At 39.3% G+C, this 65667-nt stretch overlaps 1 protein-coding gene and 1 long non-coding RNA gene across 2 annotated transcripts; one reads left to right on the top strand and one right to left on the bottom strand.

The window, feature by feature from the left end:
* Window positions 1-5227: 5227 nt before the first annotated feature.
* MYOT (myotilin) lies at window positions 5228-24054 on the bottom strand. Its single transcript, XM_080920247.1, has 10 exons — window positions 23956-24054; window positions 21231-21768; window positions 17096-17270; window positions 15725-15826; window positions 13637-13683; window positions 12925-13057; window positions 11564-11771; window positions 6714-6879; window positions 6048-6181; window positions 5228-5867 (listed from the first exon to the last, which is right to left on the bottom strand). The coding sequence occupies exons 2-10, from the start codon at window positions 21581-21583 to the stop codon at window positions 5695-5697; spliced, it is 1491 nt and encodes a 496-aa protein (XP_080776373.1). The 5' UTR covers window positions 21584-21768; window positions 23956-24054; the 3' UTR covers window positions 5228-5694.
* A 20335-nt stretch (window positions 24055-44389) lies between these two features.
* LOC308423344 lies at window positions 44390-62188 on the top strand. Its single transcript, XR_013975105.1, has 3 exons — window positions 44390-44550; window positions 61838-61911; window positions 62002-62188. It is a non-coding gene; the product is annotated as an uncharacterized lncRNA (long non-coding RNA).
* Window positions 62189-65667: the final 3479 nt, after the last annotated feature.

Here is a 65667-nt window from a genome sequence, read left to right as displayed (position 1 = left end):
CTGCTTGTTTGGTGACTCAGTGTCGGAGTAATCACAGGGGTCCAGGTTTCTTAATATTGCTGGTTTTCCTACAGGGTCACCCTCCTCCTTAGCTTCTCACAGCTTTTCCTGAATTCACCAAAGGTTTCACCAGCTTTTTTCCATTGACCACCAAGAAACCAAACAACCCAATAAAAATAAATGGGGGACAGAACTAAACAGAAAGTTCACAACAGAGGACTCTTGAATGGTTGAGTAGCACCTAAAGAAATGTTCAATATCATTAGTATCTGAAAACTGCAAATCAAAACGGCTCTGAGATTCCTTCTTACACCAGTCAGAATGGCTAGAATCAACAACTCAGGTGACATCACATGTTGGCAAGGATGTGGAGAAAGAGGGACACTCCTTCATTGCTGGTGGGATTGCAAACTGGTACAACCACTCTGGAAATCAATCTGGAGATTCCACAGAAATACCTGAAGGCACAGCTATACCACTCTTGGGTGTATACCCAAAAGATGCCCCACCATGCCACAAGGGCATGTGTTCCACTAAGTTCATAGTGGCCTTATTTGTGATAGCCAGAAGCTGGAAACAACTCAGATGTCCTACAACAGAAGAATGGAAACAGGGAATGTGTATCATTTCCACAACAGAACATTACTTAGCTATAAGAAAGAGGACATCATGAGTTTTGTAGGCAAATGGATGGAACTAGAAAATATATCCTGAGTGAGGTAACTGAGACCCAAAAGGACATGCATGGTATGTATTTACTAATAAGTGGATATTAGCCAAAAAACAGTACAGATTACCCAGGATACAGTCCACCACAACTCAAGAAGGTTAACAAACTGATAAGCCCAAGTGAGGATACCTCAACCCCACTTGGGAGGAAGAAGAAAGCAAACACAATGGTATGGGGGATAAGGGAGGGACCTGGGTGGGAAAAAGGACAGAGAGGAGAAGAAGGGAACACGATCAGGTATTGGGGGGGGGAGCAGAATTGAAGCCCTGAGGGCCAGCAGAAAGATAGAAATGAGCAACTTTAGGAGGTGGGAGGTAGGGGAACCCTCTAGAATGTACCAGGGACCTGTGAGGTGAGAGACTCTCAGGACTTAAAGGAATGGACCTTAGATAAAATGTCCTGGTGTGGGGAAAGGGAACTGGTAGAGTCCACCTCCAGTAGAAAGGCAGGGCATCAAGTGGAGGGATGGGGTTCCCATCCCACAGTCAAAAACTCTGACCCAAAATTGTTCCTGTGTGAAAGAACTGCAGGGATGGAAATGGAGAAGAGCCTGAGGGAAAGGCATTCCACTGGCTGGCCCAATTGGGATCCATCTCAAGGGGAGACTCCAAGGCCTGACACTATTAATGATGCTATGGTGTGCTTACAGAGAGGAGCCTAGCACGGCTGCTCTCCGAGAGGCCCAACAAGCAGCTGAAAGCAGATACACGCAACCAGTGGACAGGACAGAAGCTGGTGGGCCCTTTGGATCTTTTTAGATATAATAAGGACAAAGGGTAACCCAGACAAACCATTCTGGGGTTCCCAATGGCCAGTTTTGCAGATAAAATAGATTATTGTTTTTTAATGGAACTGTTCAGGTCCTAACAATAAAATGAATAGCATCCATCCATGGATGCCGTTCTAGGGATTTCAGACTATTTTCCTAGACCTGCATGATTTAGCCTTAGCATTTATAAAATGTGCTTCCCATTTGAAAAGAAGACTTTGATGAACTTTCTAAAATTTTAGTAGCCCCTTTCTCTATTTCCTGGTCAAGTATTCTATGTCCTATTGCATGTAATTCTCAAGTGTTTTAAAAATATTTTTACCATATATTTTTATCATAGTTTATAGCTTGTCAGGATTATATATAAAACTCATTTATGGACCTGTGTGTGTGTGTGTGTGTGTGTGTGTGTGTGTGTGTGTGTCTGGTGTATTTGTGTGTGTTCACATGGTGGATGTATAGGAGTGTGCAAAGTACAAATTCACATATGTGTGCTTGGAGGCCAGAGGTTAATGTCAGGTGTCTTTCTTGATCACTCTCCATCTTAACTATTGAGGCAGGGTCTGGTCTCAATATGCTACTCTGGTTAACCACCTTGCTCCAGGTATCTTCTGTTTCCAACTCCCAAGTGCTACAAGGATAGGTGGCCATCCATGCTGTTCCACGGCTTGTTCCTCAGAAATGCAACACTTTCCCCACATTGAAAAATTGTCTTCAAGTGGAAAGGAGAGGTTGCAAAAGCTCACATGTGCAGGGAAGAAAAACTTAGAAGAGTGCTCATTTCTGCTGCACCTACACTAAATCTGGTCTGACACAGAGAGGTGGAGCATGGCCCCTGAGCAAGGATGATGCACAAACTCATTAAGCACTCCATATTTAAAAGAAAAAAAAAAAACGCAGAAGATTCTTGAAGACTCCTTCCCCTTATGCATAAGCAGTTGCCATGGTGGAGACTGACTACATCTCTGACCACATCTCTGAGTCAGAGATGTTTTAACTGAAGAGCTCCCTGAAAGATGTGCAGAGAGTTTCGATTTTAAATTCATGTTTGGATCCCAAAGATGGAGTTGAGAGATTCACTGGATTTCTTAACACTTCTGCATTGGGGCAAAATTTCTAGTCATAAACTGGACGTATATACAAACTGCAGCAGTCAGTAATAAACAGTATAAAGAGATATAAAGCATAGTTTACCTTTAAGTAGGGAACAGCATTTTGCTCCAAAAGGAAAATATATGGAAAGTGTAGTTCCTGGAGCTGGAATGGTGGCTCAGAGGTTAAGAGCACTGTTGCACTTCCAAAGGACCCAGGTTCAATTCCCAGCATCCATAATAGCAGCACACAACTGTCTGTAACTCCAGGTCCTAGGGACCCAACACTCTCACACAGACATGCATACAGGCAAAACACCAATCCACATCAAATAAAAATAAATAATTTTCACAAAAAAAGAAAATGTAATTATTTCCTCTTCAAGCATTTCATCAAGTCTGGGGACAGAGCACTACTTAGTCATTCTAGCTCTAAGGTCTTTTCAGGGTCTGTTCCCTCTGTATGTACAGATGCCCCCAGCTAAGGTCCCGCTTTACCTGTGCATTTCAGACTCTGCTGAGAGCAAATCTTATGAAGCAAGTAAGGGTGAGACCAGAAGTGTTCTTGTCCCCAGGGAAAGGAAGGGCCTGTAGGAACTTGGTAATGCCAAGTAAACTCTCCCATTCTGTTAGGAAATGCATGATAGTCAATTTCTTTTCTTGGCAGCCTTGCAGCCTAATAAAACAAATGCTGAAGAATGTAGGTCTCATACAAAGGGGACAGTGGCCATCTGCCTCTTTTCACCTGGATTTCAGCTTCTGACTTTGTGCTTGAAAAGTTATAATAATTAATTATAATGGGCTTCTTTTTTTCTTGAAAATTATTAGCATTTATTGTATGTTTAGTTTCATTTTCAGTTCGAGCTTGAGGAAAGCAAAGTGCTAAAAGATTAAGTAGTTTTCCCAAAGTTGCAGTGAAGTCCATGGATGTTGTCTTAGGGTTTTACTGCTGTGAACAGACACCATGACCAAGGCAACTCTTATAAGGACAACATTTAATTGACGCTGGCTTACAGGTTCAGAGGTTCAGTCCATTATCATCAAGGCAGGAACATGGCAGCATCCATGCAGGCATAGTGCAAGAGGAGCTGAGAGTTTTACATGTTCATTTGAAGGTTCTAGCAGAATACTGACTTTCAGGAAGAGGCTCTTAAAACCCACACCCACAGTGACACACCCACTCCACCAAGGCCACACCTACTTCCTCAGGGTCACACATTCTAATAGTGACACTCCTTGAGCTGAGCATATACAAACCACCAGAGATGTCAAAGCTTTGGTGTAAGGTCTTGCTGTCCCTGCTAATTGAAGCAACTGGTTGTTTTTATTTTATTTATTTTTTTCTTTTTGAAATATCTTGGTGAAAATTTTTTTATCCTCTTAAACCATTTATTTGGGTGGATAAACACAGAACACTGTGTGCAGCAATGCTCGAAGAACAGCAGTGCAAGTAAGCGAGGCCAGGACAAAAGTGAAGATAGAAATGGGTTGTTCGTGCTGGTAAAAGTCGTGAGCTGGCCCCCAGGACTACATGCACTGTTTTCCAGAGTTGTTGCTGGGGCAGGAAAATGGCTCAGCAAGTTAAGATACTTGCCACTCAACAAGCTCAGTTACAGCTCTGGGAGCTACATGGGAGAAGGAGAGAACTAGCTCCTGTTAAGTTGTCCTCTGACCTCCCCATGTGTGGGCTTCCACCCATAAACACACTAAGAATAAGAAGGGGTTATATGAGCAGTGGCCAGGATGGGAGATGACAGTGGCCCTGGGAACCCAGACCAACATCTTGCCTGGAAACTTTGCAAAGATGAGAGGATTTGTAAACAAACTTTAGAAAAAGTAGCCTCGCCCTCACCACCCCACCACCTCTGAAAAAACATTGGCTATGAGTGAAGGAAGCTTAAACCCATCAGGATGGAGGACAGGAGAAATTCTGTCCAAAGCTTTTCAAGGCAGTCTGCAAATACCCCTGGGCTGTTTTGAAAGCAGAAGATAAAGCCAGTTTTGTTCCTGCTCTGAAAGAAGTGGAGAGTGGTTCAGATAAATGGTGTTTATGTGCAAATATAAGGCAAAACTAGGTTTCACAGCATCGAGGACCAACAACTGTCTTTAATCAAAGGAACAGAAGAGACCCCACAAAGGCAGCAGCAGCCAGTGAACTGGTGACCCACGGCAAAGAAAACGCCATTGTTCTAGCTTAAGATAGACAAAAGGACTTGTATCTTCCTGGGCTTGCTCTTTCTCTCTGTGTGTGTGTGGGGGGGGGGGGTTCACAAAATTAGACTGTTCAACATAGCAAGTTATTTGATTTGGAAAAGATACAACCAGTCTTGACATTTACGTTAAATACATAAGACTCAGAGATGACCTTTGGAGATGGTTTTTGTTCCACTGAATTAGTTCACAAATCAAGGACTACGGTTGATGTTACTGTGATTACCTTTGAAGGGTAAGTCATGGGAAGCATTTTCAGAAGGAAATTGTCCAAGCCTTGTGCCCTTCTTGGGAATGGTGACATTTCTGTGTTTTAGAATTTGTTACTCACAGTCTTTTTTTTTTTTCTAAGTGTTGTTTCACATATAAAAACCATAGCTTTGATCAGGAAGATCATTCTAGACCCTCATGAAGATGAGACAAATCTGCCTTAAGTACTTGAATTTTATTCTCTTTTAACATGAAATTGTGGAACACTCGGATAATCTATATCATGTTAGTATTCCTATAAGAGAAAACAGGTAAATAAATGTTGGTTAAGCAATACCCATAAACTTTACTGCAAGCATTAGTGGTGTTTAAAAAGTTTCTGCTTCATACGTCATAGTTGTTAGATGTGCATGACTTCTGTATTAAGACGCTGTATCTTAAAACAGTCTCTTCACAATACAAACTCATATACTTAGTTTACTGTCAGCTTCACAGGTCAGAGGACTAGACAGGCTGTGCCCAAGTCAGAGGGTAAGTAACATTCTAAATGTGAGTTAGTTACATGACCTAAGTAAAGCCACAATCTGTTAATACAGCCATGGGTTTTTTTTTTTTTTTTTTTTCACAATGTTATCAGATATATTGGTAATAGTGAAGTTGTGGTTTCCCTATGGGCAAAGGTTTTAAAGTTCTTCACTCTCATAGAGTCCGGATTGAGCTGCAAGACGCTGAAACTCTCCTTCAGGATTAAACGCTTGTTTCACATCCAAACCTTTCCCATTTAGTGCTAAATATTTGCTGAAAGTTGGTCGAACACGCAGCTGCTTAGGAGCTGGGAGAGTTTGGTTTGGACGGGCTGAAATAGACAAAAGTTAATTCAGAAGAGTGGTTTAACATATACCAGTTGAACTTAGCAGTCACTGGACAGATACGGAAAAATGATTTGGAGGAACAGTTCCTACATGTCACACAATTCTGAGCCAGACGTTTTTCACTTTCTCAGTTAAATTTCGTTGTTCTGTGACATATGACATACCTGTGACATCTAATCTTGTGTTGCACGTTGTCACACCAGCTTCATTGACTGCCGACACTGTATACCATCCAGCGTCCTTCTTGTTTACATCTTTTATCAGTAAAGTTACTCTTCCGGTGTTATCATGATATAAACTGGGAAGAAGCAGACAAAAACAAAGGGACAGGAATTAAAATGCTTTTATCTGGGTGAAAGTTGAAATGATATTGACTCCTTTTAGAATCTAACTAATAAGACAAGGCTGTTAAGAAATTCCAAGACTGTGTCTAATCAATGGCATGTAGTTATTGATTTTTTCCAAAATTAGATACCCCCCATGAGTGAAGGTGTAACTTAGTAGAGTATCTGTCTAGCATGCACAAAACCCTAGGGTGGATCTCTAGGAAATCCATACATGTCCTCTCTTGCTTCTTCAAGCAATTACCTTTTAATCTTTTTATTCCATTTATTTTCTATAGTCATGGCTCTTTCACTGCCAACAAAAGATGAATTCTAGGCTCTTTTGTGTATTATTTTTAGAATTACTTGAATATGACTTAAATATGTATTTTTAAGAATAGACAACCTAAGATAAGAATTGTGTAATTTATACTTGTAGTGTGTGTAAAAAGCATAGCAAGACTCATCAAACCTCTGTATTTATCAGTCAAGAGAGTCGTGTCTCACCTTATCCGATCAGTGTTGAACTGAACCATTTCATTGTTTCTTTTCCAGAAAAGCTTTGGTGGAGGGATAGCTGAGATCTGGCATTCTAGCTTCACCGACTCTCCCTCCAAGACTTTTTTACTCTGTGGTTTGTAGATAAACATCGGCGCCCTTTTATGTTCTTTTGCTGGATATTGGTAGGAAATCAATAAAGGCAACATTAGGCCAAATTGAATACTATTTTTTATACATTAACATTAAAGCTTTAAAAAGCAAAGTCAGAGTTGAGAACGTTTTTTACTGTTAGATAAAATACTGTAACACATTATTATCTCACAATACTCAGAGTTCTTAAAATGTAATATAATAGTATATTCAAAAGTACAAGCACGCTTATGCAAATGAATCATTTCATCTTCCAGGAGGCAGCATGCATGATGGGAAGAGGAGCAGACGACAGTTCAGATCCTCACTGGGGGATGTGACTTAGCAGTGCAGGGCTGTCCCACCAGCCAGTGAGACTGGAACATTTTTGTTTACTTTCTTTGTGTCTCAGTTTTATCTCTTGCTAACTAAGTTCTCAAAAACACCAGAGTCAAACCAGCTCCGGGTGATAGTGACAGATCTGTCTGAATATGACAGCAGAGATACTTTGTAAGCTGATAATAACATGTCGGTAATCATCAAAACACCTGCAACAAGAAGAAATAGGAAGTGGTGACTTAACACTGACACTGGCTTTTCTAGAGGAGAGATGGAGAGGCTGGATACATCTCAAGTCTCTTTCAGTGTGTGCTGGGCCAGCATGTCCATATATGTGGGTTTTTAAATCCTTTTTTTTTATTGAATAGTTTCAAATGTTATCCCCTTTCTTGGTTCCTTCTCTCCCATACCCCCTCTTCCTGCTTCATTGAGGATGCTCCCCTTCTCACCCACCTAATCCCACCTCAACACCCTGGCATTCCCCTGCACTGGGAAAATGAACCTTTCCAGGACCAAGGGCTTCTCCTCCTATTGATGACAGACAATGCCAACCTCTGCTACATATGTGGCTGGGGTGGATTCCCCCATGTGTACTCTTTTGTTGGTGGCTTAGGACAGGGGGTCTCATTAGATGATATTGTTGTTTTTCCTATAAGGTTGCAAACCCCTTCAGCTCCTAAAGTCCTTTCTTTAACTCCTCCATTGGGGTCCCCATGCTCAGTCTGATGGTTATCTACAAGCATCTTATTCTGTATCAGTAAGGCTCTGACAGAGCCTCTCAGGAGGCATCCATATCAGGCTCCTGTCAGCAAGCACTTCTTGGCTTCAGCAATAGTGACTGGGTTTGGTGGCTGCATATGGGCTGGATCCCCAGGTGGATACAGAAAATGTGTTACATTTACACAATGGAGTACTACTCAGCTATTAGAAACAATGACTTTATTAAATTCCTAGGCAAATGGAAGGAATGAGAAAATATCACCCTGAGTGAGGTAACCCAGACACAAAAGAACACACATGGTATGCACACACTGATAAGTGTATATTAGCCCCAAAAGCTCAGAGTACCCAAGATATAATTCACAGACCATTTAAAGCTCATGAAGAAGGAAGACCAAAGTGTGGATATTTCAGTCCTTCTTAGAAAGGGGAACACAATACTCATGGAAGGAAATACAGGGACAAAGAGTGGAGCAGAGACTGAAGGAAAGGCCATCCAGAGACTGCATTTGTGTTTTATTCTCTGTTTGTTTTGGTTAGGTTTCCTCAGTTTCTAGCATGATCTTAAAGATCTTTTGTGGATTTATGCAGAGTATAAGCTCAGGAACATTGGCCATCGTTTAACCCAAGCAGGCCAATTTCTTGTGAGATGATAGCTTAATGCACTAAATATGATATATTTAGAGTACTTAGATTATACAATTGAAAAACTGGATATAAGATTTTATAGAATTATGCTGCCTTAGTGTGAGGTGGGAGTTGGTCAGACCCTGTCTACCCAAAGGAAATATTTTGGGGGTAGGGGTGGTTATAATTGGACATTACTTTCCTAGTAAATAAAATGTAGTACACAGCTAAAAATTAACACTCATGCCCCATTTACAAGTATGAATTCACATTATGACAGCCTATGATAATTCTGTATCAGCATGAGTCAGGATAGTTTCATTTTGGGCTATAAAGCAGATTAATTATTAGACTACAGTTTCTATTTTGAAATTCTCTTCTAGTTATATTGACAAATGCTTACACTACTTTATTTGCTCTGTCTAAAATTATATTCTATGCTCCCTACCACTTCTTGCTCAGACATGTTCATAGCTGTTCTGTTCACAGTAGCTAGAAAATGGAAACAACCTAAATGTTCTTTAGCTGGCAAATGGATGATGAAAATATCTACATTACATTATGGATATTATTTGGTTGGAATAGAGAATAATTATATTTGCAGGTAAGTGGATGGAATTAAATATATATTATGTGGGGTACCACCGACCCATAAAGAAAAACTTAGTATCTCATATGTGATTTTTAAATCCAAATCTTAAGATAAGAGCACATACCTTGGAGTAACTGCAGAAACCAGGATGGTTAATAAAACAAAGACTATGGAGATGGGCCGAAGGAGCCCTAGAAAGGGGAAATAGCAGGAAGGAAAGGATGGAAAGCTCCCTTCCAAAGACTAGCTTTCATAATACCAAAGGGAGCCATGCAAACCGGCCAAAGGGTGAAGCACCCAATAGTTCTACATAGCTCTGATGAACAATGACCAGCATCCCTAAGGTTGCAGTGATATTCATACATTGGCAGTAACCAACAGCTCTGTAATTAGACTTGAGGAAACCATACCTGGTACTGGAAGCAGGGCCTGGAACTAGTAAGTTCATGGATATTAGAAAAGAACAAACTGCTATTGCTTTTCTAAACCAGCACAATTCCTCACTGCACTCTAAATGCGTATTATCTTGATGCCCACAGACAAGGGTAGCTCCCATCTCTCATCAAAGAAGCTTTACTTTGCAGTAACAAAACCCACACCTCGTCCAAATGCCACAAACAACTGACTGAGGTACACAGCCTCAATAGATGTATCTACCCCATAACTCCTGCACCAAAACTTAGGGAACATCTCAGAAAGGGGGGGGGCAGAGAGATTGTGAGAACCATAGGAACAGAAAGTCTGCTGAGGGATTGTGTCTCTCAGTCTAGAAATGTAGGGAGCCTTCAGTCCTGAAACCTTAACATTATGGCTGCTCAGAGAAGAACTGAACAGGGAGGACATCTTGTTCTGATGTGCTAACATGGAAGGGGGAACCTCACAGGGCTCCACCTCTAGACAAAGGACTATAGGTAACTACTGACTACGGAGAGAGGGAGAACTGGTCCTTTTTTGTTTTTAACTTTGAAAATATACATTTTAGTTAAAATATAGTTTCATAACTTTTCCACTTCTTCCTTCCCTCCAAGTCCCACTAATTCCCATTTTTTAACTCTTTCCATGCCTCTATCACTCTTGAACGTAGTACAGCTTCTTCTTCCATGATTATTTTTGGTACATGTACATGCATAATTTTACTAATACTCTGATAAATGAATTCTCATTTTGAAAGTCAAGCAATTTTTTTCTACTTAATATTTTTCATGTATTTCAATTTTATTAGACATGCTTATATTTTTTAAAAAAAAATTAATTTTGGAATTAATTATTTCATTTATTTACATCCCCAATGTTTCCCCTCTTCTAGTTTCCCCCTCCCAGAGTTCTTCACCTCTTCCCCCCAGCTTCACCTCAGAGGGGGTGCTTCCCTCTCTCTCCCGATCCAGGCATCTTTCTTCCCTGAAGCTTCAAGTCTCTACAGGATTAGGTATATCCTTTTCCCACTGAGGCCAGACCAGGCAGTCATCTGCTGCTTATACGCTGAGGCCTCAGACCAGTGTATGCTCTTGGTTGGTGGCTTAGTCTCTGGGAGCTGCCAGTGGTCTGGGTTAGTTGACATCATTGGTCTTTCTATGGGGTTGCTATCCCCTTCAGCTTCTTCAATTCTTCCTCTAACTCTTCCATAGGAGTCCTGACTTGAGCCCAGTGGTTGGCTGTACCTATCTGTCTCTTCTTGAGGGATGAGACCCCCTAATTAATTATAAAACATCAGCTGGTAAACTCTGAAATTCTATGCCTATAAGCAACATTATACATACTCAGCAAGATATCTGTCTGTCTGTCTGTCTATCAATCTATATCTATCTATCTATCTATCTACCTATCTATCTATCTATCTATCTATCTATCTATCTATCTATCTATCTACCAACTATCTATAATTCTCATGGAAAAGGAGATCATACATTTGAGAAGATCAAGGGAGGGGCACAGGAGGGAATAGAGGGGGAAGGTTTAGGAGGGGTCGAAGGGAAGAAGCTGGAAGCTGGAAATGATGCAATCATATTTTAAACATTTTAAAGAAGAGAAAGCACACTGAGCAAGCCTTGGAAAGCAAGTGAGTAAGCAACCTCCTCATGGCTTCTGCTTCCATTCCTGCCTCCAGGTTCCTGACCTGAGTTCCTGTCTTGGATACCTTCAATGGACTGTGACTTGAGATATGTAAAATAAACAATTTATTTACCCATCCCCCAATAATTAAATCTTAATAAAATTGTAGTATTGCCTTATTACTGTTCTAGAAAGAACTTGTGATAAATATGCCATTCTAATCTCAGTGTTTCCCCTAAACGCCTTTTTGTTGTTGTGAGTATGGACTGGCACTGTACTAGACTCTGTAGATGTTAACCTAAGTATGAAGTCCTTTGGGTTTTCCTTTTAAAATATTCTCCTTTGTAACACTCTTCTTTTTCAGCCATGCTTCCTTTGAAGGTTCTCTTTGGAGGCTTACCCAGAACATCCAGCTGCACTGTGAAAGTGGCTTCTCCAGCTCTATTCCTGGCCACACATGCATATGGCCCTGCATCTGATGCTCTGACCACTTCGAAGATGAGGGAGTGGAAACCCTTCTCGGATACTATCATTTTGTGCAACTCATCGGATTGCACCGGTCTCCCGTTTAGATACCATGATACATCAGGGGCTGGCAGGCCACTCACCTAGAAACAGAATAGTTTTTTATTTATAATTTTAATAACTTGATCATCTGAATTTCAGGGTTGAAAATGCAAAGCAGGAGTTTAAAAATATATTTCTTGTAAGCTTTATTGTGAAATTAAATCAATATTGCTTTTAGGCTATTTCAGACCACATATAATTCTTTCAAATACAACCTCAGGCTCTTCTAAGACCTCTTTTTATCTAGAACATTAGTTTGTGTTTTATGTCTCACAAAAAATATGAAAGCGATGACTAGCCTAGCTAAGCATGATACCAAGTAAAGTCCTACAGGCAAGTATGTGAGGTTTTCAATTTAACAAATAGCTTTTGAAAATGGAACTACAATCTTGAGCTACAGTTTTGATATGTTAGTTCTGTGAGTGTTTCTGTATAAAGATATTCAACCCTAATAGAAAAACTCTCATTGACAGGAATCTGGAAAAATGTTCGAGGAAGAGTTCTTAGAGTGAAGATGATCACAGTGTGATGTGGCCTCTTTTAAAGCACTGCCTCAGCCTAAAGACCTGGAAAAAAAGAAAGCAGGGTGGCTTGAAGTGGTTAGTGGACAACTACAGATGCCTGCACATGGCAAAACATGTTTCGTGTGTGTGTGTGTGTGTGTGTGTGTGTGTTAGAAAGGGAGTGTGTGCATGTATGTGTTTGAGTGTATAAGTGTGTATGAGAGTGTGAGCATGTGTGAGTGTGTGTATGAGTGTATAAGTGTGTGTGAGAGTGTGAGTGTGTGTGTGTATGTATGAGATTATAAGTATGTGTGAACATATGTGTCACTGTGTGTATATGTATGTAAATGTGACTGTGTACATGTATACCCCCAGTACCTTTGCATATTCAGCTAATCTTCCTAACTCTATGGTGAAAGAACTCTTTCTCATTCCAATTTTATAGATGATATTACAAAACCCAGAGAGGTTAAATAACTCCTGGACATTTACACATCTGGAAAGTGATACAGTCAATATTTAAACCTGTATCAATTCAGCTACAGAATTTGAGTTTCTTTTCATTATACACATTGTACACTTCTCACTCAGTGTTTTCAAGATGTGTAGCAAGGTGTAAATGTTTGGGGAAGGTGCATTCCCCAAACCTAGTGTCCCATTGCTACTGTGTCTTCAGCATTTAAACTCTTACTTTAAAGTCCATTCTGCAGAATCGTCCTTCTTCAACTGACATGTTTTCTGGCACTTGAATGAAGCGTGGTGGGTAGAACTTCTCCTGGATGGCATCCTGGTCATTTGCCTCTGCTCTGGAGGACGATCTACTTCTACAACAATATTTGAATAATGATTTTCAGCAATGTTCTTGTTTTTCCATTCACACAAGACAGTTTGGCCATCATTGCTACAAAGTCCAGAGCCTCTAGTTTGGTCTGATGGCATAGTGACAGTGGAGAGGGGCTTATGGGTGATGTATTCAGTGGCTTATTTGATTTCTGGCAGATATATACTATTTAGATACATCTGGTACAAACTGGGCAATTCTCTCTTTTTTAAAATAGTTCATTACATTGAGCAATGTGTACCTCATGGTTAGTACTAGAATTTCCTTGTTGTGACAAAGTTATTTACTATAGAATCATGCTTCTGACTATTTGACTAAAATGTTTAAAAACATTCCCTTTGAGGTAACTCTGAAAATTGACATACAATTTTCAACATCATCTTTGATGCTAAGAAATTCACACAGTGTTTTGAAAGAGTATAGTAAATATGAGGACTATATATATATATATATATATATATATATATATATATATATATATATATATATATATATAATATTTTATGTGGAAAACATTTTGGATGGCAAAATATATATCTCTTTACAAATTAAACAAAATTACCTTACTTGTGATGTGGGAACTTGCAACCTTGCATGTTCTGGGTTATGCTGCTCGAGATAAAAAACAAAATTGAGAAAGTTAACATGTAAATGGTCCTTTTAAATGAAACAGAAGTAATTAATTACAGTTGAAAAAAGTTTCTGTTTGGGCTGTGATTGGTTTAGTATATCTGTTATTTAAAATATAGCAGATGAACTATCTATTTCTTTAGTAAGAACCCCACAGAATTAAGAAGATGGATTCACATGTGTGATTTATAAAAATCAGCTGGACCCAAGTCTGATGGCAGCTTAATTTTTACTACTGTTTTATGACAAAGGTGATGTGTCCCTCTGATGTATTTGACGTGGGGACACATAGTACAGGCTGTCCTTTAGCAAAGCAGAAATAGACATGAGGTCACTTGTGCTGGCAGTGGGCAGTGGCTATCAGGCTACTGCCTGCCAGTTCCACCATACACAGTAAACACATATTAGACTGGAAAATACTTCTCCTTTTAGCTCATGGCATAAAGTCCCATTGGACATCCCGGGAAATATAGATAAGACTATAAAAAGAACTTGAAACATGACTTAGTTCCATCTTAAGAAAGGATTATTTATCTTTTATGATTTATATTAAGTGCTGAACATTATTTCTGTTTGAAAATAAAGTTAGGGGTTGATGAACATTATAACTGAGACAATTTATTATATATTCAATGACTGCTTTGTATAAATATTGCTGTGTCTAGCCCAGTAGGAGATTGAAACTATTGTCTCAGCCCAAATACCTCTGAATATCTGTGAGAGGGACACAGAAAACCTGAGCACAAAAATTTATTTTAGAATGAATCCCTTAGTCAATGCACTTTGGCATTTTAAAATAATCTAAAAATTTTGGCTAGTCTAAAGAGTCCTTAAATAAAATGTCAATGCAACTTATCAACTCAGCAAACAAACTATTATTTTTAGCAAAATATCAAAACTCAAATCAAAACTAATAATTTAATAAAACTAAAAATCTCCAGAAATATTTTAAAAATAAGTTTTTTTTTGTTTCATCATATTATGTTCAGAATTAGGGCATTTCATTTATACCAGGGATGTATTTTTGTTTATAGTTACACTGCAACTGAACAGCATTTCTTGTTAATGTCTGAGGATTAATGTTTGAGTGTGTAAAAAAGTAAGATTTACCTGTTCTACTTTCATTATGTTTCTGTTGCTATCTCCTTGTTCCAGTCCTGACATCTTTCTTTCAAACACTGTCATAAGTATTACCTAAGATTTTGATTAATTTCAACTAGTAGATATAGTAGATACAGCAGATATAGTAGATCTAGTAAATATAGTTGATATAGTAGAGATGTCTTACTCTGGCTGTACTTGCCTGTGCCATAAGCTGGGCACAGCAGATGCTCTGTGTAAATTTGTTGAATGGTGGATGAATGAATGAATGAACAAATGAACTCCTCATTGTCTAAGGTCTAGTTCTTACTCCTACTAGCCTCTGCACCATCTTATCTAAATGGTCTAGTTGCCTTTAAAAGAACCAAATACATTTTATTCTTATTTCATGTCTGTTTTCTCAGTGAGTTCCCAGCTCTGTCTCTGTTGCTCATGTTTTTGTAGATTATTTAAGAGGGTATAATAGGCAGCTTCCAGAGTAACAGCTCTTCAGTTCGCTTTTCCTACTTTATATATGTTTTTGAGTTAAGTTATGTGTCATAAGTAAGTCAGTCAGGTATAGGTCTGTGTTCTGAAGTTAATCCTTGGGTTTTTCATTTGGTTTTTGAAAATGAGCTTTTATTAATCTTAGAGGTGTTACCCAAAGAATAATTCTATTAGTTTTTTTTTTTTCAGCAAGAAGTGTGTTTAAACTCAGGAGCATGATTGAAGGAAGTAGATATGCCACAAATGCAGTTTAAGACACCAAACAACATATAAATTGAAAAAATGGTGCTCGACCCTGGCCATGGTTGTGTGCCCTGATAGTCCCAAGTATTTAGCAAGCTCAGAAAGGGAGATCAGTTGACCCCAGTGTTGGACTGGCGGTCACAAAAAGGAAAGCAAAGGTCACAGTTACATGTCAATTATTTTAATTTACCTGTGCTGAATCTTGAACATCACTGTTTTGAGCTTGAAACACAGCAGCAGCATTCTGCGGTCCTAACAACCTGCGAGCCATCTTCTCCTCGTAGGTCAGTCTCTAGAGGACAGTGATGCGATTTAGTAAGAGGCATTGAATGGGCACACCTCTCCAAATCACTTCTCTAAATCAGAACTTCAAACTGTTGTCCAGTTTTTGAATGATACTTTCCCACCTTTCCCAAAGAGCCTTGTCATCAAAGACAAGGGGATAAGTCAATTGTTATCTTAAGAGCTTATATAATAATTACCACTGTTTTAGTTTTTGTCTATAAAAATATACACTAAGGGGCAAAAGAAAGTTGAGTCGATTAGTATTTTTCATTAGTTGCTTGGTAAGCAGAAATTGCATGAGAAGGCAATAGTGATTGATCAATTAACTAATTGAGACAAGATGTCACGGAGCATAGGCTTATTTGGAACTCAAAGTCAAAGCTGACTTTCAGTTCCTGGTTCTCTTGCCTTTACTCTTTCAACCTCAAGGGCAGGGTTACAGAAGTGTGCCAGCACAGTCTACATAAACACTCATTTGAAAGAATTATGTGTAAGACAAAATTTTCAAGCAGGATAACTAGGGTTGGTCGGGTTTTGTTTGTTTGTTCTTTGGTTTTCATCCATTTACCACTAAAACCCAAAAGGTGGACTTCATGTAGAGTAATAAAGAATTACAAGCAAATGTTCCTTTAAAAAAAATCAAATTTATGCATCTAGAGAATATCATCCTGAGTGAGATAACCCAGTCACAAAAGAACAGACATAATATGCAGCCACTGATAACTGGATACTAACCCCAGAAAGCTCTGAACACTCCAGAAAAAAACTCACAGACTATATGTAGTTCAAGAAAAAACAAAGGCCAAAAAAAAAAAGGAAAGAAAATGAAAAACCATTATGCTTAATCTTTATACACCAAGAAAACTTAGACTATTTCCAGGTTACATCTTGTATTACATGTACTTTATGCTCATTGTAACTAGTAAGATTTTAATGTACACTATCAAACCTTTAAAAAAAATCATGTACTGACAAAAATGTATTCATATACTTTTATGCAAAAATGCTTAAAATCTATACATTTATCTTTGTTTTTTAAAATAAAGTTTTTCAATTTAAAAAAAAGCAAATCCTATATTTTGCTGCTTTTATGGGCATAGATCTATGAGAAACAGAAGTAACTTTTTCCTAATGTGGAGCTGTGCTGGGTATCAATCTTACGTTAGTTAAGTGCTCTACCACTGAGCTATATTCTCAGCCTTGGAACATATTGAAATCAGGTATGTAATAAGCCATCTAATCATGGCCTTCCTTAAGAAACAGAAAGCTTGCCCACTTGGTTTCCATTATGAAGAAGGGTGTCTTTGCATTTCAGCTTCTTTTCCAAATCTTGGATCAACGCTTCTTTTGATCCTTGGATTTCATGGTCAGGAGTCCTTGGTGTGGGCTTAGCATTTGCAGCCTGGGATGTCATGGCATTTACAGGTTGGTTAACCAAGGATGGTTGATAGCTTTCAAAAAGAAAAGAAGAAAAAAATGAGACAGAAAATGATAGAATTTAATTCATTTTGTAAGCCACTTCTAGATACATTGAATTTATCACTTAGAATTTCTGTTTTTGAGAGCACCAACAATCCTAATCACAGACATGAAGGGTATACCCATGGCTACTGTCTTTATCTTCTCTCATGGCAAAAGACAATCATGTAATAGGAGGAATGATTTAGATACAAGGGAAACATGTAGAAGAGTTCACCTAAAGGATGAGATGGCTAAACGAGGTTTTTCAATCTTATTGCTGGCTTTCTTGTGTGATGGAGAGGTGGTGTGTTTGAGCTGCTTCTCCTGAGCTTGAGAGAGCTGACTTCTTAGAATCTTTCTAGCAATACGTGATCTCAGGCTAGGGTTTGAAATTGATGATGTGAAAGTCTTTATAACATGGAAATTGGTGAATGTCACCAATCCTAGCTTCTTCTCTTAGAGCTGAATTGACTGGCCAGCATAACGTTCACATTTTGAGTGTTGAGGAATTGTCTACTGTTCTCAGGAACTCTGGCTTTCTTATTAATTTCTAGTTCCAATTAATTTTATACTCAAAATGATCCAAGCCTGTGTAGAAAAATAACTTTTAAAGTAATGGTGATTTATTCTTGTTATTCTGAGCTTTATTTTGGGTCAGGGAAAGAAAGGAATAATTAGAGAAAGATAGGCTATGAAATATAACTTTTAAAAAGATTTGGAAAAATAACACAAATCCAGAAATAATTAGAAAAGTTTGAATTTGTATATAATATTATTCTCTTAAATGTTTGTTAAGGTATTCCGAGCTCTTTCCGAGCTTCACATTGTTATCAGTAAAGAGCAGCGGCAGCGGTTAAGGGGTCCTTGGTGGCCCAAACTTTTCCTAGTATTCCACATTGCTTTAACTAATTTGCTGAGGTAGACCCATACCTGGGAAATTTTGTATCATTCTGATTAACATGATTAATATGAAGAAACTTGCCACTGCTCTAATGAACATCTTATGATGATCATGATAAATCTTCTCTTGTCACCCAGACTCAAATGAGAACAGGATTCATAAAAGGACATGTGATTTCAGAGGAAATAACAGTCAAGTGGAGCCAGAGGGTTCACACTGTGGGCTGGGGGACCTGGAGGCAATCCTAGGGCCAAGGGTAAACTGGTGAATAGCAGGTGCCATTACTTACTATGTGCCATTTTATACCCAGCAATATAAACCACGGGAACGGGAGATACTGTCTGCTGAGTGAATGGAATTTTTTTTTTAATTGTAGTCAAGACATACTGTCTTAGAAGCTGATGAAACCCATTCTCCCTTTACATTTAAATATTTGGATTTTCTAGTTGTTCCTATCAGTCTTTAGTAACTAAAATCTTATTTGTTCAAGTCAGCAAAGAGTCAAATCAATGAAACACCTAAGTAAATAGTGAGACTCCTCCCTAGATTAAATTCCTGGGCCAAAGTGACAGAATTTTCTTGGCCCTTTAATATTTTTCCAGTGCATGCCATGATAGTTGTCTGTAGTGACGTTCAGTTCTAGAGTCCTGTTTGCCTGAGAGTCACACGTCCTTGGTATGGTGAAGTAGAATTAGACAATTCTGTTCTCATCATTGTGTTTCATAGAAAGCCCGAGGGGTTGATAGTCAAGACTGAGAACCAGAGACTCATCTCAGTTGACTCATTTTATACCCTCATTGTCTGAGCGTTAGATGGCACATGCAGCAGACTTTAAATCCATTCTTTCTTATAAATTAGTGTTGTGCATCATTTACACTGCTTCATAGGTACATTCCCTGTCAAGGACAATCCTCATCCTTAAATATGCGACATCCTAGAAAACTGGATTACCCAGCAGGCTGTTTGCTCAATGTCTCCTGGCAAGCACTTTGGAAGGAATAATTAGAATTAAAGAATTCCCTCACTTTCTACCCTGTGGTTTGATCAATTGCTAAAACTTTGCCTAAGAACTCCCTACTACTGAGAAGTAAAATAAGGCCTTCCCCTGTCCTTAGGTTAGAAACCAACGGATTATTTTAGAAGACAGGGCAATCTTGAGCCCATCATAACAATGAAAGAATTGTGCACAAATGTTCAAAGGGCCAGAGATTTGCACCCCATACAGCTGGACTCAGAATGGGTATCAAGTAGCAATGACAAGATTAGAAGAGTTATCTACAGTTGCTGAAAATGGAACACTTAAAACTGGACCTTTGATCTCTGGTTTGGGGATCGCCTAGGCTGGCTTGCTTTCTTCTCTCTCTCTCTCTCTCTCTCTCTCTCTCTCTCTCTCTCTCTCTCTCTATTTTTGTTTTTCCTATTTTTAGTTTTGTCCAAAGCTAGGTATGTGGTTGAGGCTCTGTGAATATTTGTTTGATCACTTCCTTTTCTGAGCAGAATTAGAATAGGATTGAAAACATTAGTAAGGAAAATATAGTCAGAGTGGGTTGTATAGTTAAAATCCTGATACATGGATACCAAGAAGCTCCATGGAAGATCATATTAATCTTTGTGAAGAAGAAAGAGCTAAGGAGTATAAAATGAGGATAATGGGAGGTTGTGTAGAGTGGTAGAGGAAAGCATCCTTTTGAATAGTAAATCAAGACTAAGAGAATGCTATGTTCCAGGTCAGGAACTGTTGGCATCAGCCATTATATATAATTCGATTTGATATCAATACTATTCCAACATGTTCTTGAGTGTCTTGATTTTTATTTTTAAAAGTAGGGAATAGGTTCCACAACAAGTTGGCTTGATGCAGTCAGTTGAGCTGCTTTTTGTGGAATTTCAGCCAATTCTATAAATTTTAGAAAAACTAGCTCAGCCATCTTACTTGCTAAACACTCTCATCATTTATACAAATAGTTTGAGTGAGTATCAGAACATGACACGTGACATGGCTCTTGTCTATAGGCTAATACTGTACTATATATATATATATATATATATATATATATATATATATATATATATATATATATATACTGCTCTTTAGATATATTTTTGTCTGTTCAGTATCAAACAACTTTCTAGCGAAGACAAAAATTATCAAGAGTTCCAGTAAGACTCTGAGAAGACATGGTCCACCCAGGAATGCTTGGGATGCCTCTGATTTAATCTCTGATATTCTCAACAGCCAAGAAATAGGAAAACTGATAGCTCTAAATTTAAATAAGTACAAAGTAATCAGCTCAGGTTTTAAAAAAAGCTCAACTCCACATGATGTTTATCCTTGGGCCAAGTTCTTCCAGGACAGCCTCCAGCTGTGGAAATATAGTGCATGCTTGCATAAGGCTGTAGGTATTTGCTTCTGAATTTAGACCATCCAACAAAGTTCAGCAAGTCATGGATCCACTTACCCAAACAAACTTTTAAAATTGTGAGACTTCATCCATCCTCCCTTCTGATCCCAGTAAGGAAAATTTATACAACTGACTAACTGTCTGAGTTCCAGACTTTTAAAATGTGTTAATTTTAAATTATTCTAGCCAAGTGGATAGTCAGGATTAGAGGGAGAAATGGGTAGGAAGAAAAGACTGTGACTGAGAAGAAACTTAATACCCTTTGCTTACGCCAGAGGAAATCCTATCCACAGAGGAACAGACAGGTGTTCTACATCCCAGCCAAACCAGATCTCAGAGGAATTAAATTTGCAGTAAGAGGAACTTAGCTTAGAGCTAAGTAGAAAGATCACCATCCCCTGGTATGTTAGAAATCTATTTTTTGTTCATTCTAAAGATGATAAAGAATAGGGACACGAATACTTGGGATAATAGGTCATTGGAGCTCTGCTTGGCCTGATCTCTGGAGAATGGGCTAGGTGACTTCTTATTGCTGGAAACTTGGCTCAACGAGACTGAAGCTCACACTATCATGTTGTGTGCTAAATAAGAGCAGCGCACTCTTAGATGAAGCTCATGGCACACGCAGGGTACACGGATTCACTTACTTGGAGTCCACCGTGGATGGGATTTTACTGTTACTGTAATCAGGTTGAGACGGCAATATAGAACTGAGGAAGCTGGCTGGGGACTGGTTATAGGCAGCAGTAAGCTTTTGGCCAGGGTTGGGGCCAGCCAGCTGCTGAGACGCAGGATAAGCAGAGGAAGAGACGGTGATGTGAGAGCTCACGGTGGAGGAGGCAGAGAATTTCTGCTCTGTGCACTGGCGAGGCTGGATGACGATGGAAGACTGTTTGGTCTGGCTAGGGAAGCCGGAGCCTTCCGGTCCCGGAGGCTGTAGTCTGGAGCCGCATGGATTTTGGGACTGGATGAAGTGTTTTGGACGTTCGTAGTTAAACATGCTTCACTGGTATATGGAAGATGGATTTGCTCCCAGAAGGATAAAGTCCTGACCGTGGGGTGGCAAGCCTGGAATCACAGAAGGTTGCAGCAAGTCAGAAGCAACCTTAGTCTGGCCCTCCTCGACGAGATCTCTAGAACACTGTACTCCTGATGTCGGTGGGTTTCTCTTGAAGAATATTGTTTCTGAAAGTAGGAATATAATTAAGTTACAAGTTTTGTATAAACCATAATGTCATGTGACCATCCTCATGTTATGGTGATCTCACCACTATAAAATTATTTTTATTGCTATTTCATAACTGTAACTTTGCTGCTTTTATGAATCATGATGTAAATATATGTGTATCAATCTTCAAGACAAGTTCTTCCCATTTCCCATCAGAGAAGATTATTATCCTTTTTGATACATCAATTAACATTAACATCTATCTGCCTTTCTTCAGTTTCAAAGAGGAAGGGTGAGCATCCAATTTATTATGACCACTTCTGAGTTGTTCTTTACCATTACAGGTCACTGCCTGTTTTCTTCCCCTTGATTCTGCACTGATCATACAATCAAAGTAAACTACGGACAAACTCTGTGTTTGCTTGTTTCTATATGCAAAATATTTATTACAGTGCGTTTGCAAAGCTGAATGTCACGTTTCTTATGCTCAGATGATACATTCTAGCTATTGATCTTAGTGGTCTCTTTAATTGTCTAGTTTATTTCATTTGTTAAACATGCATTTTAGGCAAGTATTGAAGTCATTATAGTTCCACTTAATTGTTATTTCCCATGGCAACCAGTAAGTATGGACACAGGTAAAGCATCCTTGAAACTAGCCTGTCAATAAAGGAGAGATAGGTTCTATTTCCACACTCATCTCTGGAGTGAGTGGCCTTTCTGCTTTCCTACAGCAGGTCCCGTTCTCCCTCATTTTTTCTTCTGTTAAAATCCACCCTTGGGGTTCTCTCTGCCACCGATTTTTCCCATTCCTATGTTAAATAAAGGCCAGAACACTGCACACGGCAACTGGTCCTGCAATTACTGTAACACCCACTGCTTCTATTCAAAACACCGATGACTTAGTTGAAAATATGTTATTTTGCTTCACTCCCTTTGGAGAAACCCTGACATCTTAATACATTAAACATTTAGCTGCAAAGTTTCCCAAATTGCTTATCCACTGAAACTGGGTGCTGTAAAATTGTTTTCATTACAGCCCTGAGCAAAACCCTGTTCATGATTCATCCAGACCACATCACCTTGTCCTAAGGTTTTGCTGGCAGGCTAGAGTTCCATTAATATTAGCAAGGACAAAGCTATAAGGAAATGACATGGCAAAAGTCTCTGGTGAGAAAGAACACTTGGAAAGTTATGTAGTCCCTAGTTTTGAATTTATGCTTGCAACCAGAGGGCATTGCAGAAGAGAATTACATGATTTTAATTGTCAGGGAGAAAGTTCCAGACAGGGGGGTACCACTTTAATAGAAACCTTTGGTTCCTGAAATAAAAGGGCTTTATTTTTAACACAGCTGCTTTTATAGTGACAGGTATCTTTGCTGAATCTAGAATTTGGTTTTTAATTTTCTTTCTGGGCAGGAAAGTTAGGCTGATTCCCAACAGCAGGTGACCAACTGCTTGAGACATAGGCTGGATATATTTTCCAAATAGGGCTTCAGAGGTTTTCTAAAAAGTGTGTACTGTCTTAAGCATTTTGATATTATTCTTTTAGTTAGTAATACTGTAATTTTACAGCTTGAGGAAATTTGTACTGTTTCAAAAGTTTTAATTTTCTCATCACAGTATTTCATACAGACATTTGCACAATGTTAATGAAACAATGTTTCTCTAGAAAACATATTCTCCCTCTGCAGAGACTGTTCCACAGTTCAGTTCAATTTTGTATTCTAACACAGTGTCCTTTATTCATACTAATGACATGTCCATCTTAAACAATATAAATAAGATACTCTGCCATCTCACAATATAAAAATGATACTTTAGAAATTCTTAATTCAATAGCTAATATTTGCTAATATGAACTATTAAAAGTTCCTCCAGTATAACACAGGCTTTCACAAAAGACAGGATCAAGGGCAGACTATACAGGCCACAGTTACAGTTAGATCAAATGGACCTTTTCAAGAAAAATTAATACTTTAAAATAAGGACCCAATTTTTTTTGCCTGTGTCTTTTGCACAGATGTCCCAGTTTCAGCAGACTGAACAGGTTTCTTTTTCTTTAAAACTGTACAACACCATTATAATACCATAATTGTAAGTTTTCTTTTAAAAAAATCTAAAGATCACCGTTATATATATTCCTCTAATTTGATTAAAAACCACAAAGCTCAAACCATAACATAAATAAAGAAGGGACTCACCCTGAGCTCAGAAGGGGCCAGCTTGTCTCAACCCACTACTGAAGAGAAGAAGCATCTCCTTGCTCAGGATCATGTAGCTCTGAGCTTAGTGTCACTACGCCCTGACTTTTATCAGCTGCCAAACTGACATCTGATGTGCTTCCTGTCTATCTACCTATGCTGGCATGTCAAAGTAAGAGTCCACAATCTAAACAATATCTCAGATGTCTTGGTGATATTTCAGGGCTGGGATTACATGAACTTCTCTTGGCAGACCTCTTTATTTTAGACATGAATTTTGACTATAAGCTAACAAGAAAGCTCATATAGGGTGAGAAGAGTAAGCTGGAAAAGGGGGGAAGTAGAAGGAAATTCAACTTTTACATGTATTCAGGTGGGGGCTTGGAATCTTTCCCATTGTGGAGACAAAGATGAAAGGGGAGAGAAGAATTAGGGAAAGTTTTCTTGTCTAGTGAGATTAGTAAGAAAAAGAATGCAAAGTGATTTGTGTATGACCCTGCATCTGAGACCTTCTCTTTTTTTCAAGTGCTTAATAAGAATCGGGGTGGAGGCGGATTCTAAGAGTCTGTTGTGGAAGGAGGTGTGGTTAGGGCATGTTGCCAGGCAGTGGAGACATAATGGCATCTGATCAGAAGATAGCCAGGTGGAAAGGGTCATTTAGTTTAGCAAGTTTCCTGGATGCCTGGCATATATCCCCAAGACCCAGCATTTTTATTTCAGAGGTTTAAAATCCTTCAACAATCAAATAAATAAGATTAAGTGTGCCACTGCTTTTTTGACCCATCTCACTTTACACCAAACAGTTTCTTCCCTCCCTCCCTTCCTTTCTCCCTTTCTCCCTCCCTCCCTTCCTCTCTCCCTCCCTCCCTTCTTCTCTCCCTCCTGCCCTCCCTTTCTCCCTTCCCCCTCCTTCCTTCCCCCTTTCCCTCCCTCTCTTGCTCTCCTCCTTCCCCTCTTTCTCCTCTTCCCCACTTGCCTCCCACCTCTCTCTCTCTCTTGTCTTGAAGACCATTGTGGTATTTAGGTTTCCATTTTTCTGCAGGCATTCAAAGAAGTACAGAAGAAACAATCTTTAAATGAACAGGGGTGTTGGCATGAGGACCAGGCCAATCACAGCTGTTTCCTTTCAATGGCTTCAATTCTCCTAGTTCACAGGAAGGCACTCAAATCTTGCTTTAATTAGCACATGCATTATGGTCCAGTGAATATGCATTTAGACACTAGTGAGCCATATAAAATACTTCATAATAGCTAGGACTGATGTTATGCACAGGTTGCTTGAGGTCACTTTTGAAATAAAAGCCCTCCACAACTAATCATGTCCATGTGCCTTGTTCAGGGAAATTTGGGTAATTTCCATTCAAGACATGACCATTGCTTAGTAGAAAAGTATGCTGGACTTGACTTGATGTGTAGGTGGTTGCCTACAAAGTCTTATTTCAGGAATCTCCCAAAATATTTGAGCACGTCTGATTTCTAATATCTCAACTTTCTTCAAGAGGGAAAAAAACCTTTCAATCCAAGTGTCAAGACTTCAAAATGCAAGTGACATAAAAATAGGAAGATCCAGAACAGTGTTTTGTGTAAGAGATTATTTTAAGCGTTTTAAATGGGTTATGGGTGGTTGACATTTGACCTGCCTGAGAAAAAATTGGTTTGGACAAGAAAGAAGAGCTATTAGATTTGTGGTATCTCAGAGTTAAAGTTTGAGATACACCTGACCAGCCAAGAACAGAGAATTCCAAGTCCTAGTTTAATATAGAGTGGCTTCTATTGTACTATAGTTGAGAAAGAATTCTAGTCCCTTGCACAGTCTGTCCATTAGGTTTTGCTGGTTCTTATGGCTAGCTATTTGTAAGATGTGATACATGTGATACAACCTCAATGCCTTGAGACAAAATGTTCATTCTGCACTAAAGGATCAGGGGGTAATTTAGAAAGAGTTAAGTCTACCGAATGGTTCTATGTCAATTTGACACAAGCTAGACTCATCTGAGAGGAGAAAACCTCAATTGAGAAAATGCCTCCATACAATCTCACTGTGGAGGCATTTTCTAAATTAGTGATTGATAGGGATAGGGGAGGGCCCAGTCCATTGAGGATAGCACATCTCTGGGTTGGTGTAGGATGTAGGATCCCTCTATATGCAGGATCCTTCTAGAGACTTACATATTATCATTAAAATAAAAAGGCAGTTGATTTACTGAAGATGTGGGAGCTAATTTATGAGTTTTCTACTATAGAGAGCACATACAGTTCCAAGTCCATTAATCTGAGTCTTACCATCTTTCAGCTGTCTCTTCAATGATATTCTCTAAGCCTTAGGTTTTGCTATAGTTGTGAATGTGTCTAAGTCTCTGTGTGAGTATGTACATGTGAATTCAGGTATTCATATAGATCAAAGTATTAGATTCCCCAGGGAGATGGAGTTATAGGTAGTTGTAAATTGCATATCATGGGTGCTTGGAACTGAACATGGTTCTTCTGCAAAAGTGCATGTTCTCTTAACTACAGACCCATTTATCCAGGCCTCAAAAATACATTTAAAGTAAATAGCAAATCCTTTGTGCAAAAAAGAGATGTTACTGCCTAAATATGAGGGAATATTTCTTCAGCATTTACTAGCTGTTACCACAAACAAAGTTTTTGTGTTTCTGAGCTATAAAAGAAAGAGTGGGGCCTGGGGTTACATCTCACTAGAACTCAGTAATGTGTTTTAATATTATGTGAAAGCCTTGGGTTTGGTGCTGAATATTTCATACAGAATTTTCAAAGCTGAGATTATAGCTTTTGAGAGGTGGGCAGAGGGGTCAGGAGTTCAGCTATGTATCACTGGAGGCCATCCTGGGCTACATGAGACTCCAGCTAAAAATAGAATAGGGTGGAACAGAATAGAATAAAACAGGACAGAACAGAGATTATAGCAATATATGAAAATCAAGATTAAATGACAAATTGTTTTAAAAGTATAAATGTAGACTTTAGCATGAGGTTAGATCTTAGATTATAACACTTGTCCACTCACAGTTATTTTTCAGGAAAATTAAGCAATAAAATATCTGGACAGTTATGTATCCATTTTATTTTACTCCTTAAATACACTTGTTTTATATTTCCTTTTCTTGATTTGTAAAAGGCCTATACAAATAACTTAGATAATTAGATTAATACAAAATAATCTTTTCTTTTACAGTTACTAAATTTTTCTCTCAGCTCAGTGCTGTCACATAGTCCTGTAATTTAAGTCACTTGAGTGACTGAGACAAGATGATCATATGAATGTGACCATAATCAAGACCCATCAATAATAACGCCTTAAAAAGCCCACCGTTAGGCATGGGTTACTTCTTTTTGAATTGTTGGTTTCCATAGGCCCCAAAACATTTCAGTCTATTTATTTTGCTTTTGCTCTTGGTGACCCTCCAGAACTTGATGGTGAGATCTCACTGCCATATACTTGAATCAATAGTTATAAAAATCAAACAGGTTACTAATCCGGAAGCTTCATTTCCTAGTAGCTAGTTCTCATGGTGTTTGGGAGGTGCTATGTAGGCTACCAGAGGAGAAGGGTAATCAATATTACCCAACTACAAGCCTTGTGAGCCACAATAATAACAGACAGTCAAGGCATACTCATTAGTGCAATAATGTCACAAATGTTAAGACAGTAATCATTTTCTGATTGGCTTTAACACCTGCTCCATAAAATGAAATCCATGCCTGGGCACTTTTAATTGAACCAAGGCCTTATGATTGGTTAGATTGTAGGCTTTAGGGGAGAACCTAATATTTTCTGAAAAATGGACATAATAATATAATGACTCCTGATTTTTGTCTTTATATCCATGGATTGGAAAATCTGCTACATATGTAGCATCAGATTTCAATCCTCATAGGAGAAGTGTCTTCTTGCAATAGATTTCAATTAATACAGACCAACAACTGCTCAACATGCAGAGAATAAGAGACTGTGGAGTGAAAAGCTCTAAAGGGATGTCTGTATTATACCCCTCTTCCCAAGGCTCATGGGATAATCACAGAAGAGAAAGCAGAAAGACTATAAAAAAACAGAACTAGTGAACATTTGAAGTGAAACATAAGGCTATACTATACATGTCCTCAGAGAAGATGTGACCACTTGTATAAGACATGAACAAGATGAATCCAGCAGAAATTCTGGAATGAATGGAAGAAGAGCTCATGAAATTCTTCCATAGCTATTGAAGGCCACTGGAGGAAAGAGTATATTTTCTTTAAGGATGAGGCCTTTGAAAAGCTACTTGTACTCCAGTAGATGATACTACATTTATGTACATATAGATGGTATGGAATAGACTCAGTGGGTTTTTAAAAAGAGACAGCACATGAATTTGGAACGAGTCAAATTAAGGGATTGGTTTTGAGAGGGAACATAGGGTGGATTTGATCAAAAGACGTATTCCATAAGGTAGGAACTAAAGAGACCTAGAACCCTCCAATTCCTTGAGATTTGCAGCACATATGTGCATTTTACAAGAACAAAACACACTAAGAGGAATTTATCAAATAATAGACTTGTGGTAGATAGCATTTGCTGAAAGCAAGCTTCCAGAACCAATAGCAATGTCTCTTATGCTATTGACATGGCCTCCCTTGCCTGGTGTGCTTTTGCAATTACATATAGGCAGACACATAGACAATTACATATAGACAGAAGAATCTGATTGAACTGTGAGGGCAAGAGGTGGAGGCTTGCCACAGAAACAGATGCAAAGAGAAAGATGAACCATGAGCTACTTTGTGACACTGAAAAGTTCCTCTTTTCTTAGCCTTGGTTTTGTCATGTGTCAAATGATTACACTCTTTGAGTACTTTCTATCTCCCAATTCCTTCTTCACTCTCCTTTTTAAAGTCTATGTTTGTCTTAGGGTTTCTATTCATGCACAAAACATCATGTCCAAGAAGCAAGTTAGGGGGAAAGGGTTTATTTAGCTTGTACATTGCTGTTCATCACCAAAGGAAGTCAGGACTGGAACGCAAGCAGGTCAGGAAGCAGGAGCTGATGCAGAGGTCATGAAGGAATGTTACTTACTGGCTTACTTCCCCTGGCTTGCTCAGCTTGCTTTCTTATAGAACCCAGGTCTACCAGCCCATGGATGGCAGCACCCACAGTGGGCTTGATCTTCCCCCTTCATCTCTAGTTGAGAAAATATCTTACAGCTGGATCCCATGGAGGCATTTCCTCAACCGAGGCTTCTTTCTCTGTAATAACTCCAGCTTGTGTCAAGTTGACAAAAGACCAGTCAGTACAATTGACCCCTTGTCAACTTGACATACAAACATGTCACTATTAAGCCACAACCCTTACCTTCTTATTCATCCCCAAGATCTACATAACCTTAAGAGTTTCACAGTCTTTACAAAATCTTACTTATTAAAATTTCAATCCTTCTAAAATCCTTCTAAAATATCCACTCTTTAAAATTCAAAGTCTTTTTTTCAATTCAAAGTTTCTTAACTATGGGCTCTACTAAAATACTTTCTTCCTTCAAGAGAGAAAAATATCAGGGCACAGTCACAATCAAGAGCAAAATCAAACTCTAACCATCTAATGTCTGGGATCCACTCACAAAATTCTGGGCTCCTCAAAGGGCTTGGAGTTCTGCCCTTTGTAGCATACACCTTGTCTTCTAGGCTCCACTTGCCTGTTTTCCACTGCTGCTACTTCTTTTGGTGGTCATCTCTCATGGTACTGGCATCTCCAAAACACTGGTGTTTTCTACTGCACCGAGGCTTCAATGGCCTTTCACAGGCTCTCCTCATGGTACCAAGCCTCAACTCCTTTGCCTGACCCCTTCAGTCCTGGGGCATTAATTACAACTGAGGCTGCACCTTCAACAATGGCCTTCCATGGCTTCTCACAGTGCTGAGCCTCATCTGCTCTATATGACCCCTTTATTCCTTCAAAACCAGGACCACCAGGACTCTTAAAATCACCAAGTCCAGCCACAGCAAGATGTACAACCTTGGCTGTCTCTGGAACACTGCCTACTTGTGCTCTCATAAAACACTTCCCAGAAGATTTCACCTCATCAATGCTGGTTTCTTCTTAATCATCACTAATTTCTTAGCTCCAGCTGACCAGCAACAATAGTCCCAGTAATATAAAGGTTTTGATTTAGTAGTTCTGGTATCTTACTAATCCCAGATGATTCTTCAGTTCCAATTAACCAAAACCACAGAATCTTCACAATCAAAACAGCAACGGCCCTGATAAGAGTTTTTAATCTTCCTTCTGAATATCCCAATCAATATTCTAGCTCAAAGTTCCAAAGTCCTTCCACAGTCCTCCCCAAAACATGGTCAGGTTGTAACAGGAACACCCCACTCCTGGTACCATTTTGTCTTAGTTAGGGTTTCTAACCTTGCACAAAACATCATGACCAAGAAGCAAGTTGGGGAGAAAAGGGCTTACTCAGCTTACACTTCCACACTGCTGCTTATCGCCAAAGGAAGTCAGGACTGGAACTCAAGCAGGAGATGATGCAGAGGCCATGGAGGAATGTTACTTACTGGCTTACTTCCCCTGACTTGCTCAGCTTGCTTTCTTATAGAACCCAGGTCTACCAGCCCAGGGATGGCACCACCTACCATGGGCTGGGTGCCCACTCCCCATCACTAGTTGAGAAAATGCCTTACAGCTGGATCCCATGGAGGCATATTCTCAACGGAGTCTCCCTTTTCTGTGATAACTCCAGCTTGTGTCAAGTTGACACAAAACCAGCTAGTACAATGTTTTAATGTATAAAACCCAACCTCTACTGCGTGGTATGAATAGGTCACCTTCGTGAACACAGGAACTTCTATACAAGTGGATCCCAACAGGCTAATGCAAGAGGTTTTTATTTGCTTAAAGTATACAAGACAACATAGTATAATTGTCCATACTATACGTGCCTAAGCCCAGGTACCTGATGCTCAGCAACTAACTGGATTAGTTAAAGCTGTTACCAACAATACCTTAAGTTTGCTTGAAATATATGAAACATCTGATTAAAATTTCAGCTTGGGTGTCTGTTGCTTTGCTCTGTTCCCCCTTTCTTTTCCATTATATCTTCAGCAGAGATTAAAAAACACAAAGGTAACTACATTTGAGAAATGAGTACAGGCAAGCATTTCAGGACTCCATAGTCTAGGTTTAAATAGCTTCCAAATTTTATGGAGTAAATCATTTTTCCTTTATACATTTGCTCTTGTTGGGTGTCCAAAAGAAAGTACTTCTTGCCTTTTGGAATTAAAAATGAATTCATTCTTTGGATAGTTGAAATATTCTGCCATAGCCTGTTTGTCCTGGTCTGCCACACAGCCCAGCCATACAGTTACCATGCAGTTATTTATTCCAGAGACCCATGGGATTTCTTTTAAATGATCTGCCTTGGGAGGCTTTCATTATGTGCATTTCTAGTTGTGTTTAATGTTTTCATATCTGTGCCTCCCTCTCCAGTATGGGAACCATTCCAAAGGCTTAAGATGAAACTCTTTCACTGGGTTTCAAGGCATGGCAGTTGAACTAACAGATAATAACTTGATGTAATGTTAATATTTTCATTAACCGAGGAGTTTTTGGAGACAGAGAGAGAGAGAGAGAGAGAGAGAGAGAGAGAGAGAGAGAGAGAGAGAGTGAGGGAGGGGGAGAGAGAAAGACCTAGCAATTTTCTTTATTCTTCACAGGAAATGTAATCAAATTGCTTTTTATTAAGAGGCAGGTTAAAGGTGACTTGGAAAAGCCCCACTGTCTCCCGCTAAATGCATAACACATCATGACTTTAATTTTTTTGCTTTGGATTTGTTTAAAAATTTCTTTGTCCTCTAGTTCACTTTTAATAGATTATTGATGATTTTGTGTCTTCTACTAGTTTTACCTAAATTTTTATTTTCTTGTTGCTTGAATTGAACAGAAGAAATTATTTGTAAGCCAAAAATTTCTCCAAAATTTTTCTTATGTTTTTTGTCTGTCTGTTTGTTAGTTTTTAAAGCGGGGTTTCTCCTGTACTTTGTCCTGACAAATGCACATGTACATTGACCCTGCCCGTGCTGTGACTTTGCTGGGGGCACATCTAAAGTATAAACTCAGGTATAAACTTGCCTTCCTTGCTTTCCCTGGGTGCTAGTGAGAACATTTCTAGGATCGGATTTAGTGAAATTTAGTTGAAGTATATGCTACCAAGGATCAATCTATTACCACAGAACACCTGGTTTCTTCGATTAGGATGAAACATTCTCAATATTTAAAATCCAAATGCTTCCCTTTCCACAGTCATGGCCCTTGTAATGCAGAGCCAAGAAAATCCAGGGAAACCTTTTCCAAAAGCAACATTCCCCAAAGCTCACAATTCTGGTGACTAAATCTGGAGATTAAAGATTAGGATGCTATCAGACTTGCAGCACAGCAAAGGTTCATGGGTTGAACCTCACCTCAACACCCTGACATTCCCCTACACTAGGGAAACAATCCTTCACAGAACCAAGGGGCTCCCATCCCATTGATGGAAGATAAGGCCACCCTCTGCTACATATGCTGCTGGAGCCATGGGTCCCCTCATGTGTATTCTTTGGTTGGTGGTTTAATCCCTGGGAGCTCTGGGGGGCGGGGTCTGGTTGTTTGATATTGTTGTTTTTCCTATGGGGTTGCAAACCCCTTCCGCTCATAAGGACACTGTCTTAAAGGATTATTATTGTTGAGATGAGGCACCATGAACAAAGTAACTTAGGGAGGAAAGGGTTTATTTAACACTTATTTCACTATTCATCACCAAAGGAATCAGGGCAGGAACTCAAACAGGGTAGGAACCTGGAGGCAGGAGCTTAGGCAACGGTCATAGAGGGCTGCAGCTTATTGGCTTGCTCCCTATGGATTGCTTATAAACTCTAGGATCACAGGCCATGAGGTGGCCCCACTCACAGCTGGCTAGGCCCTATGGCCCAATCTTATAGAGGTATATTTTTTTACATTTGAGGCTCCCTCTTTTCTGACAACTTTATTTTTTGTGAAGTCGATGAGGACTAGCCAGTAATAACATGAATCCCATTCAATAGGAAGGAGGACTGATGACTTAATCACACCCCAAAGGTCCTGTGTCTTTATATCATCTGAGTATGAGGCCCCAACATACAAATTCTAGGGAGAAACCCACCCTCAGCACAGATCATGACAGTGTTCATGTTCTCCCAGTGATGATTTTCCAGAGAAATCTCTCAGTCATTAGGATGAGGAATATCTGGACTTCCCCTTGGCTACTAGATCATTGTTTTTAATAGACACTGGGAACTCTTAATATTAGACATGTTTCCCTCTGTCTTGGATACTTGACAGTTTAGAACTCATTTCAAAGCTAGCAATTTCACAGGGATTAGTCTTAGGCTCTCCTAAACCTAGAACCTGATCCTTAAAAATAACCAAATCAAACCAAACCAACAACAATACCACAGTTGTATCCTTGGTAATTTATTTTGCCAAACCAGCATAAACTGGTCCTATAAACTTATGAGCTATGCCACTCAGGCAGACTAGGTACATTTTGAAAAGATGTAAATTAACCTGATTAATGAACTGTTATTTCTAGAAAGCCATTGGTTTATAAAACAGAATATTTGAAATCTTAACCATCCTAGAAAATCTAAGCCATATATATATATATATATATATATATATATATATATATATATATATATATATATATATATATATATATATTGCTCTAATGAAACAAAAAGTTCCCACTAGAAGATATTTTACATATAACTTTCATCAATAGTACTAAATGTATCTAATTGTATTCCAGTTTCACTTGCCAATACCTTAAAACAATTTGTGGGGTTTTTAGTCTTTAAAAGGTTTTAGGGAACCAGGTTGGAAGAGTCAAGGTTCAAATTTCAGTCTGTCTTTAAGTCCAATTCTTGCAGTCATGATGCAAACAAAACAAAACAAAAAAACCCATTTTAGCTTGAAATTGTGGATATTGTCCCCATTTTACAAGGATAAGAATATTGATGTTTTTTAATTCACTGCTTAATAGAGCGATCCATTTATGGTGGTGTAAGTACCAGAAGATCATAGTGTTGGTCTGCCTTGCTCTCTGCTGTATCCCTTGTGCCTAGGGCAGTGTTAGATACACAAGAGATCAATAATTAATGCCATTGAATGAATGAATTTGTCTTGTTAAGTACATCAGTTGAGAACCTTTGTGGCTTCCAGAGTCTGGTCTCTGAGTGCTGAGCTCTGGAGAGAAACCGTATAAACAGCAGAGCAACTGGCTGCCAGGAGGACACAAATGTAATGCTTCCCCTCATGGGAAGAGGAGGATTAGGGAGAGAGTGCGTGGGAAACATCTGGAACTTCTTGGAAGAAACACACCTTATAAATAAATAGAAGGTCAGCCCGTGCAAGAGGCTAAAATTTCCTCTAACCTCCCTGACATGCCTCAAAGGAGAAGTTGGAAAATACCAGCAAAAAAGTTAGTCCCAAGTGAGTGTTGGTGACTTAGGCTTTTGTCTGTGCTTCTTTTCCATGAGTGAAAAAAAAATCCAACCTTTAGAAAAAGGCGATATTAAATTGGAGCCCCCTAATATTTTAGATCCTTCCTGTTCTAAGCAAGAACAATCAGAATTAGAATACAAGGCACCAAGTAGCAGATGCTATCTTCTAATTTAGGTTGTTCAGACCATGTAGGAGTTCCTATCCTATGCCCAGTTCCCAAGTTGGTGAAAAGAGACGGTGATAGTTAATACAGTCAATATCTGAGGCTTACTTTTGTCTACTGCTGAGTGAAACTCTTTCTGAAGAACACATAGAAATGGATAAGATATTGTCTTAGCTAGAATTTTCATTGCTGGGACAAAAGACCATGACCCAAAGCAACTTGGAGTAGAAAGGGTTTATATTAGCTTACAAGTAAGGGGATTTATGATGGAAACTCAAGACAGAAACCTGGAACCAAGAAGTAAAACCCAGGCCATAGAGAAGCACTGCTTACTGGCTTGCTTTTCATGGCTTGCTCAGTCTGCTTTCCTATAGCACCCAGGACCCTGTTCCTGGGGACAGGGACTACTCACAGTGAGCTGGTCCCTTTCCCACTGATTATCAACCAGGGAAGTGTGCCACAAGCCTGCCCACAGGCCAGGTTGGTGAGGGCATTTCTCAGTTGAGGTTCACTCTTTCCAAGTGACTAGAGATTGTGTTGGGTTGATACAAAACCAGCCAGCATAGACCCATAGAGTCCAGCAATTTAGGCAGTATATCAGTTACTTTTCTATTGTTGAGATTAAAATACCTTGACCAAGGCAACTCATAGAAAAAGGAATTTATTTGACTTTAACATTCCAGAGGGACAAGAGTCCACAATAACAGAAAACTTTGGCAACAAGTAGCAGTCACAGCACAGGGAAGCTGAGAGCTCACATATTGAACCAGAGGTTAGAAGCAGAGAGGGTGGGTTTAAAATGGTACTAGTCTTTAAAAATCTCAAAGCCCACTTCCAGTGACATACACTAGTGATATACTTTAACATGGCCATTTCTTTGAAACCCCCACAAATTGTGCCACCAATGGGGGATCAAGCATTTGCGTGAGACTATGGGGCACATCTCTTTCAGACCACCACAGAGAACTCTCACTCTCCACTAAATAAATCTAAATTACAATAGTAAACCCGCCACGTATCAGAACTGTGGGTAATCAATGTAATGTCCTCCTGTGCAATGAGAAGTATGCAGTGATATTCTTCCTAAGGTTTCTTCTAAGCTCAATATTTGCTCTTTTAAAACATTTTATTTATTTATTTATTTAGTTTTAGAATCAGACAAACTTGTAAATCCAGCTTCTTGGGAGACAGAAGATCACAAATTCAAGACCAGCCTGAGCTAAACAGTGATTTCAAAGCCATCCTGTGTAGCTTAACCTGTCTTAAAACTAAGAGCAATAGAGGGTGGTTTGAGGACAAAGCTCAGCAGTAAAGAACTTGCCCACTATGGGAGAGTCCCTGAGTTCAATTCCCAGGGCTGACAATACCAAACAAGAACAGGAAATAATCCTGAAATAATTCTGAGGGTCTGTGTATATTCTATGTTTGGAATGGTTAAATCTGGTGAAACTTGACAGAGGATAGAAAAGGGGTCTGCACTGAGCACCACTCCTAAATCCCGAGGTCCGAAGAGCCTCACAGAGACAATTTAAAATGCTATTTGTTGCAGTAACAGTGTTTCGTTACACAGTTGGTTAAGTGACAGAACAAAACTGAACACCCAAATGAGCCATTTCTAAAAGAACACTCTCTTGCTAAAGCCACCGTTGACTTTTCCGTGGATTCTAATGTATTGTCCTTTAAGGAATAGAAAATGAGGTTTTTGAATGGAAAAAAAAACCCTCCTTTGCTTAATTACTATGAAAATATCATACATATTGTACTACATCAAAACAAAAACATGGATTGAGACGATGCTTGGGCTCTACATGTAACCAGACTTGAAGTGTGGCTTCTCAATTCTAGGTACCAGTAGCAATGTCCTTGACAGGATAAATAGCCAGGAACTTTACCTCATCGTTGAGTTATGACAGCAGGCTTCATGTCTCACGTAAGTGGTAACCTTTGCTTAGTGTAACTCTAGCTCTTTGTAAAGAGAACAGAATTAGACTCCTCCAAATGAAGAGCCAAGATCTTGGCAATCTTACCCTGGAAAGATGAAAAGATACATGTGCACACTACAAATGAACAATGTATAAGGATGCACTGACTAAATGGCCAGGGTACCCGCTCCTCCCCTTCACGGATAAAGGATAGGTTCAAGCTTTGAGAAAGCACAACATGATATCTACTTAAAAGTGAGTAGGCAGCCACAGATTAAAGCCACACTTGGGAATAATAATAGAAAAAGAAGTGAAGTAAAGCAGGTGCAATGTATTGTTTTAAAATGTCAGATGACTACAAACACTCTGAATTTAAACAATAAATTGAAGTTGGTACATCCTTTTAAAATTTTATTTATTTTAATTGATGGAGAAGCTTAGCATGCCATCATAATTTATTTTCTATGACTTACTCAAGTAAATAATTTAAATGGTCTACAAAGGAATGCATATTATGATGAATATCTGTAAATTTTGGTAAATTATGTTATAGATACTTAAAAAATACGTATGTTCTTCTTTTTTTCTCTTTCCTATTCTCAACCGCAAATCTAGTGTGTGTGTGTGTGTATGTGTGTATGTGTGCGTGTGTGTGTATGTGTGTATGTGTGCGTGTGTGTGTGTGTGTGTATGTGTGTGTGTGTGTGTATGTGTGTATGTATACGAGTATGTTTGTTCATCTCTCTCTGCTTGTGATTCTGATGTTATTCTGAATCAAATCCAGGGCTATGAGCATAAAGTGCTCTACCATTGAGTCACACTTTTAGCTCTAGCTAGGTAATTTAATGATGGCTCTAAAAACACACCTGATTTTTTTTTTTATTTATTTTATTTTTATTTTTTTTAAACGACTTTATTTTACAAAACAAAGATAAATGTACAGATTTTAAACATTTTTTGCTTAAAATTATACTTTTTTGTCAGTACTGTTTTTTCAGACATTAAAATAATTTTTCACATAAAACCATGTGAATATATTTTTTTTAGTTAGTACTTGATTTTTTTCAAGGGCCCGACAGTACGCATTGAAAACCCAATAGTTACAATAAGCGTAAAGTACATGCAAAACAAAACAAAACATGGAAACAGTCAAAGTCTTCTTGTTAGTAAATATATGTATATATATTTTTTTGTTTTCTTTATTTCTTGGACTTCATACAGTCTGTGAGTTGTTTCTGGGGGAGTGCAAGCCTCTGGGGTTAGCATCCCACTATCAGTGACTGCATATTATGTCTGTTCTTTTGTGACTGGGTTATCTCACTCAGGATGATATTCTCAAGATGCAGCCATTTTCTTAAGAATTTGGTTAAGTCATTGTTTCTGGTGGCTGAGTAATATTCCATTGTGTATATGCACCACAATTTTTGTATCCATTCATCTTCTGACGGACATCTGGGTTCCTTCCAGCTTCTGGCTATTATAAATAGAGCCACTATGAACATTGTGGTGCATATATCTTTGTTGTGTATTAAAGTGTCTCTGGGGTATATGCCCAGAAGTGGAATAGCTGGGTCTTCAGGTAGTACTATATCCAATTTTCTGAGGTATCGCCAGACAGATTTCCAGAATGGTTGTATTAGCTTGCAACCCCACCAACAGTGGAGAAGTGTTCCTCTTTCTCCACAGCCTCGCCAGCATCTGCTGTCATCTGAGTTTTGGATCTTGGCCAATCTGACTGGTGTGAGGTGGAATCTCAGGGTTGTTTTGATTTGCATTTCCCTGATGGCTAAGGATGTGGAGCACTTCCTTAGATGTTTCTCGGCCATTCACACCTGATGTTTTGATACACAAGAATCATCAAGTGGAACCTTCCCCCTTTTCCTGAGTTTAGTAAAAATATTTTCTAGCAACTATAAATCTGATTTATTTTCAGGTCTCTTTCTCTCTAGGCCTTCACATCCATCTCTGTCTCTTTTCCTCCATCTTTCTCTTTTCAGAAAAATTTAAAAAATTAACATAGCAATCTAAAGCCAAAACCAAACTATTGTTTTGTAGATTATTAAAAAGTTTATTTCCACTGACACAGTGGCACAGGCCTTTAATTCCTGCACTCAGAAGGCACTGTCCTGATGTTTTTTGTTTCTACTGGAGCTAAGAGGTGTTTAGTACAGAACCATTTACTTTATGAACTGAGGATAAAAGAACATTATTCTCTAAATATCACACAATCTTCATCTGGAGATATCTGCAGCTCAACAGCTGTTGTTCTTATTTTCTTGTTCCTAAGACCCACACCTAAAGAAACAGGAACAGTCATCAAAAGCCTCCTAACAAAAAAAAAAAAAAAAAAAAAAAAAAAGCCCAGGACCAGATGCATTTAGTGCAGAATTCTATCAGACCTTCATAGAAGACATAATGCTAATATTCTCCGAACTATTCCACACAATAGAAACAGAAGGAACACTACCCATCTCATACTTCGAAACCATGATTATGCTCATTCCTAAACCACACAAAGACCCTACATAGAAAGAGAACTTTAGACCAATTTCCCTCATGAACATTGATGCAAAAATACTCAATAAAGTCTTGCAATTCGAATCCAAGAACACAAAATTTTTGCAAACCGAATCTGAGATTTCCTTGATTATTTGAAATAGGAAGATCCACCCTAAGTGTGGGCAGCATCTCCTGTTGGCAGCTCATATGAAAGGACACAAAAGAAGGAAACTGGCTTTTCTGCCTGCCTGCTCTCAGTGTTGGCAAATTCGTCCATCCTGTTGTTGAGACATTTCTTCATTGATATTAGAAAACTAATCTTTAGGGGTCCTCTAGGCCCTTGGCATCAGTTTGGGGCTACCAGGACAACCAGACATGTGGATTCTCAGTCTCTTCAGAGTGAAGCAGCATTTAACTATCCAGACCATATTCTGTAAGCCAGTCTAATAATCTTTCACATACATCCGTGCTATCATTCACAGAATCCTGACTTCTCATAGCATAGAGCCTATGAGATAGTAGGGTTTTGTACATACAAGCTTATGGCTCTGAAAGCAAATTTTCCAACAGCCATTTTTTTTTCTTTAGAAAAATATGTTTCCCCACTTCGTGGTTTTATGTCTTTAATTTTCTTTTTGGACCCAAATTATAGCAACATATAAATTAATCTGAAAAGATTTAATTTATAGAATTTATCCATATAGAAAATAAGGTGTTAGCACTGAAATCTAAGATACTTTCTTCTGAATAAAATGGTAAGCCATTTTTTAAAAAAAATATACTTTGCTTTGTTTGGGAACTTTTGAATATAGCTAACAAATAGGACTGAGGATATCTCCTCCTCCCTGTCCTCCTCCTCCCTCCTCCTCCTCCCTCTCCTCCTCCTCTTCCTTCTTCTTGTCCTCCTCCTCCTCCTCCTCCTCTTCCTCCTCCTCCTCTTCCTCTTTCTCCTCATTTTAGCTACTTTTCTATGTTGTGGTGATAAAACAACAGGATAAAAAGCAAACTGTGAAAGAACGTGGGTGTTTTGTTTGTTTTTATTCCTCAGTGGTGGGGGAGGCATGGCAGCAGAAGGCTGTAACTGAAAGCCACAGGATTATATCCCCGAGGGCCAGGATGAAGCCGAGAGAACAGACTGGAAGTAGGATGAAGTTATGAGCTCTCCAAGTCCACCCCCAGGAATCTTCTTCCTCCAGGAAGGCTTCCTCCAAGAACACCCTGCAGGTCACCAACTGGGAACTAGGAGTTCAAATACCAGAAACTATGGGATACACTTCACATGAAAACCACCACATTCTCTAATCTCCTTCTATTTTTAATTTGAGAACCCATTTTATTCTGTAGCCCAAGTTGGCCCCAAACTTGTAACTACCCTCTTGTCTCAGATTTCTCAAAGCAAGGGCCACTTTACCTAACTGGCTCTTTCTTCTTCTCCTTGTCCCTCTCCTGTCTTTCTTCTTGTCCTTCTCCTTTTCCTTTTCCTTCTCCTCTTCCTTCTTCTTCTTCTTCCTCCTCCTTCTCCTCTTACTCTTTGTTCTCTTCTTTCTGTTCTCATCCTCCTCCTTCTTCCTCTTCTTTTTCCTCCTCCTCTTCTTCCTTCCTGTTCTTTTTCCTCCTTAATGTTCTTCTTATTGAATAAAAGGGTCAGTGGCTTATGGTGGTGGTGGAGGCAGGGGCCCAGGTTTCAGAGAAGTGTTACACAGTTCTTCCAGGGACTCAGTGTCCAGGGCCTGAAATGACCTTATCCCTGAGAGATGTCAGGAACAAGCCTTCTTAGATGTAGAACCCTCATTTGTCTTTTCAACAATAAACAAATTTATTTTAAAAATAAAAGTTATTACTTTCATGTATTTATTGTGCCCCTGTGTGTGTATGTGTGTGTTGTGCTTGTGTCCATGTTGATACAGGGTGAGGGATATATGACCAGTTATATGTAAGGGTACATGTCCATGTGGAACCAGAGCAAGATATCATTGTCTCCCTCTATCTTTATTACCTTATAGTTTTGTAGCTATGGTTTCTCACTGAACATGGAGAATATGATTTTGGCTAGGCCGGATGGCCTGCCAGCTCCTAGAATCCATCTGTCTCTGTCCCCCAATGCTGAAGTTATGGAAACCTATAGTTTTGTTCAGTTTATATGTGGACACTGGAAGTTTGAAATGAGGCCCTCTTGTGGAATTCTCCTAATTCCATAAATCAGCCAAGGTTCTGTCTTGCAAGCTTACCTGTATCTTGGAATGCTACCTACATGGAGCTCCCTACTCTCCACAGCATTCTCATTTTTTAAATATGTCTCTAAGCCAACACTTGCTTGTGGCCACCTTACAACTTACCTGCTTTGTTTTAGTCTGCTGAAATATTTTTATCTTCAATATTTTATCTTCAAATAAAAATGTGAGTTTCTTCATGATTATGGTTTATCCTTCCACTGGTGTTTAAACAGAAAGTGCTATTTAATTCAGATGATACCTTCTCTGTGGTAGTATCCTGAAGCAGAAAAGCCACCTCTGAATATGAAGTGGGACAATTAGTACTAGGCTTTTGGAAAACTGTATGGAACCTACTGCTTCAGAAACTTCCAAATATGTACATGAAAGAGATTTAAATGGGATCACCATAGAATGGGAGAGACAATGCCCTAACCAGACATCTTACATCACCAAGTACAATCTCTTACATTGCTCTGCCACTCAAGATGGTAACATGACAGCCTGTGGTGTGTGGTCTTAGCTGTCCCTGTGAACACAGTATTCATCTTGACAACACTTGAAAACAATGATATGTGTGTGTCTGTGTCCAGGACTAGGTGACTGGAATTGGTTACCTCCTGAGTCATTGGCCACCGATTTCCCATAGACAGCCCCCTTATAAAGATCACAGGATATTTGTTATCCTATACAATCTGAGGGTAAAGACATATTGCTGGATTCCCTACTCATATATGTCATCAAACATTGAGAAATAGAGCTGGAGACTAGCTAGAAGCTTTATCCTTATTAACTAGCATCCACTGTGCTGGAATGGGCTTGTCATGCTATGGGAGGAAAAAATTAATCATCATTCAACCCAGGATTTAAATCTGCAACTTAAAACAGTGACTTGTCTGCAATATACAGCTGCAAGTGAAGTACTAATGTTATGGGAATAACCAACCACTTCAAGAAAAGAACCATATTTAAGGTCCACTCCATGAAATGGAACACATACCTAACACCACTAAACGGAGAAAGAGCCTGTGACTAGATAGGTCATGGGCCTAGAAGAAAACTTATTACTATTGTTCTGTTAAATGAGAATAGCAATACAAATGACTCCTGGTTACATATGAACTGTACCTATAGGTTAGTGTATCACTCAGGCTTCACCAGAGAAGTTTCCTCTTGCAGTTGATGGTAATTAACTCAGATACCCACTACTGGACAATATGCAGAGGTTAAAAAGTTATGGAGCAGTGAGTCTTAAATTGAATGTCATCATTAAACCCCACACATACATCTCAGGGATCTATGCAAAAGAGGAGGCAGAAAGATTGTAAAAGCCAGAAGTGGTGGACTCCTTCTAAAAACAGAGTCTTCCAGACACAACTGGACAGATGTACATATGAACTCACAGACACCATGACAGCTTAACATGCCTAAGTTCAAATCAGACAAAAATCTCTATGTGGAGATGAAATAGACACAAAGTTCCACCCAACACAAAAAGGATTTGTGATTGATACCAGTTGGGAAAGGGAAGGTCAGCTTTCTCTAGTGGAGTGACAGTGGCACTCCAGGACAAACCCCATGTGCAGGAGTTCATTTAACTTCATTTACTTTGTGTGCTTTAAAAATTTGTTTTAGTATTTTTTGGTCTTTTTGTTGTTTTCATTTTTTTTCATTCTTTTTTGAGGGGGCTGAGAGAGGAGAAAGGGAAAGAGAACACATGAAATCAATATGGTATGGATGTGGGGAAGAGCTTGGAGTAATTAGAGAGGGCCAAGGATATTCTCCAAACAAAAATTTAAACACTAAAAAAATAAATCCACCTTCAAAATTAAAGGGAATTAAGATCCCTTTTAATGTCAGTGTACACAAGAAACTTTGTTATATAGCATTTATTTATTTATTTATTTATTTATTTATCTTTTACCTATAACTAAACAAGAATGGCTTTTAAAAAATATTACTGGCTTTAGTATGCTGGTTTTTATATTATAAACACATCCCCAGATTTAAGAGTCTGTTTCTTCTCTGTTTGCCCTAAGGACAGGAACACACACACACACACACACACACACACACACACACACACACACAAATTTGTAGGTATTGCCAAGAGGAATACTTTGTGCACAGGGACAGCTAAGACACAGTCCTGTTAGGGTGTTATGTTACTGTCCTGAGCGCCAGAGCTCTGTAACTAGAGGACTACTAGAGAGGAGACACCATAGCATTAAACAGGCTTTGCAAATTAAATAAAAACCATTCCCAATGATCCTATTCAAGCTTGATTTTTATAATAGCCATAAGAGGATATGAATCATCCAGGAACTGTTCTGACCACCATATATATAAATGCCATTTATACCATGATGTTTTGGAATTATTCTCATTAAACAATGAGGTTAAGACAATTTTCCAAAGCCACACCAATTTTGTGTGGCAAAGACATCAACAAAATCAACACTACCTACCTTTAGAGTAGTAAGCGATTACCCTCTTCTATCTGTGAGAACTTCTCCGATCTTGTAGCAAATTTTCCCATGTGTTCTCTGAAGGTGAAAAAATAGGTCTAGGCATGGACAAGAAGCCCAGAGTTCTCCTCAATTACCTTTGAATTTAGACATGACATCATAAAGATCCTTACCAATAGCCTTTGCATACACAAGACACCAGATCAGAATCTTACCTCTGATATTAGTTTCTGTTTGGTGCTTAGATATGTTGTGTAATTAATATGCTATTGAGATAAACTGAAGTGGTGGTGTGTACAAAGTTTGTCAAATACAGGGGAGATACATGATGAGCTTGTTGACTTCAGGTTTTGGAAGTTAAATAGCTGTTGGTCAAAGCCTAAGAGAACCACATTGAAGGCCTTGACAAAAAGCAATAAGTAGTGTGTATTAGGCAAGCCAGAGTCAATTTTGCCTGGAACTAACCCTGATACTACAGTATATGGGGAGAGCTGACCCTGCTCTCAGGGAAGCCCTGGGGCATAATGCCAAGAGAAGAGAAGCTAGGTAAGAGTATAACATGATAGCCTTCCTGTACTTTCTCCTATTAGCACAGTTCAGTGTAGCTCACTGACAAATCCACAGTCTTGAGCTGTTTGAAAGGCTGAGAGGCTGAACAGAGTAGGGTGGAGACATTGGACAATGGCATGTTTGTGGATCACTTGTGGTTCAAAGGACAGTTTGGAATGCCAGGAAATTGGAGCAGAAGACCTGTGGCAAAGGACAACCCATGCAGAGCAACAGTGTCTGGGAAGGTACCCACAAATTTGATAGGAAGGTAAATAATGGAGTCAAAAGCATTGCTTGATATTTTTATTCTACGTCTGAAAATTTAACCTCTATATGAATGTGAACATCTTGTTAAAAAACATCTAAATATGACTGGGGTCTTACTATTTCTCATAGAGCTGCGGTAAAAGCAGTTCTGCTGTTCTATAGGCCACACTTAGAAAATTAGCATGAACAAAGTCTTTGCTAAAATGTGTGAGTCATGAAGCTAGGAGAAATAGCATAGGTCTGTTAACACAGACTTAAGCAAGTTGTGGCTGGGTGATTGTAGGGATTTCAAAGACAGCCTGAGTTACATGATGGGTTTAAGGTAGTGTGGTGTGTGTGTGTGTGTGTGTGTGTGTGTGTGTGTGTGTGTGTCTGTGTTTGCATGCATCTGACAATATGTATTGAATCCCCAGATACACACAGATCATGGTGGAAAATCATTTAATAGGAAGGATAAACTCTCAAAAAGCCTTAAATGCTAAGGTAAGGATTAAATGACATGAGTTAAAGAATTATTATGTATATGTAGGAGAGCACCTATACTTAAGTAATATTTATCTCTTTTTATGCATAGGACAGATAGCTTAAAGTTTCATATTAGGCACAAAGGTGAGTGTCTCCATTGGTTAGAGTGAGTTCAGTGCTAGCCCAGGCAAGTGAGTGAGTTGTGAGATTTCTCAGTGAATGAGGGCCCTTGCTATGAAGCCTGACATCTGAACTGAAGCCAGAGAGGCCACAAGTTGTCCTCTGAAATCCACATGCACACACACACACACACACACACACACACACACACACACAGAGAGAGAGAGAGAGAGAGAGAGAGAGAGAGAGAGAGAGAGAGAGACCAATAAATAAATGTGAAAATTGAGATTATACCTAAATATTTACTATGTACTATAGTATTAATTACTAATATAGTACCATATTACATCACTAATTGTCATATGCTTTATACTATACTATGTATAGTATTACTAATTACTACATTATGGCTATGTCATGTTAAGGACAGAGTCATCTCAACGAACAGCAAGCTGATCTGACCTGCCCACATCTCTCTTGGTTTTGTGGACAGAAGGCCATCCTCGTGATCAAACAGCACAGTAAAACATTCACAGGAAAGGAACACAGACACTCATGTGTTCAAGAAACCTTTAGTGGCTTGTGCTCTAAGATCAAGAATCGATAAATGGGACTTATGAGATTGCAAAGTTTCTGTAAGGCTAAGGACACTGTCAAGAAAACAAAATGGCAGCCAACAGATTGGTAAAGGATCTTTATCAATCCCATATCTGATAGAGGTCTAATATCCAATATATACAAAGAACTCAAGAGGTTAGACACCAGAGAATTAAACAATCCAATTAAAAAATGGGGTACAGAGTTAAACTAAGAATTCTCAATTGAGGAATATCGAATGGCTGAGAAGCACCTGAGGAAATTCTGGATATCCCTAGTCATCAGGGAAATGCAAATCAAAACAACCCTGAGATTCTACCTCACACCAGTCAGAATGGCTAAGATCAAAAACTCAGATGGCAGCAGATGCTGGTGAGCATGTGGAGAAAGAGAAACACTTCTCCACTGTTGGTGGGGTTGTAAGCTGGTACGACCACTCTGGAAATCAGTCTAATGGTTCCTCAGAAAATTGGACATAGTACTACCTGAAGACCCAGTTACTCCACTTCTGGGCATATACCCTAGAGATTCTCCAACATACAATAAGGGCACATGCACTACAATGTTCATTGCAGCCTTATTTATAATAGTCAGAAGCTGGAAAGAACCCAGATGTCCTTCAGTAGATGAATGGATACAAAAATTGTGGTATACAATGGAGTATTACTCAGCTATTAGAAACAATGACTTTATGAAATTCCTAGGAAAATGGATGCATCTAGAGAATATCATCCTGAGTGAGATAACCCAGCCACAAAAAACTCACAGACCACATGAAGCTCAAAAAAAAAAAAAAAAAAAAAAAAAAAAAAAAAAAAAAGCCCCCAGTTCTTAGAAAAAAAAAAAACAAACAAAACAAAAACCCAATAAGTGTATAGCACCCTCTCAGAGTGGGGTACACCTAGACCTTAAATCATTAATAACTTAAGAGCTAAAAAGATAGCCTTGTGGCAAGTTTTGGTATTTGAAAGTCATTATGTTTAATTTTTACACACCGAGAAAACTATTTCCATGTTATGTTTTGTTTTACATACACTTTATGATCATTTTAAATAGTAAGATTTCAATGCATACTATCAATCCTTTAAAAATATCAAATACTGACAAAAAAGGAATCTTTTAGCGTGGTTTTACAAAAGAGGAAGTACTTTTATCCCCTACAGACCCAGGATAGCACTCAAAACCATGAACAGATGTTATCAATTTTTATCTACATATTGCTTCTAGCATTTATTGTAAGTATTTGTGCTTTTCAAGGCTGATTTTAGAGGCTAATGTTAAACTTACTCATCACACACACATACATACACACATTCTATCTCTGTGTCCTCCCTCCTACCATTCTGGGTCAGGGACATGGAAGGATCATGATGGAGACAGAGGGGAATATAGGAAAAGACTGAAGCTGTAGTTCAACACAGCTTCTGATTACACAGGAAGTCCAGAACATGGAAGGATCAGTTGCTCGGCTTTCTTAAAGACGGGTTAAGTTCAAACAAGTGGAGTACACAGCAGAAAAGAAGATTGAGTATATAGTTGTAAATAGTCTCAAAGCATACAATTACCTTACTTGCAAGGTTGAGCAAAAGTTTAGTTTGTTGAAGGCAATTTTGTAAGAGACAGAAAAGGTTATTCCTATACTGGATTCCATACCATAACCTCAGAAATAAATTACTGGAGACATTTCAGCAAATTAGAGTCTAACAAAATACAATCAATGCTAAAACCACCATGACTATAATTTAAGTGCTTGACGCATAAAGTTATTTAATGGATTTGGGAATTACACACACGGACGAATTTTTCATAGACCTGGAACCAACTTATCAGTGTTACAACAAGTTTTAAAAATAAAAGTTGTCAGTGCTTAAGGGAAAAATCTAGAAAGAGTACAGAAGTATAAAGTGAAAATAAAATTTACCCTTTCTAATCCCCATTCTTTTTTACTTTCTTTCTAGAAAATATATTTGCACATGTAATTATGCATATAAAATGTTTTTTTCCTCATGAATGGCACTTTGGCCTTCCCATTTCATATGCAATTTGAAAGTATTCACATATGTAATCATTTGAAAATAGCAAGATCTGAACAAGTTCAAATTGTACAGGATTCTTATACAATTCATAACAGTTGACTTAATCAGTTCCTCCACTGAAGTATATTTGGGTTTTTAAAAACAATTCTAAGTGGACAGCTATGATATGCCTCTGCATGGTTTTATTAAGTATTACCTATAGTAATGGATTTAACAGGAAAATGAACACATTTTCCATTTTAACAGTTAAGGCCAGGTTGGCATTTTCTCAATTGCTATATTCTCAGCATCTATATTTAAATAAGTTCTTTATAATCTACAAAATGCATTTCTTATTGATTGGTTAGGATGCATGACTTTTTTCCCTATAGGGGAGGCTGCTCATCTCTTCTTTATTTATTGGTCACTTCTGCTTTCCCTTCTTGTACATACTCAATATAGAACATTAACAATGTATCTTTACAGCTATGATTCTATAGAAAATATTAAATAGGGTATTTAATAAATTGAAATTTGAGGTGAAATTTTTTTCTTTTAAAAGATAATATGTGGTCATTCCATATATATATAATACCCTTTGATATTTCCTGTTTAAAATTATACAAGGAAAGGGTAATATTATATAACTAACTTCATTTTCTAAATTTTATTTTCTCCTGATTTTGGGTAGAATAACTTTGGAAAAAATTTGTACTCATGGATGTAATTCTCCCCCCACCCCACGTGTGTGTGTGTGTGTGTGTGTGTGTGTGTGTGTGTGTGTGTGTGTTGAGCTCATGAATCTTTTGTTGATTAGTCTGTTTCTAAACTGTATCTATTTAGGAAGTCCTAGAAAAACAGCAGTGGTCCTGGCATTTGGCTTGACAGTTGTGGCTCAAGACATCAGTGGGACATAGAGCAGAATTCTTGCTGAGGAATATGATCCGCACTTGATTCTAATTTTATCTTTGTGCTACAGCCTTTACATGTGAGGACAGCTGGTGTTGGATAAATCTGTCCTTACAAGCTGTATGAGGTTGAAATAAAATTAAATATCTCAGCTTAAATCCAAATGCAAAGACGTGGAAATATTCTATTCATCTTTTGCGATTTCACTCTCTGCATTTTGATGGAAAGGCAGCTTCTGTCATGAAGTCCTAGAAAACAGCATGAGGCTTACCATTAGCATGATGTAGGTCTGAAACTTTAGAAGCATCATACTTTGTAAAAGGTAGACAAAGCTCTGGCTTTTCACCCCATCTTCTACCCTGCTGACAAAATGATAGATCATACGTACCTGATTTGGTAGCAACCTTTTTCTCTGTCTTTCTCCCTTGAATATATGATTGCTACCAAGAGTGAAGCCCACAGTTCCACCTGTGTTGGTCTAGCAAGCCCCTGTGACCCCTGAGAGTTTGGAAATAGGGGAGCCCCAGCCCCCTTCTAGACTCTTCTCAGGCGACTCAATAACTTGCTAGTTGTTAGGGAATAAATCAGGATAGTGAGGTCATAGAATACTGGCTACTGGCTCTTCTTCAGGTGACTGGATTACCAAAGTAGAAATGCACTAAAAATAAGTCAGAGCACAGAGTCTGCTGCCAGGAGTGGGTTGCTGAGATAACTAGTTACCAGGAAGGTTGTTGACATCATCTGTTCTAATGCAAATCAGAGCCGGAGTGAGAGACAGATTTGGTTATCACCTAATGGTCAGTAAAATCCTCAGTTCTAGACCTGGTCACCTATTGTTACACCTTGTCTGATTCATTACATATGTTTTTCCTCTTTCTCCAGTTAAGTTAATCCAGAGGATCTTTATAGAATAGGCATTTTAAAATGTTTGATTCCTGTATGTATATGCATGTTGTGTGTGTGTGTGTGTGTGTGTGTGTGTGCTTGTGCGTGTTTTGAGTACATGTGTGTGTGTACGTTTGTGCATTTTCATGGTGATCAGAAGCCAACTCTCAATGTTGGTCTTCAGGAGCCATCTGCCTTATGAGACAGGTTTTCCCACCACTGGAACCTAGGCTGGATGTTTACATGAGGTTGACTAAGTAAGCCTTGAGTCTCCCTCCACAGCTCTGGAACTACAAGTATATGGGTTTTTATATGCGATTTGGGAATATACTCAGAGCATCACACTAATGCAGCAAGCACTGTTACCAACTAAACTATCCCCCAACCCCAGATTTCATTGCATTTTATTATTTTACCTTACTTTTGAGACGGGGTCTTACTCCATAGCCATGGCCAGGCTAGAACTCACTCTGCAGCCTGGCCACAAGTTCACAGAGATAAGACTGCTTCTGTTTCCGGAGTTTTCTCACCATGCTTGGCACGCCGGACTTTACTTTTAGTCAGAAACAATAGCATTTGGCAGCATATGTGGTGGCGCCTACCTGTAATCTTAGCACTTGGAAAGTGAAGGCAGGGTGATTGTGGGTTGGAGGTCATACTCAGCTGTGTAGTGTGAGCCTCACTTTATAATGAGAATATTGGAGACTCAGTGTAGTGCCCACGAGGCAGTCGATTTTACAACCCTGCATAACTCGTGTCAGCCTAGGATGGCAGGCACCCTGACTGAGCACTGAGAACAGGTTTCTAATGCAAACCCCTTGCTTCCTCATTGACTGAGGAATCAGGAGAGTGCCATCTTCCAGGTCATGTAGGTTTTACGCCACTTAGGTTGCATATCTCTGTTTATCTTATGTTGTTTATCTCTGTTTTATATCCTGCTTCCTTTAAAGCTTCCCAGGCTCATGACCTTGTAACATCTTCTGGTTTTCAGGCAAGTTCAGCTGTTGGTAATTTTCTACTTTAAATTCTAGTTTGTATGGGTGGAGCATAGTTAGATTGACTAAGTTTGGGTGACAGTGGGGATATAGCTTAGCAGGACCCCAGTTTTTCTCATCATCGTTAATTGAACCAAAGATGATTCAAAATACTTTGAACTGAAAACAAACCATCAGATTTTTTAAAAAAATTGTCAATGAAGGTCAGCCTGGGCTATATGAGATGCTATCTCAAAAGCCAGACAGACAATGGTGGCTGGTAAGATGGCTCAGCAGGTAAACGTGCTGGATGTCAAGACTAATGATCTTAATGAGATCCCTGGAACTCACGTGGTAGGAGAGAACCAACTCCCACAAGTTACCCTTTGATCTTCATATGTACTGTATACTCTTCCAATCAATCAGTCAGTCAGTCAACTATTCAATCAATCAACCAACCAATTAACAAACCAACCAACAAATACATAAATATAAGAATTGAAACAAACAAAAGTAAGGAATAAGTTAACAAGGGAGTGTGATACTTTAATACACCATATGCATGCTATACATCCTATACATCATGCCCCAAATTGGGAGCATTTAGCATATCTAGCATCAATGGTTTCCTCATTACAAGAACAGGCAAGATTCTTCCTTCCTTTCCTTCTAGAGTTTTGTTTTTGTTTGTTTGTTTTCTTTTCTTTTAGTTTTGCAATTTTGTTGTTGATAGACCAGACTGGTGTTGAATCACAGACATTTTCCTGTCTCTGCCCTTTGAGTGCTGTGATCAAAGGTGCCCAGTTTCAGACTTTTCCATTCCATGGTCCTCTGGCTTTATTGCTATGGGCCCACGATGATGAGGAAGAATACCATGGCAGCAGGGTGAGGCGGAGAGAAGAGTTGCTCACCATGGAAGGGCTGGGGACAAGACACTTCAGAGACACTGTTTCAAATTGACTCCACTTTCTACTTGTTTAATTGATCAATGGATTTGTTCAACATAAAGGTAGCATTCCCGTGACCCCCTCATCTCTCAGTAGCTCACAAGGGATTTGATCTTCAACATGTAACCTTCTGGGGAGACACTGTGTTCTAACAGCACCCCACTGTTAGACATGTGTATAGAATAAAAAGAACCCTCATTTAATACATCTTAAAAGTACTTATTATCCTTAAGAGGCTGGATGTGTGTGTGTGTGTGTGTGTGTGTGTGTGTGTGTGTGTGTGTGTGAAGGTGAAGCTTCTATTCCTTGTAGTTTACAGGATTAAATAGCAAGCCTTGAACAAGGCCCTATTGTGTAGCCAGTGTTCTAACAGCTGGAGGGTGAGATGAGAGATCATATAAAAGGGAAAGGCCTGGATCCCTCTCTTTTGTATACTAAGTATAGCAGAACACAGTGTAGACATTTTATCATCAGCACACTCCACTTGACATTTTAAACCATCCCAGACAGGCCACATTTGCTTTCTTTTATAACTTAAAACTATTTTCTCCCCTAAGCTCAGAGTCAGTTGTGTAAGAAAAATCATTCTCCCACCAATAACAAATGACAATGATATAGAAAAAACAGAATCTCTGTGTGCAAGCACTAACACTAGATCTACCAAATAATCTGTCCTGCTTCTGGAAATATGTCTGAAATATTTCAGCAGATAGAAAGGATATCTGTACACATGTGTACTTCATCTCTATTTTCATTAGTTAAGGTATGAAACAAGACTGGTTACATGTGGAAATATGAATAAACAACACACATACACACAGACACAGACATACCTTTAAATCAGACATAAAAAAGAATGAAATTATGCTATTTGGCTATTTCAAGAGAAATAGATGAAACTAGGGATACCATGTCAAACAAAACAAAGAAAACACGAGAAGACATGTATTGCATGTGTCTTAGTTAGGGTATCTATTCCTGAACAAGCACCATGACCAAGAAGGAAGTTGGGGAGAAAAGGGTTTATTCAGCTTACATTTTCACATCGCTGTTCATCACCAAAGGAAGTCAGGACTGGACCTCAAGCAGGTCAGAAAGCAGGAGCTGATGCAGAGGCCATGAAGGGATGTTACTTACTGGCTTGCTTCCCCTGACTTGCTCAGCTTGCTTTCTTATAGAACTTAAGTCTACTATCCCAGGGATGGTACCACCCACAATGGTCTGGGCCCTTCCTCCTTGATAACTAGTTGAGAAAATGCCTTATAGCTCAGTCCCATGGAGGCATTTCCTCAACTGAGGGTCCTTTCTCTGGGATAACTCCAGTTTGTGTCAAGTTGACACAAAACTAGCTATTACAGCATAGTTTCATACACATGTAAGAAGAGGAACTGGAGAGAAAGCTCAGAGGTTAAGGCACTTTCTTCTGTTTCAGAAGACCCACTTGTTGACTCACGATTGCCTGTAACTCTAGTTTAGGGAATTTGATGCCCTTGTCCGACTTCTTTGTGCAACAGGCACACATGAAGCAAGACGCTTATATACATAAAATAAAATAAGTAAATCTTTAAAAATCTTCAAGTAGTGCCAGGCCTGGTGGTGGGCATCTGTAACTGAGTGTTCAGGAAGGAGAAGCAGGCTGATCTCTGTGAGTTTTGGACAGTCCAGTCTTTATAGTGGGTTCTGTGACAGCCAGACCTATAGAGAGAGTCCCTGTCTAAAAATCCAAACAAAACAAAAATCTTCAAGTAGAAGAATGACTATTAGAGAAGAGAGAGACAGAGGACAAGAATGGGGATGAGGGCAAGAAAAAAAATAGGAAGGATATAATCATGTAAAGATGGAAATGTCTCAGTGAAACCTTTTAACTTAGACTATAGTTATGCACTAATTCTAATTTTTAAAAAAAAGAAAATATGAAATACTTCTTTCTAGTTATGACAGAAGCTGGGGGGATTGGTGTTGTGCCATTTTTAATGGTAAGGCAAAGAAGACAAACCTTCTTGGAATGATTGGCTAACACACCAATTCCTTCATGAAAGGCTGGTGTGTCCTGTCACAAGGTCAGTAGTTTATGCAATGTGATCACATCATCATGAGCACTGACAGCTCTCAGAGATCAGCTACCTGCAGGAATGAGTGACTCAGCATCTGGAATCAGGTTCCCACCAGGCTGTAGCCCTCAAGGAGAGCTGCAGGTCACCCAGACCAATGCTTCCTTTCAGCTTCTGCTCTTTTTGAAGCACCAGGTCAATGTTCTAGACTGAAACCAAGTGATGAGACCACCAGCTTCAACCATACAAACCTGCTTCTCATAACTTGAACAAAACAAACCAACAGGACCCCAAAGTCAGAGAATAGAAGTGTTTGTTTTTTTTTTTTTTTTGCTACAATGTGAGCTATTGGAGAACTTGTAAAAAACATCAAGACATTCTTGTGTGCACTCCTGAATGCTGGGCACTGACAAAGCCTGTGGCCCATTTATTTAACCTTTAAGAGATGGTGAGACTGTTCCCTATCAGAGGAAATACAGATGAATGCTGTCTTGAGAATAAGAGACCTCCATCTGTACACGGAAACCAATCTTGTACCTATTAAGTCTATTTCAATAATTCTGGTTGCCTCTTGATCAGTGTTTGTCACCATAGTGTTTTATCATGGTTCTCTACTGACGAGCGCTAAGGAACTGAAACAGAATTTAAGATTCACCAGAAGCAGGGGCTCTAGGTGAAACTGCTCAAGAGACCTTCACTGGGCATCTCTGAGGCTTTTATTCCAGGATAGCTCAGGGTTCAAAGCTTGGACAGAGAAGCAGTGATAAACGAACTCGGTAATTCTCATCACTTTTGCCAGATGTTCTTCAGGGCAAGAAGTCTTATGGTTGTTTGCATTTTGTCCTTGACTATGCTAAAGTAAAGAAAGCAACTATTTCCTCCTTGACATTCATTGGGTAGACAGAACAATCCCCCAATAAACAAACTTCTGTGGGGACAGGGTTCACACAGCAGGATTCTGTAGGAAGGAGTCTATTCATGAGATGGTCTTATTTACATCTGTATGATAGTCATGATTTAACTCCAAAAATTATTCTTTACCAGAAGAAACCAAGATTTTAATAAGCATTCTTTCAATTGAAAAGCAAAATTTACGGCAGGCAAGATGGTCCAGGAGTGTAAAGGTCATTGTCAGAAAACCTCAGTTTGCTCCCAGGAACCCACATGATAGAAAGAAGGAACTGATTCTCTTCACTTGTTCTCTGACTATCACACATGTTCAGTGGCATGTGCACCCACAGAAATACATGTCCACACTAAATGTAAAAAGAATCAAAATCTCAACAAATACAGAGATCTGATTGTGTTTTATTTTTATTTTTTATTTTTATCAGTGATTCATGGTAGGATGGTGTCTCATTCTATAGACTAAGATAAATGCTTCATGTGTCTTAGTCACTGTTTTATTGCTGTAAAGAGACCATGACAAAGGCAACTTTTTATGAGAGAAAGCATTTTATGGGGGCTTGCTTACAGTTTCAGGGACTTAGTCCATTATCCTCATGACAGGGAGCATGATGGAATGCAGGCAGGTGTTGGAGCAATAGCTGAGAGTTACAGCCTAATCTGTAGGGAGAGAGAGAGAGAGAGAGAGAGAGAGAGAGAGAGAGAGGGAGGGAGGGAGGGAGGGAGGGAGGGAGGGAGGGAGGGAGGGAGGGAGAGTGTTTCCCGCACAGGGTTTTAAAAGCCCAGGGACACTTTTCCTCTAACAAGGTCGTACTTCCTGATACTTTTCAAATAGTGTCACTCCCTTGTGGGGCAAGTGGAACACCATCACCAAAGATTGGAAAGGTCGAGTGGGTTCAGAAACTCCAGTACCCTCAGACCTGAGGATGGTAAGAGATTCACCACGCCCAAACCTGGCTTCTCTCCTGGGGCATGTGACCATGATCCCCACATGTGACCTCTAATTATGCAGCACAGAGTTCTCCATGCGAATAAGGTATCTAGATGGGCTGGCCCAGAGGGTTTAGCCAGTAAGCTTCCCTTCCCTGACATTTCTACTTGCAAAAGGTATTTAATTTCTGGTCCTCCCTGAGTAAGGTGTATGTACCCATTTTCCAATGAATAAACAGTATGGACAAGCAAGGACTGCCTTGCACATCAAGAACTGCTTCGAGAAAAGCCTTCCCCATACAGAGCCATACCACTTAAGTCTGCCAGAGAATGCAGAAGACCCCTCCACCATTCCCGACACTTAAAGCCAAGCAAAGCTGGGGGTATTACCCTCGTCCCATTTCCCCCTTGTTCACTTTTGCTAGCCCGTGTTGGCCCCCTTTGTTCCTGATGCCACCTGGTTTGTAGAGTCACCTGGATGCCTGGGCGTTTCGGGACCCCAGCTTTGGCCTCAGCCTATGTCCTTTCTCACCAGAGCTGGAGCTACCATCTTAGCCTGTGTTCTTCCACCCCTGAGAAGTATCATCAGCACTTTTCACAAGCTCAGCACTCTATGGTGGTGTAGGGTGAAATACGGCCTAGTGTTGTGCAATTCATCTGTCGGAGTGGGGTTCACACACCCTGGCAGAGAAGCAGAACTTGGAACCACATTCCCTGATGACTACCTATTCAAATATATGAGCCTATGGGGCCATTCTTATTTAAACTACCAAAGTGTGTGTGTGTGTGTGTGTGTGTGTGTGTGTGTGTGTGTGTGTGTGTGTGTGTGTGAGAGAGAGAGAGAGAGAGAGAGAGAGTATGTGTGTATGTGAGTGTGTGTGTGTGTGTGTTTGTAGGATATATGTATATGTGTATATGTATATATATGAAAGGCTTGCACACGCACGCAGAAGCCAGAAGACCTTAGTTGTCCCCTCTTTGCCACCCATCTGCATTATCCCCTTGAGACAGCTTTCACTTTTCTAGTGCTCTGCTCTCTTCCCTAGCTCGCCTAGCAGTCAGCGAGTTCTCCACTCCCGTTTCCACCAAGCAGAGGTGCTGGGGATGCAGAGTCAGGTCCTCAGGCTCAATTCAAGTGCTCTTAACCTTGTCCCTTTTTTGTTTTCTGGGAACAAGAGAGTAGGGACGCTGGAAAGGGAAATTAGGAGTTAATGTGACCTTATCTCATTGAATATGCGTCTGAAATTTTCAAAAATTGAAAAGGAAAGAAATAATAAAAACTGAAAACTGAGTATCAGTAATCTGATGGCTACTCCTTCACTCCAGACTGGGTATCAGTAATCTGATGGCTACTCCTTCACTCCAGACTGGGTATCAGTAATTTGATGGCTATTCTTTCACTCCAGACTGGGTATCAGTAATTTGATGGCTATTCTTTCACTCCAGACTGGCTCTTTTTAAGCCCAGGATGACTTTAAACTCAGAGTGATCTTCCTGCTTCAGCCTCCCAGGTGCCAGGATTACAGGTGTGTCTTGCATTTGCTTACGGGAAAAATTTTATAATAGTAAAGCCCAAGCAATTTCCTCATCCTACCATCTCACACTTGTTGATGGCTTACTCTGGTAATTATCTTGCATCCTGTTTTCAGGAAAAAATGATTTTTCGTTTTACTTAAAAATTTTGCTGTAACTACACAGAGCTTAGCATGAGCTACTTCACCCTGGTTTTATCTTTCAGTCTAAAACAAAAGCTTTCTAGATGTTTCAGTGGACATTTCCCTCTCTAAGAATGGGCATGTGCACCATTTATACAGATGTCTGCAGTGTCTAAGCTTGGGAAGGCACAGCTTCCATTTCTCTGTCTTTATTGGCCACCTGTGGAAGAAATAGCTTTGGAAACATAACTTTTTGGGTGCAGTTCATGTAACATACAACATAACATTAAGCATTTAAAAACGAGAAAAATGAGTAGCTTTTAATAGACTCACTATGTCATAAAAAACAAAAACATCAAACGAACCAAAAGAACACCACCCAGTTCCAAAGCATTTTTTTCCCCAAAGTAAATTTCTTTGCTCATAAAGAGTCTTCCCTTATTCCTTCCTCCCTAGCTACCAATTTGCCTGTGAAAATTTCCTCCTTATCTGCATATTACAGATGATGTAATCTGAAATCAGGCAATAGGTGTAACTTTTCATGTCTGGAGGCTATGCACACTGAGGCACATATTAATACTTCATTCCTTTTTATGACTATCTAACACTCCATTGTGTAAATATACCACACTTAGCTTATGCATCTGACCACCAACAGACACTTGGCTGCATCTAGCTTTTGGTCTTTGTGAATGGTATGCTCTCATGTGTGTGTACATGCATGTTTCCATACCTGCCTGTCATTCTTCTAAGTATATTATTCCTACTGGCTTTATTTTTGGACACCTTATGTTAATTCTGAGTTTAACTTTAGAGAAACTGCCAAACTGCTTCTGTAGATGCTGGTCTGCTTTACAGTCTCTCCAAAAGTGAATGAAGGCTGTAATTTTTCTATATTTTTGTCAACTTTTATTCTCTTCTTCTTCAATTATAACTACGCAGTGTAAAAAAATACCCATTTTTGGTTTTGATTTGCATTTCTTTAGTGACTGGAAAAACTGCTTTGCACATGCTTGGTACACACACAAAATTTTGAACAATGAATCTTATTTTAAATATTTTAGGAAAACTGGTTTGAAAAATAAATCTCCAATGAGGCATATTGCATTATGAATACTATGTAATTTACTTATTATTAACAATATACTTTATTTTAAATTATGTAAACATATGTGTCTGTGTATGTGCATGTGTGTAAGTGCAGTGTCAGCAGAAGCCAGAAGAAGACATCAGATCTCCTGGAGCTGGAATTAGAGGCAATTGTGAACTTCTGAACATGGGTTCTTGGCACCAGATTCAAATCCCCGACAAGGGCAGTGTTTTAGTTGCTATTCTGTTGCTGTGATAAGACATCAGGATGAAGGCAGTTTATTAAAGATGGAAGCACCGGAAAGCATGGTGGCAGGCAGTTGTGCTGCTGGAATGGTAGATGAAAACTTAAATCTTATCTGTAAGTTAGAGGAAGATAAAGTGACAGCCTAAGTTGAGCTTTTGAAATCACAAGACCCCTCTCTTCCACAGGTGCACCCCTCTTTCAACAGGGCCACAACTATTTAAATTTAATTTTTAATTTTTATATTAATCATGCTATTTGCTTACATCTCAAATGACATCCCACTTCCCAGTTACCCCTCCATAACCCCCTCTGTTTTGCATCTACCCTCTCCTTCTTCCCCTTTGCTTCTATGAGGGTGCTCCCCCAACCACCCATCCTCTTCTGCCCCACCACTCCAGCATCCTTCTACACTGGGGCATTGAACCTCCACAGGACCAAGGGTCTCCCCTCCCACAGATGTCAGACAAGGCCATCCTCTGCTACAAATGTATCTGGAGCCATGGGTCCCTTCCTGTACACCCCTTGGCTGGCATGGCTGTTCCTTGGGAGATTTGGCTAGCAACTGACCAATGCAGATCAGGATGCTTGGAACTGGCAGAGGGACTGGAGGAATGGAGGGGGATTGAGGCTCCATAAAAAGAACAATATTGGCTGGCTGGACCACTGAATGCTCCCAAGGCCACACTTTTAATTCTTCTTAAAACAGTTCTACCAACTGGGAACCAATTATTCAAATATATATGACCTTATTAGGGGGGGGGGGATTTTCACTCAAACTGCCACTAACTGATTAAGCTCCTAACTGCTGAACCCTATCTCTAATCCTGGCATGTTTTTATTTAATTAAATGCTTTATATATTATAATGTATCAGAGTTATTGCTATAGAAAGAGATTATACTTCTGGAGATAGAATAGAAAGGTGTTCTTCACTCCCTGCATAGCATTTTCACTTGGTGTTTTCACACACAATGCTTGGGTCTTTCACCATTTCTAGGATGCACTGTTAAAGAAGTGAGTGAAATGTTGCCATGGTGACAATGACATGGGATGACCTATTTTATGCTTTCCAGACTTTCTTGGAGTTCTCTTTTGTAAGATTCATTTGCTGGTTTTAAACATTATTCTCTATTTTATTTGTTCTTATTACTCATTGTTATTTGGATATATTGTGCAATGTATTTTAATCTTACTCACCCTATCCTCAGCTCCTGTTGAACCTACTCCCTCCCTTACTTGTCCAACTTTGTTCCCCCTCAGATGTCATTTAAATCCATTAAATGCTGTAGACACTGCCTGTGACTGCAGCATAGTCCATCCACCAGGACTGTGTCCTTCAAGAAACTATCTTTCCTTCTTCTAGCAACTACCCATAGCTTCTCAACTAGAGATGGAACTTTCTGCCCATCTCCCCTAACTGTGCTAGGATTTTGTCTAGATTAAGCTTGTGCAGTCTTGTGAACATTCGCTTAGCTGCTGCGAATTCATAAGTATGACTGTCTGGCTGTGCCTAAGTAATGTTTCTTCATAGTCACACACCATCTCTGGCTCACACAGCTTTCCACATCCTTTTTGGCAATGGTCCTTCAACCTTGGTAGTGTGTGTGTGTGTGTGTGTGTGTGTGTGTGTGTGTGTTTGCCTATGTATGTGTGTCTGTATGTGTGTCCCATTCCTGGACAATGAGCTACAAGCAACTAATGGCTGATGAAGAGAAGAGGTTATTCAATATGAAGTAGTCAGCCCCGAAACCTTATACACACAAACACTAAAACCCAGACTTGGCAGGTTGTATCTCTTTCTCTCTTTCCTCTCTCTCTTCACACTAATAAATAACATATAATGGATATTAATTAATATATAATATAATATAATACTGTTGTAATATTTTCTTACTCTCAGTTGGTGGTTTCTACACTATTTTTGATCATTAGGTTTTCAGATAATACACATATAACCTTTATGTTTGTAATAATCCTTTAAAGCACTAGAGGTGGTCAGATGTCTATCCTTTATGCTATTATGTTTACTTCCCTTCCAATAAACCCAAGATATGACAGGTCATGTTTTGTCTGGGTCACCCTTAACTCCAACTGTCCAGTCCTTATGGTCATATTTTCATGATTCACATACTCCCATGGTGTCTTCTCCTCTCACTCCCTCTTCCTCCTCCATCTCCTTCTCCTCCTCATGGTCTTTCCTCAGATCCTAAGTTTGGGAACCTACCCCCAGCCTATCTCTTTTCTGCCCAGCTATAATGGTTTATTCATCAATCCAAGTTAACTTGAGGGGCAAGGTTATATGTGTAGATTCTCTTATTTCTAGGGGTATTGGGCCTTGGAACCACTATTTAGCATTACAATACATATCAAAAGATCAATTGTCAACATATAATATATAACACATAACACACTGCACATGACATGTAATATATAATGTAGTAACTACTGAGCTTGTACAGTTCTTGTGAACATTACCTTAGCTGCTGTAAATTCTTATGTGCAACTTCCCCTCTCTGTCCAAAAATTGTTTCCTTATAATTATCTACTATCTCTGGATCATACAGACTTTTCAGTCCCTTTTTGGCAATGATCCATGAACTGAGAGAAAAAAAAAGAGAAAGAGATAGAGATTTTGTATGTGATATAGGTATATAATATATACTGTGTATTATATTAAAAATGCTACCTATTTGAGAAAGAGGCATGAATGGGTTGGAAGGAATAAAGAAAAGTGATGTAATAATATTTTGATTAAAAATACATAGTGAGTTAAAAAAAAATAGCATCCTCAAGGCACAAGAGACTTCCAGACTAGTGGTCAGAATGACACAGCAATCATTGGTTTAATTTGTCTTGTGCTGTTGAAACAGATCTCAGTGATACTTTGTCTTGGCTTCCTCGTGCTAGGTTATTAGGCATGTGCCACCATGCCCGTAGGTTTGCATATTTTAATTTAATGGGGATAAAAGAATAAGAAATATTTAAAAAGTGGAGTGGTGTTATTGTACCATCTTCAATGGGAAGTAGAGCAATTATCCAGTTGACAAGGGGACCGGAGACCATTCTGCTCTATTTGTGTCTTGTTAGGGCTGTGTGTGCTAGGCAACCACTCTAGCATTGGGTCATAATGTCCTAGATCCCACTCATAATTCAAGAAATGAATTGTACTTCTATCTTAGCCCTCTCCTTTTAGAGACAACAAATGTGAAGCACTTCATATTTTTATAGCTTTTCTGTTTTCTCATTGTGTCTGAAACTCTGCTGAGAATTATTCTGGGAAAGATAGTGTTAGGAGATCAAGGTTTGGTGGATTTTCTCCAGACATATGGTGATTTGCAAGCTTACTTAGAGCTCTGGCTAGTCCTGGAGTTTGAGATAAATCTAAAATTTTTCTTACTAATGTTGGGAGTCTTAAAAACTATTTGGTTAACAATTGATGGAGATTGTGTATAGTTATGCATGTTGATGATATATTCTCTCTCTCCTTTTCTCTCTGTAGGCTTACATTTTTCAAAGCCTACTTTAATACGTGTTTTTAAATGTTTCAACCCTCCTTCTAGTCCACCTTCAAAGGTAGGTGAAAAAAGATGGTATATAGGACAAGGGGATGTGGACCTGTTTAGAAATGGATCTTTGAGGGTGATTTCAATCTTCATTTGACAGGACTTCAGTCTGGTAGTGTCAGGATACCAGTAGTCCAGTTCAAAAGTGTCATCAACTGTGTCAGGATGCAGCCTCCCCCGAATCAGCACGAGTCATCAGGATTGACCAGTACCAGATGGAATACCAGTTCTCTGCTGTGCCTCCCTCAATGAAGTGACGATCATTGGAAACACAAAATCAACAGAGTCGCAAGGTTAGCTATGCAAGTGCCTTGTCACTGTCACTGTCCGTAGAGTCCTATTTATACTGTCTTCAAATATCACTTGTTTTTCCATAGGTCTTGCCTCAGCAAAACACCATGTGAGTCTAAATCACATGACACAAACAAAAACTTCCTCTGTCTGTCTGTCTGTCTGTCTGTCTGTCTGTCTCTGTCAAGATAGGGCTTATCGTGTCCTAAAATAAGCTCTATAGACCAGCCTGGTCAAAAATTAGGGGATCTGCCTGTCTCTGCCCCAGACTGCTGGCAGTAAAGGCGAGCATCACCATGCTTGGCCTGGTCGTACATTACAATCCAAATCTCAGCACTCTAGAGGTGGGAGAATGACGAGTTTAAACCAGCCTAGGTTACATAGCCAGTACTAGGCCAATGAAGGATACATAGTAAGTTACTATTTAAGAGCATAAAGGAAAACTCAAAACAAAACAAAACAAAATCCCAGACAGTATATGCATTAGTTTGTTTTCTTTAGTTTTGTATAAGATGTTGATTATTGAAAGAAAATAAGTTAACACTACTCCTGGAGCAAGATGTTAAAAAGAAACACTGTTTTTTTCAGGCTCATGTAGTTTAGTGTTGCATATTTCTCGTTTTTTAGATCTTTCCAGTGACTGCCCCCAATACTTACAGATATCTGGTGAGTATAAAGCTTTGTGCAGGATACCAAAGAAACTAAAACATGATCTTTGCTCTTAGTCTGGTAAAGATTATGCAGCTAACCATAGCAATAGACCATTACAAGTGCCTGAAGCTAAATCTACAGTGTTATGAAGTTGACACTTGTGTGGGTGTGCACAGAGAAGGAGGGCAGGAGAAGTCTGGCGAGGAGAGACAGGACAGAATGAATTCAGGCTCAGAATAACTAGTATTTCACAATGTATTTGGGGAACCTATCATGAGAAGTTTAGAAATTGTGATTGAATTTGTACTTATTACACCCACACCTTCACTCACGTGCATGTGTGCGCGCACACACACAGTTTGAAATGGTTCATCCTTTGCCTATCAATGTTCTTTTATTACTGTCACCTTGTGAAGAAATCCTTGTATCCAACAATCATTTATCTGATGAATAGAGTAGCTTTCTGTCTTAAATACTTAGTGTAACAGGCTTGTGAAGTCCTAATGAAGACATTACCACACCTGATCCATGTTGCAGACACCATTCAGACTTTAAAACTATGGATGTAGGCCTCAGCACCTGCCAAAATGAGGATTAAAAACCCCAATCCATCAAAGACTTAGTTTATGCTTTCAGGATCCAGGAAAGTGCCTATAAGTGCTAATCTTGGTTTTTGGTGTCTGTTCTGCTTCTTTCTAACTGTTCTTGCTAACAGACATATTTCAACCACAATGTTGTTCTCTCGCATAAAGGACAAAGAACTGTGAGGACTAGGGCTGCATGATTTGGGTGCATCTGCTAACTTGTGAGAAAGACTTTCTTTTTTACTTCAAGAGTTTCTATGTGTGTTCTTTCTGGTGTATTTAACTCATTACATTCTGGTGACCTCAGGGAGATTTCCAGAGATTGAAATTCTGGGACACTGGCCCTTTGGCTCTTCTCTTTCCTTTGGTTCTCTCTGCATGCTTGCTCTTGTCTCTGCTTTGTTGTTTGAGGTCTCATCCCTTCCTGTATCCCTGCCTGCTTTTCTCCCTGAAACAGCATTGCACTTCCTCGTCTCAACCCTGGAGTGCCTTCTCCCTCTGTTCATCATGGCTTTGAGCCCTTCACAGTTTGGTCCCTCTGCATTCACAAAGACCCTCTGGTCTATCTTCTTGCATTTATGTGCTTCCAAGTAGAGTTTGCAAGGGGAGGGGACATAGTTTTCTCCACTATGCTGTGGTTTAGGGAAGTAGTCTCTTCTATTCTGAACCCCCTCCATACATACGAAGTTGGCCCTGGCTATGGGGACTCCAGGGGAAGTTTCTTTGCTGCACAGGCAACCTCACAGTCTTCCTTTTAAGGGGGGCCCCCTCAGCAGGCCCAATACCCAAGGCCCTTCCTCTCTCCCTTTCATAGTTTATGTCTCCTTTTCAACCAGTGGTCTGTATATTTGGGACACACTGAACCCACCACTCTCAGAAAAACCTCAGGCTCTGACCAGTCTCGTTGAGAATGTTTTCTAAACTATCCAGTGGACCTGGAATGACTGCCTGCTGCTCCTGGCTACCCTCTCTTCATGTCGGAAAAGTGAACAGGATCTGCTTGAGAGTAAAGACAGCTGCTCTTTGGCTGAGTAGGGGATCAATTCTGCCGCTGGACCCTAACACCTCCAGGGTAATGAGGCCCTGAGCAGTTTTCACCAGGGTTTTTAGGAGGTTTGAAGGCAGGTGATAGAAAACCCACTAATATGAGGTGAATGAGGTCATCCAAGAGCCCCAAGAATCTCCCACTGGGGTTTACTCGGAATTTAACCATCATAGACCCAGATGTTTCTGAAAATCAGGAAGCAACTAATATTTCTTTTGTTATTCACTCAGCCTCAGATATGGGAAAGACATTTCAGATGATAGTAGGGCTTGAATAGATCCCAATTATTGGATATTTCTCAGGAGGTTTACAAAAACCATGACTCTGTAGACGAAAATTAGAACACAAGATTGACCAGAGCAATAATGACAGTGCTCAGGGAGACTGATAAGAGATCTCAGAGGGTGAACCCAGAGACACCTGGAGAGGAAGAGGCTAGAGAAAGGACAGTGAGCTTATTGAAAACAAATAAACAAACAAAAAAGAACATGGAAAAAATATAAGACCAAAATGGAAGAGGGAGAAAGATGGTGCACCCTCCAGTTTGAGGAGGACTAATGGGGCCAGGGCTCGATTTCACTGAGTCACAGGAACCCAGGGTAACATTAAAGGTAGTGGAAAGTCTTCTGGTTGATGCCAGACTGCCCGTACCCCTTAACTGGGAGAGCTCAGACATTAGGATCTTGAAAGAGGCCAGTAGCCCGACCCAGCTATCCAAAAGACTTGATCCTGTTTCTTCTAGTTGACCAATCTGTTTGTACAAAGTGGCTGCCTCAGCCCTGACAGGAAAATAAGCTGGTACCCTGGCTTTGATGCAGGCATTGTTGACTCTGCTGCAGCTGGACTCTCAGCTCTAATTAGGGGGAAGGGAACAAACACTTTAAGGGATCCTATACCAAGTAGACATAGACCTGAGCCGTCTGAAATTCTACTTCTCGTCCAGAAGCCCAGAAAGACGCCCGAGCTGAGACTGTCCTTCAGATCAAAGAATCTAGAGACTCTTTATAAAGTGAGAACATCTCTATAAAGCACAGGGAGAAAGTTGCTGCTTCTGTGCCAACCAGTCAGGGGTAATCGGAGAAAGTTTAGCCATGGTCAGAATTGACCTTCAGGAAAGAGAAAGGAGACACCAAGAATCTAACAACCAGCATCTGTCCTTGCTCCTTTGTTCTCTTAGTTAACTACTTACAACCAT

Source organism: Micromys minutus, assembly GCF_963924665.1.
Source record: "Micromys minutus genome assembly, chromosome: 8".
Classification (NCBI taxonomy): domain Eukaryota; kingdom Metazoa; phylum Chordata; class Mammalia; order Rodentia; family Muridae; genus Micromys; species Micromys minutus.
This window is presented reverse-complemented; position numbering and strand designations above follow the sequence as displayed.

Bases quoted from the DNA above. Each gene is read 5' to 3' on its own strand.
- MYOT (XM_080920247.1), bottom strand. From the start codon at position 21,583: ATGTTTAACTACGAACGTCCAAAACACTTCATCCAGTCCCAAAATCCA. The intron at 13,684-15,724 runs GTAAATTAAAAT...TATCTCGAGCAG, and splicing joins ATGTTCAAGATTCAGCACAG to CATAACCCAGAACATGCAAG. The intron at 6,880-11,563 runs GTAAGCCTCCAA...ACCAATATCCAG, and splicing joins AGTGCAGCTGGATGTTCTGG to CAAAAGAACATAAAAGGGCG.